At 42.8% G+C, this 71,082-nt stretch overlaps 3 protein-coding genes across 6 annotated transcripts; 2 read left to right on the top strand and 1 right to left on the bottom strand.

Moving 5' to 3' along the window:
- The first annotated feature begins 14,903 nt into the window (after positions 1–14,903).
- Positions 14,904–54,422, top strand: tmprss4a (transmembrane serine protease 4a). Of its 2 annotated transcripts, none has more exons than XM_015951496.3 (13): positions 14,904–15,044; positions 22,311–22,365; positions 22,484–22,624; positions 22,816–22,968; positions 23,084–23,210; positions 23,292–23,408; positions 24,762–24,805; positions 25,084–25,249; positions 25,360–25,526; positions 25,770–25,865; positions 53,657–53,799; positions 53,904–54,053; positions 54,230–54,422. In XM_015951496.3, the coding sequence occupies exons 3-13, from the start codon at positions 22,513–22,515 to the stop codon at positions 54,239–54,241; spliced, it is 1,287 nt and encodes a 428-aa protein (XP_015806982.1). In that variant the 5' UTR covers positions 14,904–15,044; positions 22,311–22,365; positions 22,484–22,512; the 3' UTR covers positions 54,242–54,422. The 2 variants fall into 2 exon arrangements, with proteins under 2 accessions (XP_015806982.1, XP_015806980.1); XM_015951494.3 differs by lacking the exon at positions 14,904–15,044 and adding an exon at positions 17,115–17,378.
- A 1,083-nt stretch (positions 54,423–55,505) lies between these two features.
- On the bottom strand, positions 55,506–61,745 carry mre11a (MRE11 homolog A, double strand break repair nuclease). Of its 2 annotated transcripts, none has more exons than XM_015951497.3 (20): positions 61,656–61,745; positions 61,125–61,203; positions 60,900–61,032; positions 60,631–60,791; positions 60,465–60,552; positions 60,253–60,394; positions 60,048–60,162; positions 59,713–59,898; positions 59,459–59,630; positions 59,284–59,364; positions 57,673–57,802; positions 57,469–57,569; positions 57,223–57,393; positions 57,081–57,140; positions 56,839–57,010; positions 56,676–56,756; positions 56,533–56,594; positions 56,329–56,390; positions 56,125–56,212; positions 55,506–56,028 (listed from the first exon to the last, which is right to left on the bottom strand). In XM_015951497.3, the coding sequence occupies exons 2-20, from the start codon at positions 61,142–61,144 to the stop codon at positions 55,987–55,989; spliced, it is 2,067 nt and encodes a 688-aa protein (XP_015806983.1). In that variant the 5' UTR covers positions 61,145–61,203; positions 61,656–61,745; the 3' UTR covers positions 55,506–55,986. The 2 variants fall into 2 exon arrangements, with proteins under 2 accessions (XP_015806983.1, XP_054599358.1); XM_054743383.2 differs by having other exon boundaries at positions 61,125–61,176; positions 61,656–61,679.
- Positions 61,746–61,998: 253 nt separating this feature from the next.
- cep57 (centrosomal protein 57) lies at positions 61,999–67,996 on the top strand. 2 transcript variants are annotated; one of them, XM_070543203.1, is made up of 11 exons: positions 61,999–62,194; positions 62,504–62,684; positions 62,869–63,051; positions 63,175–63,296; positions 63,387–63,515; positions 65,876–65,953; positions 66,034–66,129; positions 66,433–66,513; positions 66,583–66,794; positions 66,875–67,019; positions 67,095–67,996. In XM_070543203.1, exons 1-11 carry the CDS (start codon positions 62,147–62,149, stop codon positions 67,266–67,268), a joined length of 1,449 nt encoding a protein of 482 aa, XP_070399304.1. In that variant the 5' UTR covers positions 61,999–62,146; the 3' UTR covers positions 67,269–67,996. The 2 variants fall into 2 exon arrangements, with proteins under 2 accessions (XP_070399304.1, XP_015806984.1); XM_015951498.3 differs by having other exon boundaries at positions 62,009–62,200.
- The last annotated feature ends 3,086 nt before the right edge of the window (positions 67,997–71,082 follow it).

The following is a 71,082-nucleotide window of genomic DNA, read 5'->3' as shown; positions in this document are numbered from 1 at the left end:
TTGAGAGGGTCCTTTATCACAGACACCAGAAAATAGTAAAACAGTAGGACAGCTAAGTATAATTATGAGTAAATTATGAGAAAAACATAAAGGGCAACAGTAACAGGGGAGTTAGGTGCCCGCCCGGTTACAGGAGGGGCTACAGCTCATCACCAGCATGTGAATGTGTGTGTGCATGGATGAATGACTGGTTGTGTTGTAAAGCATCTTGTGGGATGGATGGATGGATGGATGTCATGTTGTGGTGTAGAAATCTAACCCGCGACATACAGAATCAGCATGGAGACGGGGGTAAAGTGTTTAAATAAGAATTTATTAAAAGGGAAACCAAGGAAGCAGCATAAAACAAAGCTGAGTTCTTTCACCAGGGAGTCGGTGCGGGAAATCTGTGGACAGATGGGAGTTAGATCCAACTCGAGGAGGGAATAAGGAATCTGCATTGTGCGGAGGACTTAAGGTTGGTTTATGCTTGACGCGTCCGCGAGGTCCACACGGCTCCGCGCGGAAAAGGTGCGTCATTTTGCATCATTTTAACAACCACGCCCCTCCACCGCGTCTCCGCACGGCCCAAGATTTCCGCAACGCGCACCTCGGAAAATTTCTAACCACGCGGACGGTCGGACGCGGAAAAACATGGCGGACCGGCACGGCAGAGGTTCGTAAATACAAACATTTGTATGATTCAGCTCTCAGAGATCACCGTGATCAACATGTTGTTAATAATTCTTGGAGAGAAATAGCTCGCACTGTCGGAAAAGACGAGAACGCTGTTAAAAATGCTGAAATACCATGTTGTAAACAGTGATTTCTACTTCTACCATGGTGTAGTGTTGGATGCATGCTGTAGAGCTCCATGCTGCCCCGTTCAGTTTGGGAGAATATTGGCTCACCGCAGAGACGAGCCGCACAAACCATAAACGCTGCGAGTTGTGAAGCGCGTTCCAGCCGCGAGCCGCATCACCGCGCGGAAAGTGAATGCGTCAAGCATAAACCAAGCTTTACAGTCTGGAGAGGAGGGAACTAACTCGAGGGAGGAGTGGTCTGGTCTGGGCTGAGAGGGTTTTCCTGGGACTGAGATCCAAAAGGTGAGATGTGGAGGGAGCTGAGTTTGTGGAGGTCCAGGGAGCTTAGGTGGGCAGCTGGAGGTGGTTCTGGCCAGGGAGCGGCTGAGAGACAAGCAGGTTGGAGATCCAGATGATAGGATTTCCAGAGTTAAGTCAGTCAGAGATGAAGGTGGAGGTTTTATCTGTTGAACAAGAGCAGGAAGGGTAAATGCAAAAATCCAAAACACATCTAAAATCTCAAAGGGTCCAAAGAGCTCGAATATAATACTAAGAGGTGGCTTAGAAGGTGCCCAGGTAGAGTAATCATTCAGCGAAGTGTAGAAGTCTCTCAGCTGCTTAAATACACCTGGCCGGCTGATGAGCAGATCTGCTGCAGCTTGGTTAACCTCCAGACACGCCCACCTGCAGAGGGAAAACTCAAGAGACAGGGAGTGACAGCAGGAATACACCTCAGACCTTGACAGTACCTCCCCCCTAAGGGATGCCACCTGGCGGCCGAGCAGAGGAGGAGGAGGAGGAGGAGCGGGCCATCTCGAAATCCCGGAAGAGGGAGGGGTCGTCGATCCACGACTAAGTCATTGATAAAACTCAAGAACAATAACAGTGCCAAAGATGATCCTTAAGGAGCGCCCCCAACAGTTTGCTGTAATTTAGATTGAGATCCTTTCAAAGAATCACATTGGGAGTAATGATGAAAAAACAAAATAAACCAAATTAGGGATATTTTGGACAGGCTGTTTGCATAAAGTGTATATCAGCAAAGAATGGTCCACCACGTCTAAAGTTTTAGTGAAATCTAAGAAAATGGCACTGGAAAGTAGGTCCAATTGGCAGATTTAGTCAAACCCAGATCGGAACTGAAAAAAGTGTATTGCCAGTATCAAGGTAATTAGATAGCTGATTAAAGACTAACTTTTCTACTATTTTTATGACAGAATAATTACTGCTATAAGTCTGTCATTATTAAGTTCTCAAGCATCACACCCTTTTATAAAGGACAAATCTTTCCACGCCAAAAAATCTGAGCATGTATTGATTGATAAGTTGAAGAGCATGGCTCGAGGGAAGAAAAGTACTTGAGGTGCAATTTTAATTAACTTCTCAATTCCATTTGAACCAGGACCACAAGATGAAAGACTACATATTGTCTCTGAGACATCCAGGGTGTGAAAAAGAGAACATGGTTAAACAGAGCTGAGGTAAGCTGAGACAGTGAGTTACGCTGTGGGGTTTTAGCAAACTGCAGCGTGAATATACTTGGGGGAAAATATAAATAGTGCATCTGAGTCAAAAGGAAACATTAATGCTTTTTGCTGTGACTCAAAAGGTTTTTTAAACAGTGTGATGCTATGACACTTTTGCATTTCTAAGAAAAGTGGTTTTCTCAAATTCCTTTCAGTCACAATATTCACCCTCACTGAACATTAAAATTTACACACACTATAGATTATAACTTTCAACCTTTACTTTGTTATATTGTAAAATGTGGTGGTTCAAATAGATTTCTTGGGCTTTTTTCTGTATTTATTCAACACATTCTCTCATGGAGACCAAGCACGTGTGCTTTCTCACACAGGTTTCAGATGAATGAGAAAGATAAATGGCCCACAATTGTATAGCGTCTTTCAGAGTCAGAGGACTTCAAAGTGCTTTACACTGCAGGGTATCATTCATCCATTCATACACACATTCACACACTGATGGTGATGAGCTACAATATAGCCAAAGCTGCCCTGGGGCGCACTGACGGAGGCGAGGCCGCTGAGCACGGGCGCCCCCAGTCCCTCCAACCACCACCAGCAGGCGAGGTGGGTTAGGTGTCTTGCCCAAGGGCACAACAGCAGAATTCTCTATCCAGAGCCGGGATTGAACCTGCAGCCTTCCGATTACTGGACAACCTGCTCTACCTGTTGAGCTTCTTCTTCCCCCGGAACACGCTTCACAACTCGCAGTGTTTATGGTTCATGCGGCTCGTCTCTGCGGTGAGCAAATATTCTCCCAAACTGAACGTGGCAGCATGGAGCTCTATGTCATGCATCCAACACTACACCATAGTAGAAGTAGAAATGACTGTTTACAACATGGCATTCCAGCATTTTTAACAGCGTCCTCGTCTTTTCCGACAGCGCAAGCTATTTCTCTCCAAGAATTATTAACAACATGTTGATCATGGTGATCTTTGAGAGCTGAATCATACAACTGTCTGTATTTACGAACCTCTGCCATACTAGTTCTTGCCGGTCCGCCATGTTTTTCCGCATCCGACCGTCCGCGTGGTTAGAAAATTTCCTAGGTGCGCGTTGCGGAAATTTTGGGCCATGCGGAGGCGCAGTGGAGGGGCGTGGTTGTTAAAATGACGCAAAATGACGCAACTTTTCCGCGCGGAGCCGTGCGGACCTCGCGGACGCGTTAAGCATAAACCAACCTTTAACCTCCAACTTCTTGCTATTTAAGCTTCCCTTCCCCCGCATCCTAACCTTAGCCCTGTGGCTTATTCTAAACTTTCCGTTAACCGAGTTTGAGAGGGATGTTACAACTAGAAACAAAGTTTTGAAAGCGCAAGGGGGTTAAAGGTAAGGATGGGGGTGAGGAGAAGGTTAAATAGCAAGAGGGTCAAGGTCAGAATTTGTTGAAATCTCTGTGTTACCACGGCAGTCAGAAAATGACATTTTGGCACAGCGCGTCTGCTCCCAACACATCGGAAACAAACACTTGGTCGCCCATCGTCATTTTTTGATGCTTCGGGTGTGAGAATTCAATTCAATTCAAGTTTATTTATATAGCGCCAAATCACGACAAGAGTCGTCTCATGGCACTTCACATAGTAAACATTCCAATACAGGTCAGCTCATTAAGCCAATCAGTCAAATGTTTTCTACTGTATATAAGGAACCCAGCAAATTGCATCTGACACCAGTCAGTGACTTTACAGCAATCCTCATACTAAGCAAGCATTTAGCGACAGTGGAGAGGAAAACTCCCTTTTAACAGAAAGACACCTCCAGAGGATCCTGGCCCAGTATAAGCAGCCATCCGCCACGACTCACTGGGGATCGAGAAGACAGAGCAGACACACACACACACACCAACACCAACCCATCCGCACACAAACATCCACACACACAACATATATACCAAGTAGTGTTTCTATGGTTACATTCTGATGTCTTAGTAAATATTCTATTTGGTGAGACATAAACTTTATTGTATTTATCCTAGTGAATCTATAATAAACAGGTAAACCAGCAGTAGCACATTCAATGTCAAAGAAAGTGAAATGTTATTATCAGGAGAGGGAGAATGTTTAAGTGGTTAACAACAGTGTGCTAGCCGATGGCCCCCTCCATGAGGGCACCACAGCTCAGCAGAACACCATTGTAGCTTCTTCTGGGGAGAAAAACACTTAGAGAAAAAATTAAGTTAACAGCAGGAAATAATTCAGTTAAAGAGCAAAATGGAGTATGTCCTCCAGCAGTCTAAGCCTATAACAGCATAACTACAGAGATAACTCTGGATAACCTAGCCATTTAGATGGAGGAATGTTGGAGGCAGGGCAAGGGAGAGCCGTCTTTACCGACTATGCCCCCCCCCCCCCACCCCCCACCCCGCCCCGCAACTTGTCCAGATCTGGGCTAACATATTTTAACCGTAGGCCCTATCAAATAAAATGTTTTTAGCATAGTCTTACAAGCAGACAAGGTGTCTTCCTCGTGGACTAAAGCTGGGAGCTGGTTCCACAAGAGAGGAGCCTGATAGCTAAAAGATCTGCCTCCTATCCTATTTTTTGGTATTCTGGGAACCACTAGTAAACCTGCAGTCTGACAGCAAAGTGCTTGGTTAGGAACGTATGGAACAACAAGAATGTGTTGATTTTTGACAGAAAATAAATAAATAAATCCACTTTTGCATCATTAATTACACCATCAAACTTAACAGATTTTTAAACATATTTTATGATATTTCTGGTTTCTTACTCCTTTGAATTTAAAACTTTGCATCAAAAGTGAAAGTATTGAAACAAAGTTTGGAAATTGGAAGCTGGAAACTGCTACAAAAACCTGGTGGATTTAAAACATTACCATTTGACATTGTTATAATTAAAAAACTATGTATTTGTGAAAAATCTGACACAGTTATTTCAAACCAAGTGAAAATGCAAACAGACATAACCAAGCGGTTCAGCGTTTCCTGTTATTTACTCTGAATGAGTCACACTCTGACATCATGGGTTGAGCCGCAAAACTTAATAAATTCAAGATTTCACAGACAGTAAGATGCATTTTACTGTCACTGAGATGAAACCTCACATCTTAAACTCATTAAAGGAAACTATGTGACGTTTTTAGATTAAAGGCTCACAAAGTTGCATATCTTGCATGAAGCAAAAGTGCTTTATGGCAATCCATGTTTACACTTCAGGACAGATGAGCTCACATTCAATTCAATTCAAAAATACTTTATTAATCCCAGAGGGAAATTGATTGCTGTAGTAGCTCATAATAATAATAATAATGAAGTCATCAAAGAGTTATTGTATATTGCAATGGCTGTTGGCAGGAAGGATCTCCTGTAGCGGTCAGTGTTGCAGTGAAACTGAAGAAGCCTCTGACTGAAGACACTCTTCCGTTGTCGGACAGTCTTGTGAAGAGAATGCTCAGGGTTGTCCATAATTTTCTTGATTCTCTGGAGAATCCTTCTTTGCATTATCTCCTCCAGTGGTTCCACAGTCGTCCCCAGAACAGAACTAGACTTTTTTATTAGGCTGTTGAGCCTTTTCAGGTCCCTGCTTCTGATGCTACTACCCCAACAGACGATGGCTGAAGAGATTACACTCTCAACAATGGACTTGTAGAAGATCTGCAGCATCTTGCTACAGACATTGAAAGACCTAAGCTTCCTCAAGAAGTGCAGTCTGCTGTACCCCTTCTTGTAAATGGCTTTGCTGTTCTTTCTCCAGTCCAGTCTGTTGTCCAGGTAAACTCCAAGGTATTTGTATTCCTCAACCACCTCCACTTCTTCTCCCATGATGGAAACAGTGTTTGACTCCACCCTGTTTCTTCTGAAGTCTAAAATCATCTCCTTTGTTTTGTTCACATTCAAGGTCAGATGATTGTTTCCACACCATGCCACAAAGCTCCACCAGCTCTCTGTACTCAGCTTCCTGTCCATCTCTGATACACCCGACAACTGCAGAGTCATCTGAGTATTTCTGTAGATGACAGGTCTCTGATTTGTACTGGAAGTCTGAGGTGTACAGAGTGAAAAGGAACGGTGAGAGTACAGTCCCCTGTGATGCTCCAATGTTACTGATCGCCTGGTTTGATGTGCAGTTCTTCAGCCTCACAAACTGTGGTCTGTTTGTCAGGTAGTCTTTAATCCAGGCGATAGTTGAGGTCCCCACCTGTGTCTTCTGGAGTTTCTGGCAAAGTACATCAGGCTGGATTGTGTTAAATGGAACAGCAGCATCTCCTGACTTGGTTGAAGACAGATTTATAGAACCAGAAGAGTCCGTGACAGCGTTAGAGGACAAAAGAGCTGGCGTGTGACAGGAAAATGCTGGAACAGAGGAGGATAGGGTTTCTGATTGGCTGGGGACAGGCGAGGAGGATGCTGGATTTGTTCCTGAACTGAACCTATTGAAGAACTTGTTTAGTTCATTGGCTGTGTCCAGGCTGCCATCTGTGCAGTCCTTTCTCTGTTTGAAGCCTGTGATCTTCTTCATCCCTGACCAGACATCTCTGATATTGTTCCTCTGTAGTTTGTTCTCCAGCTTCTTCCTGTATGCCTCCTTGCTGCCTCTGATCTTGATCTTCAGTTGCTTCTGAAGACTTCTCAATAATTCCCTGCCTCTCTCCTTGAAGGCTCTTTTTTTCTCATTTAGTAGATTCTTCAGTTCACTGGTGATCCAGGGATTGTTATTTGCAAAGCATCTCACTGTTCTGGTGGGTGTGATATTGTCCAGACAGAAGTTTATATAGTCAGTGACACATCCAGTCACGGCATTGATGTCCTCTTCATATCCTTGGCGGAGAGTCATCCAATCTCTGGTCTCAAAACAACTTCTTCAGTGTCCTGTGACCATTTTCTCACAGTTCTTCTTGTCACAGGTTGCCTCTGAACAAGTGGTTTGTATTCTGAGCAGAGAAAAACAAGATTGTGATCTGATTGTCCCAGAGGAGGTCCTGTTTTGGACATGTATGCATTATTTACTTTTGCACAACACAAATCCAATGTCTTGTTTTCTCTGGTGGAGCAGCTGGCAAACTGTTGAAATGTTGGAAGTGTAGCAGAGAGCGAGGCATGATTAAAATCACCAGACATAGCCACAAATGCATTGGGGTGCTGGGTTTGTAGCTTAGCGACAACGGAACTGATGGCATCACATGCATTTTCAGCAATGGCTGAAGGTGGAATATAAACGGTTGCCAAGACAACACTGGTGAGCTCTCTTGGCAAAAAATATGGGCGACAACTTACTGCCTGAAAATGCAGCCGCCATACACAACAGCGGCTGGTGCGGTGCTTACTCTTCTATGCTTTTGCCTATGAGAACGGACCTCTGTAATGAACAATTTTACTCTAATTTGACTAAGTGAAAATGTTATTTTTGAAATTATACCGAAACATGTCTAAAGATATTTCAGACGTGTACGTGACTGAGACTCATGTTACCAGGAATTTACTTGAATAGTTGCTTGTTATTGTGTTTTAATTATGCACTACTAGTAGTGTTGGTCAGTGTGTTTAAGTAATTGTAAGAACAATTTTTGGTTTTTAAAGATTGTTACAAATTTTTTATGCTTGTGCTATAAGTTTTTGTTCTGTGCTACAAAACCTACAACCTTCGTATCACCAGTGCTATAACCTAAAAGTGTTAACGTACAATCCTGCTGAGTGAGTTTTAAGGACTTTTTTTCTCACAATACTAGTTGTTACCATTCACTTAGTGTTTTACGCTAAGCTAATACTAAAGGAGCACTGCCAGAACAGGAAAACAGCTGTTTACAAATTGTTTTTCCCACTAATCTAACTATGAGGAATATGGCAATAGACAAAAAAAATCTACTATTGTCTACAATAGACAAAAGAAAATCTACTCTGTGTTTTTCCATATTTCCTCTTCAGCCAGGCTGCTCACTACTGTACGACAGAGGAGTTACCTGAACACTCCTCTAATGTGTCTATAACAGAAGGTGCATCCTCACACCTGTAACCATCATCTCATCTGGCAGGAGAACAAAAACAGCTGGTGGCCAGTCACTCATCTTTACTTTATTGAAACTTATTTTCTACACAGATCTCTGGAATCCCGGCTCTCTTCTCAATCACATAATTTCTTCCTCCTCCTCCTTGGTAGTCCTCAGTCATCCTCCGATGACTAACAATCAGTTTCATCATTATGGATCTTTCTACTCGTCCACTCGTGACTCATGCTGTCCACCTCCCAGATGTCTATTGATCTCTACACCATTCTGCTCTGTGGCTTCCATACAACTTGACAATCTTGGCCGTATGTAACATAACAAAACTCACCAGTCTTGCTTTTGTAAGTCATACTACAGTCATACAAATATTCCTTTTTTCCTCAGAGCCTCCTGATCTTGTAACAGAAAAACCTGTGCTCCTGGGCTCCATCTCCACGACGATTGTCATCACAGTGAAAGCTACCTCCAGTCTAAGGAACCTAAGAAACATCATATAGCTCCAGAATCTCTGCTTGTGGTTTAGTTTTGTCAAAAATCATGAAAGTTATGATCAGATTGTAATCTAACATTGTCTTGGTAGTAGCTATAATAAATGTTATCTTTGCAGCACAATTGTGTCATTTTAAATACAATTTAATTGATATTTTTGATGTGTATAAATACATATATCACATTTATTAAATTATCATTCATTTTTACCTAATTGAACCTGCTCTAGAATAGACTCCATTAATCACACAGGGTGTAAACTCACTTGTTACAGCAGCATTAATTAACCACTAATTAGAACCTTACTGTTGTAAGAGCTCATTTGAAAGTGTGTGGCTATATGTGTGTATATATAAATAATGTCAAAGTGTAAAGAAGTGCATTTACCTTTTAGTGATTTATACAACTCTTTATGGACAGGAATCAAAAAAGGAAATATATAATATGACATTTATTTAATCCAAAAAAAATATTAATTCAAGTTCAGAGAAGGGAGGAATCCTTTGTATGCACCATCTTCGGGGAACTCCTGCCTTATTCTGGAGACAGCACATGACGGGATGACAACACGAATGTGCTGTCCCAGGTAACCCCAACACCACTTGACCACATTCCGGTACGCCAGATGTCTGTAACAGCTGAGAAAGAGGTGGTATGAGTTATAAATAAAGTATTCATAAAAAATTAATTTGACAGTTGTCTTACCTGTTGAGCATAGTCCCCTGCATCTCCCCATAGAGTTGCAGAAAGGTGCCATAAACTGCCTGCAACACGAAGGGATTCAGAGCAACAGGCTCAAAACCAGGATGCTCATTTATGCAGGAGGTTACACCCACCTGCTGACACCTGAGCATTACCTACGACAAAGAACAACTGATATGAGTAATTAAATCAGGGCTATAAGAGTTCAATATTAGTAAGATGTTAGTGATTGTGTAACAAATGTGTACATTACAGAATGCTTTTCTCATGGTGGGGTACTTTTATTTTTATACCTTGGGCATTTCTCTGCAGCACACATTTTCTCTGGCAGACAATGATCTGCAGTGGCTGCAGGTGCACCTGTTGAGGCAATCATACAATTTTACTTTTAGCTAAGCTAAATACAGCTTTAGCTGTGGCAAAAAGCTACTTACCACTCAGACTGGGCCCATCAGATGTTGTGATGCTCCTGCTGGCTCGGCTCCAGGGGACTCGGACAACTCACGAGCTAGTGGCTCAAAAAGATACAGTTCAGGACCTCTTGCTTACCCCAAAAAGCCCTCCTCCCTATCCTCTGGGGAAGAAGGTGGAGAAAAGACCTCCACCTCAAATGACTGCTCTGAGCTAGTGTCGCTCTTTGTCGCCATCTGGCTTCAAGTTTGTGTATGTCACTCATAGCCGTAGCTCCGCCTTCGCGGTCTGACAGGAAACGCTTCTTTGTGCCGCATTTTTCAAAAATGAAATGTGGGTGGAGTGAGACTCTGAGGGGGGCATTACCACTTCTTTAATTCCAGTGTTAGAAGCAAAGAGATTAAATTAAGAAGTCACTAGAGGTGAAAGTTTCTGGCATGATGAGAGCAAACACATAGAGTCTATGATATTATTATTTTTTGATATGTGCTTGGGGGTGTTGACAAGCTCACCCTTTTTCCCAGATGGGTGGATTCTTTTTGATATTATTAGTTATTATTTTGGCTATCAATTATTTTACTACAATTTCTCCTGTTACTCCTAGGTGATGTAAATCACTTTTTGTGTTTATTTTCAATTTTCTTCATACGGATTATGGCTTTTTTGTTAGTTGTTTAGTTTTTTTTTTTTTTTTGGTTTGTTTTGTTGTTTTATGCACACTGTGTTGCATGACTCTGCCCCTTGCTGACGTGAACTAGTAATTGCAAGTTCCTTGGGATGGGTGCTTTTTTGCATGTTATGTGAGGTCCAATTTTAACATCGGGTTGGTGCAATGCTTGCCAGCATCGGACCCTTTTGTTTATGTTTTGTTTCTGGTGAGCCATGAGTTGCCTTATGCCTTAAGGGGAGGGAAGGCTGACAAACATTCCCTCACATTATTACACTGCTTGGATGGAATTACTATAAATATTGGATGACAAGGATTTTTTGCTGAAAACAATTCAAAATCAACAGTGATCTCCCAGAATTTTCTTGTGCTTTTTCGCCACAGGTCATGAAACCAGGAAATTGGGTTCTGATGAAGGTGCTGAAGCGAAACAGATGGGGCAGCCAGAGGTCCATTCGAAGTACTCCTCATTACTCCCACTGCTGTGAAGATTGCTGAGAGGCCATCTTGGATTCATCTATCCTACTGCAAGCTCATGAACGTCAACTAACCGCTCTAGCGCGGTAATGACGTCCGGCTACAAAGGGGTGGACCACCACTAGGGTACCGCCTCTGAAACCCGGTGAAGATAAGATCAAGATAAGATAAGATAAAGATCTGCTTCGAGCTTGCTGGGTTCACCACATTGTTGATGTTGGTGGTCACACTCATGGCCCTGCACTTGGGCCGCCTCTCAGCACCTGATGGAACAACTGAGACAGCAGCATTTGAGGGGGTGCTAGAACTAGAACTGAACGACGGATTGGGGTTCCTCCATGACCGCGCACCTACAGGACAACGTAACCTGCATCCACCTCAGCTGAAGACCCCCTGGACGCAACTACAACAGGACACAGCGAAGAGGAGACACTGGGAAGGATAACTACTTCAAGCACCTGCACCCAAATCTCCAGGATGGTTTCAAGGTCAAAGACCTGTAGGACCTTTTCAGGGACAAGATCAGCTCCCTGACAATTGGACAACCGCCTCGACATGCCACGGAAGGACCCTGAAGTCTTCCTATTGAGAAGTTGAACTTTGCGCTTCATGTTCCGAACAACATTATTACGCTCTGGACCTGGACTTCAAGATACTTCTCAACGTAAGACTGAAACCATCCTGATCAACGGAAGAGGACCCTGACTTCCAAACCCTATTCTCCAACCGGGACTCTCAGTCCACGGATAAGCCCTTTGATGAAAAACGCCAGGTTTGCCTCAGCTCTGCCATGGTTAGAGCTGCATAAATTAATATTACACCTTCATTTTCCTCATTCACAGAAAGATTTGTCTGCACCTTGGAGCTTTAAACTAAATTCACCTGATGTTTCAATACACCGAACTGATGTTTTCTGTGTATTATATGGTTTGCTAACCCTTCCCAATCTCCTTACAGGAACTGCCATAAAATTGTAGAAATGTGCATCACAGTAAATTCATTTCAATATGTATGAAATAGTTTTTCTTAAGGTTATAATTGTGTTGATTTAGCTGATTCTATTCTCTATCTCTGTGAACTGCTGTAAGATATTAACATCAGTTGTGTTTGACTTATTTGTGTTTATTACCTTATTTGTACTTATTATTTTTCATCGGATTCATCATTATTATTTTATTTGTTCTTCTTATTTTACTGATTTTTGTATTGAACTTTTTATGGAATGATTCTTTGGACAAGTTAACAGGATTGAGATTACGATCCACAATAAATATATGATTGCAGCACCTGATGCTGTGTTTGCCTTATCGTGTTGATTCTGACCTTTTATATCTGATCGTAATGTTCTTTACTTTACTTATTATTTTTCTTGTTTTGATGCTTATCATTTTTGTCTTGAGTTAACTGATTTGTAACCAATTGGCCCTTATGATTACTGAGATGATCACCTTTCCTGGTTTACCCCTTTTTTATTACTCAATTTGCGATTGATGTAGCTTTCATAGTTAGTGGTGACAAGTTATGGAAGTGGATAATATTCCTTATTACTTTACTTATTTTGTTTTCCTCATTTGATTTTGTTTTGTTTTGTTGCTTCCCTTTGTTTGGTTATCCTATTTGGATAAACAGGAGGGAATGTTATGGAAAAATTATGTTTATTAATTCTTGATCATGGACTCAACCAACTGAATGTAAATGTATTGCTCTATGCCTCTGCATGCTCACTCATTCAGACACACCCACACAAGCCACACACACACACACACACACATTCTCGACTTCCCGCACACACACACAATCTCTCCCTCTCTATAAATAAACTCCGTGACCGGATGTTCGGTGCATTTTGCCTCGTGCATCTGCCACAGTTATAACTGTTTGACTTGTTGTTCATTGCCTCCTTTTCTCTCCGACGATAGGAAATGGGTTATTGATAAACATATTGGTAAAATCCATGACATCTCCTGTGCACAGTCTCAAAATCTGCTCAACAGAGTTGAGTGGTGGGGTGGGCTGTGGGGAGTATTTCATTAATATCTCAGTCCTGCACTAACATGTCTTTACTCTCCTTTTGCAATTTTTCCCCATTATTGTTGTTATCCCTCTTGTGCCCCCTACCCCACCCCTCCCTTTGTCTTTTCTGTTTTTTGTTGTTAATCTTTTGTCTCCTTCCTTGTCCCCTCTGGTGCATTAGGGGGTGGGTGCGACCTATCATGCCACACAAACAGTAAAGTCAACTTTGCAACAGGAGGAGTAGGTCCCACATCCCTCCTGGTATACAGTAAAATTGCTCTGCCATTGTATTGTACCCAGACCAAACATTTTGTCCAGTTTTAATCAAAAGCACAAGAATAATCAGTTGGTATTCCAGCAGAGCCTGGAAGAAAAAGTACGAGTAATGTCTTTGGAGACGAAACAAAAAAAGGGTCTACAAAATAACGGACCAATAGTGACCCTGCTTTATCACTACTAGACTTGTAATAAGATATTTTTTTATCTTACAGTGCGGATCTTCTTAATTAGTAGTATAAATTAGCATAATGAGCTTTGAAAGAAAATCGTCTGGACTTCTTTGAGTTGCTTGAAGACGTTTCACCTCTCATCCGAGATGCTTCTTCAGTTCTAAGGTCAAATGGTGGAGAGTCCCAGATTTAAACCCAGTGGGAGTTTCCCCCCGAGGAGTATAATTAGTATAATTAGCATTAGCTGGCTTCTATTAGCATTCTCTTGTTGTTAGCGTTAGCACTCTGCAGCAGGGTATTAATGACTATTGTAATTCTGCTTTCAACCAGTAGGAGGGATAGGCAGAAAACTCATTTAGGGTTGCTTTCTCATCATAAAAGGCTATTCATGTTATTTTCTTACTATATAAACACAGCCTTTGTATCTTTATCTGTTACAATACGCAAAGGTAGAAGAATAGAAGGGCCATCTGGTTTTCTGGTAAAGACAAGAAATCTCATTCACCACACACCAGGAAGTGCACCTCTCAAAGAAAAGGTCATTTACAGGAAAACTGCTGCAACATCTTCTCTTTGTGATATCACCTGTCCCCAGCCACTATTCACCAATACATACAGCCTTCCTTTGTTAAATAATATGGGGTGTAGAGTTCACATTTCTGAGCAAGCACTTCCCTGTGAATCAGGGTATTCCATTTTACAGGCAAGGACGATCAAACAGGAGTTGTGTCAGTAAGATAATAACGTTTCTTGTAACATGTCTTCAACCGCATCTCACAATACATCTATTTCTGGTAAAAGTTTGGATCATTTTCAAATTTTCTCTTGTGTGTCTGGAAATGTTTCTGACCAACTTAAACGAGACATTTGAACTGTGCAAATGCTGTGCGTAGAGTTTGCTCGCTCAGCGTTTAAATTATAACCATTTGGACGTTCAAATTAGAAAAAGCAATTTTCTTTATTCAGTTTAATGTGCAAAGAGTAAGGGAGTAAAAAATGAGCAAAGGCCTCTCTTTAAAAATCAAGTAACAGAAAATGGTAATTATTAACTTTACCATTATCAGTATTTGTGCTTGCCCTTCCCACAAGCATTAAAATGAAGCTTTATTTAGTTTTCTAGGTGGAAGTGTGTGTGTGTGTGTGTGTGTGTGCGCGCGCGTGTGTGTGTGCGCGCGTGTGTGTGTGTCCACGTGTGTGTGTGTGTGTGTGTGTGTGTGTGTGTGTGTGTGTGCGTGTGTGTGTGTGTGTGTGTGCGCGCGCGCGTGTGTGTGTGCGCGTGTGTGTGCGTGTGCGTGAGCGTGTGTGTGTGTGCATTGTGCATGTGTGGGTGAGAGAGACAGAGAGATAAAAGAGGGGGAGAGTTCAAGTTTGCTTTGGAGGTGGAGGGGGAAAAGGTAGGACATAAGGGAGCTGTCGGTTGAAACTATAAATGTTGTTTCAAACGGGACTCGGAGAAAAAGAATGAAAGGTCTTGCACACCCCTTCAAGACTTCTTTTTATCAGATTCCTTCAGGACTTTTGATCACTTTGATTGAAGTAGAGTGACATTCTGAAACCAACTTTGCAGGTGAGAAAAGAAATAGTGATGATGTCTGTTCGTTTAATGTTTTTTATTTCTAATGCTTGATTTTGCAAACTCCAGCTAAGTTTTTTTGAGTTTGTCTAATCTGTGTCTCTTGACACAAAAAAGAGGAACATGTTACAGTCAAGAGCTGATGAAATGAAACCAAAAGTTTTGGATTAAACTTTGAACTCCTACATCAAAATGAATGAGAGGTGTTAATAAGATGTTTGAGATCTCCAGTGGCGCCTCCAGAAAGGTTCCACGGGGGTGGCAAGGGGTCAGAGAAATTTTTGGGGTGGCACACAAAATTGATCTTCGTGGTATCTCTGGGAAAGATTAACCTGCAGTGATGCAATAAGCATTTCTTTTTTTATTTTCATAAAGAAATAAACGATATGCATCCAACACACATCAAATTTGAGAAACATAAAAATGTTTGAAAAAAATAAGAAAAAGCCAGGGGGGTGGTCAGCAATTGTCTAGGGGCCACCCCAGGTCACCCCTTGAGGACACCACTGGAGATCTTTGCTATGTTCATTTATGGCTGCTTGTCTTTAATCTCCTGCAAAACCAATTAAGCATGAAGTTGCACATTTTCCTTTTTTAAAAACAGCTGATAAGTTAATGAAGCTGTCATCCCTCTATTTAGATGAAAACACACACTAACGTGTCTGGGTGGAGTCTATGTGACTTACCAACAGGTTTAACAGTGATTACTGGCTCTCGGTGACGTAGTGCGTAAACACGTCAGGATGAAACAGCTGCAGGTCCATCAGTTTGGTTTCAATCTTTTTTTGTAGCGTCAGTTAGCAACATAATTTCATTTAATGAATAAGATGATTTATTGAGACAGGTGCTGAAACTGTTGGTGTTTTCTGCAAGTAGAAATGTGGAAGTGAGTTTTAGGTTCAGAGCATCCAGCCGCTGGGGTCGAGCAGCACAATCAGCTGCTGTTCATAACAATGACTCTTTCTTTTCAGCCATCTTTATCTGTATTTTCTCTCTCACTGACTATCAGGATTTTTCTGTCATTTTCTCTTCTGTTGTCCTAGTTCAGTGTCCCATAAAATTCCCACTGGTTTGGAATAATAGGCTTCAGGGACAAAAAAACAAGTGTGTGAGGCTCAAATTGGCTATTTAACCCTTCAAAAAGATGTATTAATATATTCAGGCTTGTCAAGTAATTCTGGGTAAAATCCAATTAACACAGAGCAGATTGAGCCAGTTTAAAAGAAAATTCTGGTTGTTGTTTCAGTTACTTTTTTCATTGGGTTAAAACAAGCCTGATGCCACAAATGTTCAGTAGGATTATAGGTTACAAGCATTTTCACAAAGGATAGATTTAGATTCATCTCAATTTTGGTCTATTTTTGCATAATATAAATAAATTCATCCAGCTATTAACCATATTTACTTTAAAAAGTTACACACTGTTCTTCAAATGGATTGGAAAACCTGTTGGTTAAGACTGCTCCGTCAGAAGGAAACGTTTTACATCTAACTTTTTTTTTTTTTTTTGACAAAAAGGCACAAAATAGCAGCTTGAAACAAACTGCTCAACAAAGGTTTGTGGCTCCGGCAAGGATTTTCTAAGTAAATTCTTCAATATCTTCTCAAAGATTTGAATCAAAAGCTATTTTCAGAGTCCTTTTATCTGAGACATGGCTTTGTATGAGTCACTGTTTAACAACAGAAAGTCCTGCTGACATCAACCAGCCATCAGGCTGTCAAAACAAGGAGTTGAAGGCCTTACCCCAGCCTGAAGCCATGTTATTGCACACATGACTTGTGCTGCTGTTTTTTATTTACTACAGTGGTGCTTAAGCGTGCGTCCTTGCCCATGTGCATGCATACCAGAACAGGTGCCAAATGTGATTTCAAGGTGCAATGAGAAATGTTAAAATGGAGAAAGAGAAAAGTAACTGCCTTCCGTGCAGGCGGATTTAAAGATTGACAGGTAAGATATGAGGGAGGAGGGACAAAACAGTGGCAGGCACACAGGTAGGAAGAGAAACCGGAGGGTTGAAGTGTCAGGTTACCTGGACTTAGTTTTGTTTTGTCAAAAGGGCTTGGTCCATCAGAAGCAGCTGCTTCGAAATCTGCGTTGAGTTTTATACCCAAAACTGTACATTGGTACTTTTAGAACACGGAGTCGGGATCTCTGAGAGTTGGGAGTCAGTTACACAGGTGAGAGAGAGAGAGAGAGAGAGAGAGAGAGAGAGAGAGAGAGAGAGAGAGAGAGAGAGAGAGAGAGAGAGAGAGAGCTGCAAGTTTCAGGGCGTCCCACCTTCACAGAGGGCTGTAATTACTTTGCTTAAGGACAACTGCATTATGCTGGTGAGTACACCTGGATATGAGTACACACATTCATCCTGACTAAGATTCAGATCAGAGTTTTGCATGCCAATTTTCCTATATCTTGGTTTTGAGCTTCCTGGAAAAAAGAAACATCAGACTTGTTGTACTGATGACAGATTTTGAAATAACTTTTGCTGATTTTACATGAAATAAACTGGTTTTTATCATTAGTAGTTTCAGATGTATAGATTTGTTTCTTTTCAGTAGTAAAGTGCAGATATTTATTCATTAACAAGTAATGATAACCGTCAGAGCACACCTCAGTAGCATCATTATGATCAAAAGAACGTTCGGTTTTCGGGGACAGAGCTCAAAGACTCGTGTATGTTGGTGGCTTCCAATAAAAGTCAACAGTTATTGTTACAGATGAGGAAATGTCATTTCACATCCTGATGTCACATCATTAAAAGCTAGAGAAGTGTATGTCATTGTTCTATTCTCTAGTTTTAGTTGTAAGTTAGTTGCTTAATTGTCACTGAAACCAAAATGGCGTGACATTCAATCGCCACCAGGGCAACAACATTTACAGCCTCACACTCAAGAATATCAACAATAAATTAGGTCTAATTATAAAAACATGTCTGATTAATGGCTTGATTTATTTAATGAAGGTTGAACTGATACGAATGATTAAAGATGATGATATAAGGGGTTCAAGGTGAAACAAATGTCTTGATTGCTTGTAGATTTTGCACTGCTTAGATATTTTCACCCATCTTTAGGAATAATCATTGGCATGATCATTTCCTGTATTCTATCATGTTATCTCAGTGCCTTTTTCAACGGTTTCTCACCTTTGTATAGACCCTTTTACTGTTTGTAAACAATATGACGTCAGCGAGAATGCGCGCGCAGCTTGGCAACAGAGAATGGCGTTGTTTCAGGCTTTATCAAGCTATGCTGCAGGGTTATCACCGGCAAATCTTGAATGTTATATTAGTAAACTCACTTTAACGAATGGCAACAGACTCCTGGATCCCTGTGGCATTACGGAATGGGTGGAAGATGTAGGTGCGTGGCCAGATATCCAGTGGCCCGATATATATACGTTTTTAGTGGAGAGGCCCAGTAAGTACACACGTGAGAAGCTACGGGCATACAAATCGTTAGATGCATACAACTATGTTGTCTGTGGCCACGTACAGAAAGTAAAATATCACGACATAAACTCTGAGTTTTGCGTCTTGAAGGCAGAAGTCTTTCCTAGCCAAAGACAAGGACACAAGACTGCTATGTACGAGGCTTGGGTCATAGTAAACAAACCAGAGAACTACGTCTTCACAGCCAACTGTACCTGCATGGCAGGGTGAGTATAGCATAGGTTTCTTTTTTTAGCGTGCTCAGAGTACAATCGTGTTAATTTTAGAGAAATATAGTTTATACTAATATGCAGTGGGGAAATACAGATGAATTAGAATGAAATTTTAATTTGAAGCATGAAATAAAGCGTATAAATTTATATGTAATCTTAGTACATAATTACCTTACCTGATATAAAATGGGCGCTACAAACTCGAGCATTTCGGATCGTGTTTTCAGTCCAGTTTTCATCAACCCTTTTGATGGCCTGCAGCCACAGACGCCTCCGATTTTGTTGAAATGGATGTGCTCCCTTCGGAATTCTGTAAAGTTTCAGTCCACTGCTTGAAGAGAAGCGATTCTGGCATCCATACACGCAACAACCCGACATTTTTATGTGCTCAGAACTTCAAAACAAAGGGTTTAAAACGCTGTTTTAGTATCGAGTGTGAATGAGGAAGCCTTCACTCTCGTTGCCAGGCTGCGCGCGCAACTTTTGATGACGTAGGTAGTAAAAGGGTCTATTCCAAAAGGAAGTTGTCCCCCCTCATTTTACTGGTGATTTGTGTTTTATTTGTTCCCAGTATCACCTGATATCCCAGTGAATTTGCTGCCAGGTGTCACAATCAGAGGTGTGGCACTGCATAAGCTCTTGAATAAAACCTCCTTGATGACTACAGGAAAAGCTCATGTTTATGTGCCTAAAAGTTTAACAATTACAAACTCTTTTCTTAAAGATATGCCACAACAAGATTAAAAAGCAGTCACACAAAGAAGAGAGGCAATACATGTTTGCCAGACCAAACGTTCACTATCACAGTTATGGTGTGTTATGAGGTTGACCCAGGTTTACTTCTATCTCTGGAGCTAAATTGGTTCTAAGCCAGTCAAAGGGTCATTAAGAGTGAAACAAACACATATTTGAGTCGGGTTTAATTAAACTTAGTGTGTCATGTTGTGACAAACCAAAACTTGTTTGCAGGAATGTTTTTGACAGTTCCAGGAAACGTGGTGTTCTCCAGCAATCGTTCTAGTTCCCCAGGTTATCGTAGGCTTTATTCTAAAAACTCCAACTTAACAGTTAACGGTGATGATATCAGTTATATTAGGATGGCTTGTGTTTCCTTGAAGATTGGTTATCAACTCTAATCTGTTAATAGTTAATGATTAATCAATGTCACGTGTCTGTTTTTAATTATAGGCTCCTATTAAATGAAAGTAAAAGACCATATAATTACTACATGTATTTCAAAACTAAAAACAAATTTAAACATGAAGTGCTGCTTTGTGTTTTCAGTCTGTGAGGTGGCCACAATTTGTGTTTTGATTTTCTAACTCAAATTAGTTAAATAAAAAAAACTTTTAAGCAATTTTCATAGTTTCTTTTGAACCGCGCTGGTTTCTAGCTTCAACAGTAAACAGAAGTAAAACTCAGATCGTTTTTTTACAGTTCCTGTTTCGTTCAAAGAAAGTCACAAAAATGTCCCGTTGGGTCATTGTTGTTTGATACATTTATAAATCTTTCTAAGAAAAAACAGTTTTTGAAAAACTATTTTAAAAATCTGTTTAAACGCTGTAGACAGGACAGAGGACATTTTCTCCTAGTTCGTCTCTGACTCTATCCACTGTGGCGATACTTTAGTCATACAGAGTCCGATTAAATAAAATTCCCCATTACCTCAAATAGGATAGCACAGATTAATAACAATAAAAAAACACCCTCAAAACTTCCTACACATCTCAGTACCGTGAGAGTGAAACTAAGATTGTAGATCTGTGGTTATTTTCTGCTCGTTTCATTAAAATGTGGTTTCTGAGACATTTTCTCACCAGACAAATATTATGGACTCCAACAGTTAATCCATAAAAAGCGAAGTTTTAAACTAAAATGTGTAATTTAGCAGTATTAAATAATTTCACAACATCACAAATATTACTTGAGAATAAAGAATCTGTGATTTTAGAACAGGTTGTTGGCTGAGGTCACGCATTAATGTCCTTAATGATACGAGCACACCTCCTTAAATGTTTTTGCTATTGAAGAGTTAGACATGTTTGTTCACCAGAGTATTACTGAGTTTTTGTGCTTTAGGAAGGCTAATGAGAGAGAGAGGGATGGAGAACAAACAGTAACAGCAAACAAACAACGATCCAGTATCACGGACGTCAAAGAAGTTTACCAGCACAACAAGGGAAAAAATTTGTTTTTTTTTACAGCACCTCTCAAGATAGAAATCACAAGGTGCTTCACAAAAAAGGGATTTAAAAAATATATAATAAGGATTTTTCAAATATCATAAAAAGATGATAATTTGAAAATAATTTTTAACAGAAAACAAGAAGGAGGACAAAAAATGAATAAGAAAACGATAACACAAGATCCAGAGAAAGCAGACCAGATACCAAACGAATCCCAGGTTTTGGTACCCACACCCTATAAACGGGTTTTTGAGAAAATAACAATGACTCAATGTTTTTTTTTCTATTTATCAAAACACTGCAGCTGTATGTTCCTTCTTTCACATCTATGAATATGTCTCTGACGTGTCTCTATGTCAGTTTAGAAGCACAGAAATATCTTGTGATTGGAGAAGAACAATGCCGTGGAAATGTCCTGTTCGAAGAAGCCTTTACAGCACAGCTAAATCTGTTTAAAACTTTAGATTTGATTTCAGAAATTAACAGAATCACATCACAGGCCAGTTTTTATTCTTTACAAACAAAATCAACTCTGCAGTTTGTTCACACTTTCTTTCTTGTTCCAGATCAAATAGCCTATGATTTGTTAAATTAGTTCAAAGTTTTATCTTACTGGCATGAAACACAATATACATATCCCAATTTTTTTGTTTTTTCATAAAAATAGGCTTGGAGAACTAACAAGTGTATTGGACAGCCGACGTTTATTGAAAAACTGCGACCTTTGTTCAACATTTTTTCATCCAAACTTAATCTCAAGTGTTCCGGGAACGGTCTGAGAAGCTGTTATTGAAGACTTCGGCACAGTTTTTGTTGCATTACCGCAACTTCTTTGAGTGACTCACACAGAAATTTTTTCTTAGGCTCACACACATTTAAAGGATTTATGTTGTCGTGTAACCATGACTCGGCTCTTTTTGTCTCATAGGTAAAGCTGTAATTTGTAGTTCCTGTGGTTAAAAGGCTTTTATTCCATCTCACAACTTCACACAGTTTTTTTACACAATATCAGCATGTTTGATGCAACACTCTTTAGGTCCCAACAGACATTCACAATGATGAATACAAGCTGCTTAGAAAATTGACCGTGTGACAGAAACTGCCATATAAAGAGGCTGATGTACACAAAGTGTCACATGGGTGTAACCTGATAACTCAGATTTGCACATAAAGTCTTTGTGTGCAAATGTGGTGATGCTCACCGACTCTTCCTCTTGGAAATGAGCTCATTTTCTGCCTTTAGAAGTTTAGAGACGATGTGTATGTTTCTCGTACGTATCTGAGCAATATCCTAGAATCAGGCATACAGATAATTCAGATTATTGGGACACGCAGCCTGTACATTAGCTTCTCATTGCACAATGTTTTGGCAACACTTTGCTCAACTCTTGTCTCCTGTTATTCCGTCTTCAGACGTCTACCGTAGTGGCTGAAGAAAGCACCAGACCATTGAATCCAAGCCCAGCAGGTAAGTTAGCTAATAGACGCAAATCAGACTCTTTGTTTTCTATCATTTCCTGTCTTCTATCTTGTTATCTCAATGCCTTCTTGTCTACTTTTTTTAACTCTGTAAATCCTCGCTACAGTTCCACAGCCAGGTCGCCACAGAAGGCCCATGACTGTCGTAAAACCTCAAACAAGCAACGCGTGGAAAAGGAGGAAAATACTTGTAACTGTTCTGACAGTTTTGGTGATACTAGGAATAATGGTCACTGTAGGATACTTTGGTGAGTTACAACTCTTTCTCAAACAAATCCTTGTTTATGTTTCTGTCAGCAGAAAAATAACTTTTCTGTAAATCCGTAAAAAACATAGACTAATATGTTTTCTTTTACTAAAATCAGACAAACATTTTTAAAACATTCTAACCTGTATGTTACCCTTCTTTTCCAATGTGTCCCATTTTCGTCCCTTATAGTGAAACAGTTAATCGATAGCAAGTACTTCTTCTGCCCAAGCTCTGTGAAGTTTATCCCACTAGAGCAAGCTTGTGATGGGAAAAACGACTGTGCTAATGGGGAAGATGAGCTCAGCTGTTTGTCACGCTTTATAGTAAACACTACATTTCCAGGTAAAAATAACACTCGATGCTGTCTCAGCATGTCTTCAGACAAAACCAGCGGTTGAAAAGGTGACTCATGTTTCGTTATTGTTTTTTTCTCCTCTCTCTTCCCACCTTCTTCCAGTGCGTCTTATGTCTGATCAGAACGTTCTCCAAGTGTACAGTCCTGCCTCGGGTTGGGGGACGGTCTGCAGTGATGGCTGGACCGCGCAACACACACAGACCGCTTGTACACAACTGGGATACACTATGTAAGATTAAAACCACCACAACGAGGCAAGTTAAACTTGTTGATCTCAAATTGTAACAAAACCTTAATTTTGTTCTCACAGCAATCCAACTAGCACCAACATCCAAGTGAGCAATTTGGCTTCACTGAAGTTTGGATCGTTCACAGCAGTCAAACCCGGGATCACAAACACACCCATACAAGAGGCCACCACTGCCATGTAAGAAACGCATCACCATTAACAAGCATGTAGGGGGAGGGCTCTAGGCTGCATGGTGGCGCAGTTGTTAGCACTACTGCCTCGCAGCACAAAGGTTGCAGGTTCGAAACTCAGCTGCGGCCTTTCTGCGTGGAGTTGCGTGTTCTCCCCATGCATGTGTGGGTTTCCTCCGGATACTCCGGGTTCCCCCACAGATCACAACATGCCCTATAGGTTATAAATTGTAAGTCGCTTTGGATAAAAGTGTCTGCCAAATAAATAAACATAGAGTAATATTAGAGGAGTGGCCAGACTGGTGTGTTTATTTTGAGGAAAGCATTACAAACATCAACTTTAATAGGATTCTACGCAGTTTTAGCTTGTTTTAGCACCCCCTAGTGTCCGTTGGTAAAATCAAAAGTGAAACATATGTCCTCACAGTGCGTTTGTCTTTCTAACACTTTGAGTTAACTGCTCAGCCTTCATTAGTTTCTACAGGAGTGGTTCATCACTAACTCAGGCAAATCAGCTGTGTTTGTGATCTAAAGCAAGCAGGAGATAAGTGACATTTCATTAACCGTGTAAAGGGTCATTTTAGCGCATACTGGCTCAGAAAAATGAAAAACATGCAAAATATGGCTTTAAGTTGTTTCAATTTTAGTGTGTAATTACGACAATACTGCAATTTAGTTACAGTTGTTTTGGATACAAATATTTTAAAGTACAATTATTTTGCAAAAACCTACTTTGATGTCTAGTTATTTGCCTCAGTGGCAACATGAGCACCTCTTTCAACATCAACATGTTATGGAACCACATCATGCATCAATCTAAGTTTTCCAAACGTATCCATGCTTAGGCTCTGGCCCAGGGGTGTGTTGTGTGTGTGTGGGGGGGGGGGGGGGGCACTCCCCGGGGGGGGGGCACTCCCCATCTTGGAACCACCCCTGCATGCGACAGGTTTTGTTAAAAAGTACAACTTTTAAAGTCAGGTTTATTAATTAGTATCACTTCACAGAGGCTTAAAAAAGCTGCGTAATCTTGAAAGAGAAAACCTAATGAAGTAAATTAATAATCTGCTTTCTGCCACAATCTCTGCTAGAAAAAATTCCACATAGGTATCATTTTCTCTTTCAGGCCCAAAAATTTCTCAGAGTTTCGGTTCCTGAAAAACAAAATGACCCTCGGTTTTTCTTCCTTGTGCCTTGTCCGCTGTGAAAGTTAACAAAACAGGTCGAACAGAAATGGAGACACAGTTCATCAGGGGACATGGTTAGCTGGGGTGGGGGGGTCAGCTTTATCAATCATGTAGTCACTTGGATTGAAAAATGTTCAACATCCTGCTTTTGTGTCTTTGTTTCTTCCCTATAACAGCAAAGCGTGCGACTCGGGATCTATCATCTCGTTGACTTGCTCAGGTATGTTTTGCTTTTAGAAAGTCACAACAGTGACTGACATTGTTCACAAGAGAGGCGTTTAGGGGAGATCAACACACGACATTGTTGCATGGGAAGTTTCACACTCACAGGCCCGCACGTGCCCAGAGCAACCAGAAAGCGTTGTTATAAATATCATGATGGTATCTTAAGGTTAATTTGTTGCAGATCAATGGAAGGAAATGTAGAACAAAAGGACAACGATGACTCAATTTTATTTTTAACGTAAGGTATTAAAAATACATTTCTTTGTTTATTAGATTGTGGATTGGAGACTGTCTCTAGCGACCGTATTGTTGGGGGTGTAAATGCTAAAATCGAGGAATGGCCCTGGCAAGTCAGCCTGCAGCACAATGGCCAGCATACATGTGGAGGCTCACTGGTGTCACCACAATGGGTCGTCACTGCTGCCCACTGCTTTTCCAGGTCCGTAAAGCCGTCCCGCGCATCACTCCTTTATATTTTGGTTTGTGACAATCTGATGTTTGAACTCGTGCTCACTCTTCTCCATTTTTTCCTTTCTTTTGCCCTTGAAGCACTAAAAAAGAGCTGAGTCGGTGGAGAGTGATGTCGGGACAGACATACTTGACCACACTAGGAGGCTCCTATGTTGACAGGATCATAGTAAACGGACAATATGCCACAAAGGAAAATGACTATGATATTGCATTGATGAAGCTTAGCAGCCCAATCAAAGTGGGAGGTAAGATACTGCAGGTCTTTTGCTCTAATTTAGACTCATAAAGGAAAATACTTACTCTGGCCAGAGTGAGAACAATCATTCAGGGATCTTTTCTACACTCTAGTGGTCACTTGTCACATTTCAGCTCAAATCAGCTTGTTTCACCACGTGTGTGTAGTGATAGAACTTTATGAGTCTTTTTAAAGTAAACTTTCTCGCTCAATGAAGTATTTACAGCTTGTGTCATGTTTTGTCATTTTCCAGTCAAAAGTAAGCCGGTGTGTCTACCTCCAAAATCCCTTAACGTTCCCGATAATTTCCCACTGGCGGTGACAGGGTGGGGACTTCTGAAAGAAAACGGTGAGAAGCCAGAATAATCTCCTAATTAATGGTTTAGATTTATTTAATTAGGCCCGAGCAGCGAAAGCGCTGCGAAGGCCTCTTGTTTTTGCTCTGTTTATTATTATTAGGCCCGAGCAGCGAAAGCGCTGCGAAGGCCTCTTGTTTTTGCTCTGATTATTATTAGGCCCGAGCAGCGAAGCGCTGCGAAGGCCTATTGTATCTGCTCCGTTTATTTTTCTTTTTTCTTTTTTTTTCTTCCGCGTCTTTGGGTGGCCTTTAGGGGGTCTTAGCATATCCAAAAAGTCACCAAATTCTGGCCCAATATAGAAAGTGCGTGAAATTTACGTATTTCACTGTCAACATGAAAGTTGGTATAAAAATGTTTCAACAGCGCCCCCTGGAAAATTAAAAATACCCCTCCGCATTGACCTTTTTTCATAGTAGAGTGATGAAATTTGGTACACCTGTAGAACTCAACAATACGCACAGAAAAGCCTCTTGCACCCATGGTCAATATCAAACAGGAAGTCGGCCATTTTGGACTAAAGTGGCCATTTTTACCCCGTTTTGGCCATTTCTAGGCTCTATATTTGGTTGAACAGTTTGGTCATTTTTCGCACGATTGTCTCAAAAATAGTGTGCGATCGAACAGAAGCGATGGACGATTAAAATGAGAAAATAAAACTGACTTTTCGTAAATACTGAAGGGGCGGGACCAGGCCTCAAAGTTCGAGCACTCGCCAAAAAAATTCAAATATCTTTAATTTCATAAATAAAAGAATTACATTTAAAGTAATTTTCTATGGACAATCGTCATCGCCCCCCCGAAGACAAATGAATGGTTGATTGATGATGTCACATAAGCCCCGCCCCCTCAGGCCTTAAAAGGTCAAGTTTTACTGGGAAATTGTCCAAAATTCGCCCTTTCAACTAATCACCCCATATTTGTAGCAGGTAACTGTAGACAAGTTGGGATTGCTTGGCGTCACTTTATGGGAGTTTTCTCCAGAAGGCGGGGCTGTGGCGGCGCGGCGAAGTCAGGCGTACCGACGTGGCCTTACGTTTGCCTCCCATTTCGTCATTTCTAAAGATATCGCCACAAAACCTCTTGTGAGTGATCCTAGTCCAGCCCCCCAAAAAATTTGATGTGAACATCCGGTGGGCGTGGCCTATTTTATGAAATAGCGCCCCCTAGGACCATTAAAACTGTCAGCCCCAAGCCATGCTTTGACTGAGGATTTCGAAATTTGGTACACTAATGTGGTGTCTCAGGACCTACAAAAAAGTCTCTTGGAGCCAAGTGCAAAGTTGCACAGGAAGTCAGCCATTTTGGTCCAAGTACGTGATTTACTGGTTTTCGCACACGTTGTTTGGAGAGTGATGCTCCATCGCCCTTTTCACCAATCGCCTTCAAACATCTGCTATATACTCTTAAGACATAAAGTAAAAAATTCAACCGTCGGATTTTAAATAAGTATAAAGGTGTGGGCGTGGCTAAGCCTCAAACTTTGACCTGTCGCCACGCCACTCTTTTTTTCACAGCTCCCTATTGGACTCCTTTTACGCAATCACCAGCAATCTCTGGCAAATAAAAGCTGACAAGTTGAGGTCACTTGGTCTACAGTACTGGCAGGTTTTGAAAAAAGGCGGGGCTTTGGGAGCATGGCGAAATTCGCCATCACGCCATGGCAATACGTTTGCCTCTCATTTCTTCAATTATCGTGACATCGCCACAAAATGTCTGGTGAGTGATCCTAGTCTGACCCCCAATAGAATTGGGCAGCTGAGATTTGTGGGCGTGGCCTATATTCTGAAATATCGCCCCCTAGGACCTTTAAAACTGTCAGCCCCAAGACAAGGTTTGACTGAGGATTACGAAAATTGGTACACTCATGTAGGGTCTCTGGACCTACAAAAAAGTCTCTTGGAGCCAAGCGAAATTTCGCACAGGAGGTCGGCCATTTTGGTCCAAGTACTCGATTTAGTGGTTTTCGCACACGTTGTTTGGACATTGATGGCCCGTCGCCCTTTACACAGATCACCTTCAAACTTATGCTATGTACTTTTAAGTCAAAGGGGAAAAAATTCAACCGTCGGATTTTAAATAAGTATAAAGGTGTGGGCGTGGCTAAGCCTCAAACTTTGACCTTTCGCCATGACATTACTTGACTTAATAACTCCCATGTGCATGATCAGATCTAATTCAAACTTTGTCTGTGTGATCACTGACCACATCTCAAGACAACGACAATGTGGACAGCTGACATCACCTAAGCCCCGCCCCCTGACAACAGGAAGTCTATTGTTTTATGGTGAAATGGCCATATTTGTCCCCTCTAATTTAGTGAAAATGACACTCAGGTCATACATTGTCTTCATGATGTTTTAATGACCATTCAGATCTGATAGCTTTCCAGAAAGGGAGGGGCTTTGATGCCATGGTGAATGCTGGCGTGACGCCATGACCTTACATTTGACTGTAACTTCCACAAACGGCCTCCGATTTGCCCGAAACTGAATATGGCAATGAACAATCATGCCCTTTAGCCAATGAGGCACAAACGGTTGGTGAATGTTATATAATGTCACCAAAGCTGACCTCAATGGGACTTTTCTGTAGTTGGTCACAGCGCCACCTAGATAACGTTATCCTTCGATAACTTTAAAAAACATGGTCAGAATAGCATTAAAGTTGGTCACTGTCATCACACCACCAGTGTGGTAAAGATAGAGGATTCCCTAGTGGTGAGACATAAAATGTAATGGTGAGCTCAAAGGGGATGCTGAGTCAGGGTGAGGTGCGGACAAGGTGGCCGTTAGCCGTTTCTGGTGTTGGGGTGGTCGACGTTTGTGTTCTGCGGACGTGCCCTGGTGCCCAGGGCTGCCGGCCAGGCCGGAGCGGCGCGGAGCTGCGAGGGCCGAACGACGCTGCTTGCAGCTTTAATTAGGCCCGAGCAGTGAAGCTGCGAAGGCCTATTGTATCTGCTCCGTTTCTTCTTCTTATTAGGCCCGAGCAGCGAAGCGCTGCGAAGGCCTATTGTATCTGCTCCGTTTATTTTTTTTTTTCTTTTTTTTTCTTTTTTTTTCTTCCGCGTCTTTGGATGGCCTTTATGGGGTCTTAGCATATCCAAAAACTCACCAAATTCTGGCCCAATATAGAAAGCGCGTGAAATTTACGTATTTCGCTGGCAATGTGAAAGTTGGCAAAAAAGTGTTTCGACAGCGCCCCCTGGAAAATTAAAAATACCCCTCCGCTTTGACCTTTTTTCATAGTAGAATGATGAAATTTGGTACACTTGTAGAACTCAACAATACGCACAGAAAAGCCTCTTGCACCCATGATCAATATCAAACAGGAAGTCGGCCATTTTGGACTAAAGTTGCCATTTTGACCCTGTTTTGGCCATTTCTAGGGTCTATATTTGGTTGAACAGTTTGGTCATTTTTTGCACGATTGTCTCAAAAATAGTGTGCGATCGAACAGAAGCGATGGACGAATCAAAAGAGAAAATAAAATTGACTTTTTGTAAATACTGAAGGGGCGGGGCCAGACCTCAAAGTTCGAGCACTCGCCAAAAAAAATCAAATTGCTATAATTTCATAAATGAAAGAATTAGAGTTAAAGTAACTTTCTATGGATAATTGTCATCGCCCCCCGAAGACAAATGAATGGTCGATTGATGATGTCACATAAGCCCCGCCCCCTCAGGACTTAAAAGGTGAAGTTTTACTGGGAAATTGTCCAAAATTCGCCCTTTCAAATAATCAGCCCAAATTTGTAGCAGGTAACTGAAGACAAGTGGGGGTTGCTTGGCGTCACTTTATATGAGTTTTCTGCAGAAGGCGGGGCTGTGGCAGCGCGGCGAAGTCAGGCATACCGACGTGGCCTTACGTTTGCCTCCCATTTCGTCATTTCTAGAGATATCGCCACGAAATCTCTTGGGAGTGATCCTAGTTCGGCCCCCCAAAAAATGTGATGTGAACATCCGGTGGGCGTGGCCTATTTTCTGAAATAGCGCCCCCTAGGGCCATTAAAACTGTCAGCCCCAAGTCATGCTTTGACTGAGGATTACGGAATTTGGTACACTAATGTGGTGTCTCAGGACCTACAAAAAAGTCTCTTGGAGCCAAGCGCAAAGTCGCACAGGAAGTCGGCCATTTTGGTCCAAGTACTCGATTTAGTGGTTTTTGCACACGTTGTTTGGAGAAGGATTCTCCATCACCCTTTTCAACAATCATCTTCAAACATCTGCTATACACTCTTAAGACATAGATGAAAAAATTCAACCGTCGGATTTTAAATAAGTATAAAGGTGTGGGCGTGGCTAAGTCTCAAACTTTCACCTGTCGCCACGCCACTCTTTTTTTCACAGCTCCCTATTGGACTCCTTTTAACCAATCACCAGCAATCACTGGCAAATAGCAGCAGACAAGTTGAGGTCACTTGGTCTATAGTACTGGCAGGTTTCGAATAAAGGCGGGGCTTTGGGAGAATGGCGAAATTCGCCATCACGCCATGGAAATACGTTTGTCTCTCATTTCTTCAATCATTGTGACATCGCCACACAATTTCTGATGAGAGATCCTACTCTGACCCCTAATAGAATTGGACAGCTGAAGTTTGTGGGCGTGGCCTATTTTCTGAAATAGCGCCCCCTAGGACCATTAAAACTGTCAGCCCCAAGCCGTGCTTTGACTGAGGATCACGAAATTTGGCACACTAATGTAGTGTCTCAGGACCTACAAAAAAGTCTCTTGGAGCCAAGCGCAATGTCGCACAGGAGGTCGGCCATTTTGGTCCAAGTACTCGATTTAGTGGTTTTCGCACACGTTATTAGGAGAATGATGTCTCGTCGCCCTTTCCACCGATCACCTTCAAACTCTTGCTATATACTCTTAAGACATAGAGGAAAAGATTCAACCGTCGGATTTTAAATAAGTATAAAGGTGTGGGCGTGGCTAAGCCTCAAACTTTGACCAGTCGCCATTACGTTACTTGACTCAATAACTCCCTTGTGCATGATCAGATCAATTTCAAACTTTGTCCGTGTGATCACTGACCACATCTGAAGACAGTGACAATGTGGACAGCTGGCATCACCTAAGCCCCGCCCCCTGACTACAGGAAGTCTTCTGTTTTATGGTGAAATGCCCATATTTGTCCCCTCTAATTTAGTCAACATGACACTAAGGTCATGCACTGTCTTCATGATGTTGTAATGACTATTCATATCTGATAGCTTTTCAGAAAGGGAGGAGCTTTGATGCCATGGCGATTTCTGGCGTGACGCTGTGACCTTACGTTTGACTGTAACTTCCACAAACAGCCTCCGATTTGCCAGAGACTGAACATCACATCACCAGTGTGGTAAAGATAGAGTATCTCCTAGTGGTGAGACGTGTAATGCTGGGCTCAGAGGGGATGCTGAATCAGGGTGAGGTGTGGACGAGGAGGCCGTTCACGGTTTCTGGTGTCGGGGTGGTTGACTTTCTGTTCTGCCAGACGTGCCCTGGTGCCCCCGGCTGCCGGCCAGGATGGACAAGCGCGGAGCTGGGTTTGGAGAGCGTCGGGGATGGAGCGGAGGGGGTGCGGAAGGAGGGCGAGCAGCTTCGCTGCGAGGGCCGAACGACGCTGCTTGCAGCTTTAATTATTAGGCCCGAGCAGCGAAAGCGCTGCGAAGGCCTCTTGTTTTTGCTCTGATTAGGCCCGAGCAGCGAAAGCGCTGCGAAGGCCTCTTGTTTTTGCTCTGATTATTATTAGGCCCGAGCAGTGAAGCTGCGAAGGCCTATTGTATCTGCTCCGTTTATTCTTTCTTTCTTTCTTTCTTTCTTTCTTTTTTCTTCCGCGTCTTTGAATGGCCTTTAGGGGGTCTTAGCATATTCAAAAAGTCACCAAATTCTGGCTCAATATAGAAAGTGCGTGAAATTTACGTATTTCACTGGCGATGTGAAAGTTCGTAAAAAAGTGGCTGGACAGCGCCCCCTAGAAAGTGAAAAATACCCCTCTCCATAAAGTTTAGTTTATCGTACGGTTATGAAATTTGGTATACTTGTAGTACTCCACAGTCCGCACAGAAAAGTCTCTTGCAACCATGGTCAATATCAAACAGGAAGTCGGCCATTTTGGGTTGAAATGGCGAATTTTAGCCATTTTGGCCATTTCTAGGGTCTATATTTGGTTGAACAGTTTGGTCATTTTTCGCACGATCGTCTCAAAAATAGTGTGCAATCGAACAGAAGCGATGGACGATTCAAATGAGAAAATAAAATTGACTTTTCGTAAATACTGAAGGGGCGGGGCCAGGCCTCAAAGTTCGAGCACTCGCCAAAAAAATTCAAATTGCTATAATTTCATAAATGAAAGAATTACAGTTAAAGTAACTTTCTGTGGACAATCGTCATCGCCCCCCGAAGACAAATGAATGGTCGATTGATGATGTCACATAAGCCCCGCCCCCTCAGGACTTAAAAGGTCAAGTTTTACTGGGAAATTTTCTAAAATTCGCCCTTTCAAATAATCATCCCAAATTTGTACCAGTTAACTGAAGACAAGTTGGGGTTGCTTGGCGTCACTTTATGGGAGTTTTCTGCAGAAGGCGGGGCTGTGGCGGCACGGCGAAGTCAGGCGTACCACTTAGGCCTTACGTTTGCCTCCCATTTCGTCATTTCTAAAGATATCGCCACGAAACTTCTTGGGAGTGATCCTAGTCCTGCCCCCCAAAAAATGTGATGTGAAAATCCGGTGGGCGTGGCCTATTTTCTGAAATAGCGCCCCCTAGGAGCATTAAAACTGTCAGCCCCAAGCCATGCTTTGACTGAGGATTACGAAATTTGGTACACTAATGTGGTGTCTCAGGACCTACAAAAAAGTCTCTTGGAGCCAAGAACCAAGTCGCACAGGAAGTCGGCCATTTTGGTCCAAGTACTCGATTTAGTGGTTTTCGCACACGTTGTTTGGAGAGTGTTGCACCATCGCCCTTTTCACCAATCACCTTCAAACTTCTGCTATAGACTCTTAAGACAAAGGGGAAAAAATTCAACCTACGGATTTTAAATAAGTATAAAGGTGTGGGCGTGGCTAAGCCTCAAACTTTGACCTGTCGCCACGCCACTCTTTTTTTTCACCGCTCCCTATTGGACTCCTTTTAACCAATCACCACCATTCACTGGCAAATAGCAGCAGACAAGTTGAGGTCACTTGGTCTATAGTACTGGCAGGTTTCGAATAAAGGCGGGGCTTTGGGATCATGGCGAAATTCACCATCACGCCATGGAAATACGTTTGTGTCTCATTTCTTCAATCATTGTGACATCACCACACAATTTCTGATGAGTGATCTTACTCTGACCCCTAATAGAATTGGACAGCTGAAGTTTGTGGGCGTGGCCTATTTTCTGAAATAGCGCCCCCTAGGACCATTAAAACTATCAGCCCCAAGCCATGCTTTGACTGAGGATCACGAAATTTGGCACACTAATGTAGTGTCTCAGGACCTACAAAAAAGTCTCTTGGAGCCAAGTACAATGTCGCACAGGAGGTCGGCCATTTTGGTCCAAGTACTCGATTTAGTGGTTTTTGCACACGTTATTAGGAGAATGATGTCTCGTCGTCCTTTCCACCGATCACCTTCAAACTCCTTCTATATACTCTTAAGACATAGAGGAAAAAATTCAACCGTCGGATTTTAAATAAGTATAAAGGTGTGGGCGTGGCTAAGCCTCAAACTTTGACCAGTCGCCATTACGTTACATGACTTAATAACTCCCATGTGCATGATCAGATCAATGTCAAACTTTGTCTGTGTGATCACTGACCACATGTGAAGACAGTGACAATGTGGACAGCTGACATCACCTAAGCCCCGCCCCCTGACTACAGGAAGTCTACTGTTTTATGGTGAAATGCCCATATTTGTCCCCTCTAATTAAGTCAACATGACACTAAGGTCATGCACTGTCTTCATGATGTTGTAATGACCATTCAGATCTGATAGCTTTTCAGAAAGGGAGGGGCTTTGATGCCATGGCGATTTCTGGCGTGACGCTGTGACCTTACGTTTGACTGTAACTTCCACAAACAGCCTCCGATTTGCCCGAGACTGAACATCACATCACCAGTGTGGTAAAGATAGAGTATCTCCTAGTGGTGAGACGTGTAATGGTGGGCTCAGAGGGGATGCTGAGTCAGGGTGAGGTGTGGACGAGGAGGCCGTTCACGGTTTCTGGTGTCGGGGTGGTTGACTTTCTGTTCTGCCAGACGTGCCCTGGTGCCCCCGGCTGCCGGCCAGGACGGAGAAGCGCGGAGCTGGGTTTGGAGAGCGTAGGGGATGGAGCGGAGGGGGTGCGGAAGGAGGGCGAGCAGCTTCGCTGCGAGGGCCGAACGACGCTGCTTGCAGCTTTAATTATTTTTTGTTATTCCGTGCCCCCTTTGAACAGCTTTTTGGGGACCTTAACATACCCCAAAACTCACAATATTTTGCACACTTGTCAGGCCTGGTGAAAAATTTGATATTTTAAAGGTCCCAAAAAAATCGCAAAGAAAATGGCTGAACAGCGCCCCCTACAAAGTGAAAAAAAACCCTCTCCATAAAGCTTAGTTTATCGTACAGTTATGAAATTTGGTACACTTGTAGTACTCAACAGTCCGCACAGAAAAGTCTCTTGCAACCATGGTCAATATCAAACAGGAAGTCGGCCATTTTGGGTTGAAATGGCGATTTTTTGCCGTTTTTGCCGTTTTTAGGGTCCGTTTCTGATTGGATTGCTCGATCATTTTTCGCACGATCGTCTCAAAAATTGTGTAAAATTGCTCAGAAGGGATGGGCGAACAAAATGAGATAAGGATTCTGAGTTTTCGTATATGTTGAAGGGGCGGAGCCAGGCCTCGAAGTTTGACTACTCGCCAAAAATATTTAAATTGCTATAACTTCATAACTGAATGGAATAGAGTTACCAAACTTTCTGTGGTCATTCGTCATCCACCCACAAAGTAAATTGAAAGGTCGGATGATGACATCACACAAGCCCCGCCCCCTCAGGACCAAAAAGATCAAGTTTTACTGTGAAAGGTCCCAAATTGCCCCATTTCACTTAATCACCACAAATTTGTAGCTGGTAACTCAAGACAAGTGGGGGTTGCTTGGCGTCACTTTATGGGAGTTTTCGGCAGAGGGCGGGGCTGTGGCGGCGCGGCGAATTCAGGCGTACCGCCTTGGCCTTACGTTTGCCTCCCATTTCGTCATTTCCAAAGATATCGTCACGAAACTTCTTGTGAGTGATCCTAGTCCGGCCCCCCAAAAGATCTGATGTGAACATCTGGTGGGCGTGGCCTATTTTCTGAAATAGCGCCCCCTAGGACCATTAAAACTGTCAGCCCCAAGCCATGCTTTGACTGAGGATTACGAAATTTGGTACACTAATGTGGTGTCTCAGGACCTACAAAAAAGTCTCTTGAAGCCAAGTGCAAAGTCGCACAGGAAGTCGGCCATTTTGGTCCAAGTGCGCGATTTAGTGGTTTTCACACACGTTGTTTGGAGAGTGATACTCCGTCGCCCTTTTCACCAATCACTTTCAAACTTCTGCTATATAGTCTTAAGACATAGAGGAAAAAATTCAACCGTCGGATTTTAAATAAGTATAAAGGTGTGGGCGTGGCTAAGCCTCAAACTTTGACCTTTCGCCACGCCACTCTTTTTTTCACAGCTCCTTATTGGACTCCTTTTACCCAATCACCAGGAATCTCTGGTAAATAGCAGCAGGCAAGTTGAGGTCACTTGGTCTCCAGTACTGGAAGGTTTTGCAAAAAGGCGGGGCTTTGGGAGCATGGCGAAATTCGCCATCACGCCATGGAAATACGTTTGCCTCTCATTTCTTCATTTATCGTGATATCACCTCGACCATTGTTGTGAGTGATCCTAGTCTGACCCCCAATAGAAAAGGTCAGCTTAAGTTTGTGGGCGTGGCCTATTTTCTGTATTAGCGCCCCCTAGGACCATTAAAACTGTCAGCCCCAAGCCATGCTTTGACTGAGGATTACGAAATTTGGTACACTAATGTGGTGTCTCAGGACCTACAAAAAAGTCTCTTGGAGCCAAGTGCAAAGTCGCACAGGAAGTCGGCCATTTTGGTCCAAGTGCGCGATTTAGTGGTTTTCACACACGTTGTTTGGAGAGTGATGCTCCGTCGCCCTTTTCACCAATCGCCTTCGAGCTTCTGCTATATACTCTTAAGACATAGAGGAAAAAATTCAACCGTCGGATTTTAAATAAGTATAAAGGTGTGGGCGTGGCTAAGCCTCAAACTTTGACCTTTCGCCACGCCACTCTTTTTTTCACAGCTCCCTATTGGACTCCTTTTACCCAATCACCTGAAATCTCTGGTAAATAGCAGCTGACAAGTTGAGGTCACTTGGTCTACAGTACTGGCAGGTTTTGAAAAAAGGCGGGGCTTTGGGAGCATGGCGAAATTCGCCATCACGCCATGGCAATACGTTTGCCTCTCATTTCTTCAATTATCGTGACATCGCCACAAAATGTCTGGTGAGTGATCCTAGTCTGACCCCCAATAGAAATGGGCATCTGAGATTTGTGGGCGTGGCCTATATTCTGAAATAGCGCCCCCTAGGACCATTAAAACTGTCAGCCCCAAGACAAGGTTTGACTGAGGATTACGAAAATTGGTACACTCATGTAGGGTCTCTGGCCCTACAAAAAAGTCTCTTGGAGCCAGGCGCAATTTCGCACAGGAGGTCGGCCATTTTGGTCCAAGTACTCGATTTAGTGGTTTTCGCACACGTTGTTTGGACATTGATGGCCCGTTGCCCTTTACACCGATCACCTTCAAACTTATGCTATGTACTGTTAAGTCAAAGGGGAAAAAATTCAACCGTCGGATTTTAAATAAGTATAAAGGTGTGGGCGTGGCTAAGCCTCAAACTTTGACCTTTCGCCATGACATTACTTGACTTAATAACGCCCATGTGCATGATCAGATCTAATTCAAACTTTGTCTGTGTGATCACTGACCACATCTCAAGACAACGACAATGTGGACAGCTGACATCACCTAAGCCCCGCCCCCTGACAACAGGAAGTCTATTGTTTTATGGTGAAATGCCCATATTTGTCCCCTCTAATTTAATGAAAATGACACTCAGGTCATACAGTGTCTTCATGATGTTTTAAAGACCATTCAGATCTGATAGCTTTCCAGAAAGGGAGGGGCTTTGATGCCATGGTGAATGCTGGCGTGACGCCATGACCTTACATTTGACTGTAACTTCCACAAACGGCCTCCGATTTGCCCGAAACTGAATATGGCAATGAACAATCATGCCCTTTAGCCAATGAGGCACAAACGGTTGGTGAATGTTATATAATGTCACCAAAGCTGACCTCAATGGGACTTTTCTGTAGTTGGTCACAGCGCCACCTAGATAACGTTATCCTTCGATAACTTTAAAAAACATGGTCAGAATAGCATTAAAGTTGGTCACTGTCATCACACCACCAGTGTGGTAAAGATAGAGGATTCCCTAGTGGTGAGACATAAAATATAATGGTGGGCTCAAAGGGGATGCTGAGTCAGGGTGAGTTGCGGACAAGGTGGCCGTTAGCAGTTTCTGGTGTTGGGGTGGTCGACGTTTGTGTTCTGCGGACGTGCCCTGGTGCCCCGGGCTGCCGGCCAGGCCGGAGCGGCGCGGAGCTGCGAGGGCCGAACGACGCTGCTTGCAGCTTTAATTATTTTTTGTTATTCCGTGCCCCCTTTGAACAGCTTTTTGGGGACCTTAACATACCCCAAAACTCACAATATTTTGCACACTTGTCAGGCCTGGTGAAAAATTTGATATTTTAAAGGTCCCAAAAAAATCGCAAAGAAAATGGCTGAACAGCGCCCCCTACAAAGTGAAAAAAAACCCTCTCCATAAAGCTTAGTTTATCGTACAGTTATGAAATTTGGTACACTTGTAGTACTCAACAGTCCGCACAGAAAAGTCTCTTGCAACCATGGTCAATATCAAACAGGAAGTCGGCCATTTTGGGTTGAAATGGCAATTTTTTGCCGTTTTTGCCGTTTTTAGGGTCCGTCTCTGATTGGATTGCTCGATCATTTTTCGCACGATCGTCTCAAAAATTGTGTAAAATTGCTCAGAAGGGATGGGCGAACAAAATGAGATAAGGATTCTGAGTTTTCGTATATGTTGAAGGGGCGGAGCCAGGCCTCAAAGTTTGACTACTCGCCAAAAAAATTTAAATTGCTATAACTTCATAATTGAATGGAATAGAGTTACCAAACTTTCTGTGGTCATTTGTCATCGACCCACAAAGTAAATTGAATGGTCGGTTGATGACATCACACAAGCCCCGCCCCCTCAGGACCAAAAAGGTCAAGTTTTACTGTGAAAGATCCCAAATTGCCCCATTTCACTTAATCACCACAAATTTGGAGCTGGTAATTCAAGGCAAGTGGGGGTTGCTTGGCGTCACTTTATGGGAGTTTTCGGCAGAGGGCGGGGCTGTGGCGGCGCGGCGAAGTAAGGCGTACCGCCGTGGCCTTACGTTTGCCTCCCATTTCTTTATTTCTAAAGATGTCGTCACGAAACTTCTTGTGAGTGATCCTAGTCTGGCCCCCCAAAAAATCTGACGTGAACATCTGGTGGGCGTGGCCAATTTTCTGAAATAGCGCCCCCTAGGACCATTAAAACTGTCAGCCCCAAGCCATGCTTTGACTGAGGATTACGAAATTTGGTACACTAATGTGGTGTCTCAGGACCTACAAAAAAGTCTCTTGGAGCCAAGTGCAAAGTCGCACAGGAAGTCGGCCATTTTGGTCCAAGTGCGCGATTTAGTGGTTTTCACACACGTTGTTTGGAGAGTGATACTCCGTCGCCCTTTTCACCAATCACTTTCAAACTTCTGCTATATAGTCTTAAGACATAGAGGAAAAAATTCAACCGTCGGATTTTAAATAAGTATAAAGGTGTGGGCGTGGCTAAGCCTCAAACTTTGACCTTTCGCCACGCCACTCTTTTTTTCACAGCTCCTTATTGGACTCCTTTTACCCAATCACCAGGAATCTCTGGTAAATAGCAGCAGGCAAGTTGAGGTCACTTGGTCTCCAGTACTGGAAGGTTTTGAAAAAAGGCGGGGCTTTGGGAGCATGGCGAAATTCGCCATCACGCCATGGATATACGTTTGCCTCTCATTTCTTCATTTATCGTGATATCACCTCGACCATTGTTGTGAGTGATCCTAGTCTGACCCCCAATAGAAAAGGTCAGCTTAAGTTTGTGGGCGTGGCCTATTTTCTGTATTAGCGCCCCCTAGGACCATTAAAACTGTCAGCCCCAAGCCATGCTTTGACTGAGGATTACGAAATTTGGTACAATAATGTGGTGTCTCAGGACCTACAAAAAAGTCTCTTGGAGCCAAGTGCAAAGTCGCACAGGAAGTCGGCCATTTTGGTCCAAGTGCGCGATTTAGTGGTTTTCACACACGTTGTTTGGAGAGTGATGCTCCGTCGCCCTTTTCACCAATCGCCTTCGAGCTTCTGCTATATACTCTTAAGACATAGAGGAAAAAATTCAACCGTCGGATTTTAAATAAGTATAAAGGTGTGGGTGTGGCTAAGCCTCAAACTTTGACCTTTCGCCACGCCACTCTTTTTTTCACAGCTCCCTATTGGACTCCTTTTACCCAATCACCTGGAATCTCTGGTAAATAGCAGCTGACAAGTTGAGGTCACTTGGTCTACAGTACTGGCAGGTTTTGAAAAAAGGCGAGGCTTTGGGAGCATGGCGAAATTCGCCATCACGTCATGGCAATACGTTTGCCTCTCATTTCTTCAATTATCGTGACATCGCCACAAAATGTCTGGTGAGTGATCCTAGTCTAACCCCCAATAGAAATGGGCATCTGAGATTTGTGGGCGTGGCCTATATTCTGAAATAGCGCCCCCTAGGACCATTAAAACTGTCAGCCCCAAGACAAGGTTTGACTGAGGATTACGAAAATTGGTACACTCATGTAGGGTCTCTGGCCCTACAAAAAAGTCTCTTGGAGCCAAGCGCAATTTCGCACAGGAGGTCGGCCATTTTGGTCCAAGTACTCGATTTAGTGGTTTTCGCACACGTTGTTTGGACATTGATGGCCCGTTGCCCTTTACACCGATCACCTTCAAACTTATGCTATGTACTTTTAAGTCAAAGGGGAAAAAATTCAACCGTCGGATTTTAAATAAGTATAAAGGTGTGGGCGTGGCTAAGCCTCAAACTTTGACCTTTCGCCATGACATTACTTGACTTAATAACTCCCATGTGCATGATCAGATCTAATTCAAACTTTGTCTGTGTGATCACTGACCACATCTCAAGACAAAGACAATGTGGACAGCTGACATCACCTAAGCCCCGCCCCCTGACAACAGGAAGTCTATTGTTTTATGGTGAAATGCCCATGTTTGTCCCCTCTAATTTAATGAAAATGACACTCAGGTCATACAGTGTCTTCATGATGTTTTAAAGACCATTCAGATCTGATAGCTTTCCAGAAAGGGAGGGGCTTTGATGTCATGGTGAATGCTGGCGTGACGCCATGACCTTACATTTGACTGTAACTTCCACAAACGGCCTCCGATTTGCCCGAAACTGAATATGGCAATGAACAATCATGCCCTTTAGCCAATGAGGCACAAACGGTTGGTGAATGTTATATAATGTCACCAAAGCTGACCTCAATGGGACTTTTCTGTAGTTGGTCACAGCGCCACCTAGATAACGTTATCCTTCGATAACTTTAAAAAACATGGTCAGAATAGCATTAAAGTTGGTCACTGTCATCACACCACCAGTGTGGTAAAGATAGAGGATTCCCTAGTGGTGAGACATAAAATATAATGGTGGGCTCAAAGGGGATGCTGAGTCAGGGTGAGTTGCGGACAAGGTGGCCGTTAGCAGTTTCTGGTGTTGGGGTGGTCGACGTTTGTGTTCTGCGGACGTGCCCTGGTGCCCCGGGCTGCCGGCCAGGCCGGAGCGGCGCGGAGCTGCGAGGGCCGAACGACGCTGCTTGCAGCTTTAATTAGGCCCGAGCAGCGAAAGCGCTGCGAAGGCCTCTTGTTTTTGCTCTGATTATTATTATTTTTTGTTATTCCGTGCCCCCTTTGAACAGCTTTTTGGGGACCTTAACATACCCCAAAACTCACAATATTTTGCACACTTGTCAGGCCTGGTGAAAATTTTGATATTTTAAAGGTCCCAAAAAAATCGCAAAGAAAATGGCTGAACAGCGCCCCCTACAAAGTGAAAAAAAACCCTCTCCATAAAGCTTAGTTTATCGTACAGTTATGAAATTTGGTACACTTGTAGTACTCAACAGTCCGCACAGAAAAGTCTCTTGCAACCATGGTCAATATCAAACAGGAAGTCGGCCATTTTGGGTTGAAATGGCGATTTTTTGCCGTTTTTGCCGTTTTTAGGGTCCGTCTCTGATTGGATTGCTCGATCATTTTTCGCACGATCGTCTCAAAAATTGTGTAAAATTGCTCAGAAGGGATGGGCGAACAAAATGAGATAAGGATTCTGAGTTTTCGTATATGTTGAAGGGGCGGAGCCAGGCCTCAAAGTTTGACTACTCGCCAAAAAAATTTAAATTGCTATAACTTCATAACTGAATGGAATAGAGTTACCAAACTTTCTGTGGTCATTTGTCATCGACCCTCAAAGTAAATTGAATGGTCGGTTGATGACATCACACAAGCCCCGCCCCCTCAGGACCAAAAAGGTCAAGTTTTACTGTGAAAGGTCCCAAATTGCCCCATTTCACTTAATCACCACAAATTTGGAGCTGGTAACTCAAGGCAAGTGGGGGTTGCTTGGCGTCACTTTATGGGAGTTTTCGGCAGAGGGCGGGGCTGTGGCGGGGCGGCGAAGTAAGGCGTACCGCCGTGGCCTTACGTTTGCCTCCCATTTCTTTATTTCTAAAGATGTCGTCACGAAACTTCTTGTGAGTGATCCTAGTCTGGCCCCCCAAAAAATCTGACGTGAACATCCGGTGGGCGTGGCCAATTTTCTGAAATAGCGCCCCCTAGGACCATTAAAACTGTCAGCCCCAAGCCATGCTTTGACTGAGGATTACGAAATTTGGTACACTAATGTGGTGTCTCAGGACCTACAAAAAAGTCTCTTGGAGCCAAGTGCAAAGTCGCACAGGAAGTCGGCCATTTTGGTCCAAGTGCGCGATTTAGTGGTTTTCACACACGTTGTTTGGAGAGTGATACTCCGTCGCCCTTTTCACCAATCACTTTCAAACTTCTGCTATATAGTCTTAAGACATAGAGGAAAAAATTCAACCGTCGGATTTTAAATAAGTATAAAGGTGTGGGCGTGGCTAAGCCTCAAACTTTGACCTTTCGCCACGCCACTCTTTTTTTCACAGCTCCTTATTGGACTCCTTTTACCCAATCACCAGGAATCTCTGGTAAATAGCAGCAGGCAAGTTGAGGTCACTTGGTATCCAGTACTGGAAGGTTTTGAAAAAAGGCGGGGCTTTGGGAGCATGGCGAAATTCGCCATCACGCCATGGAAATACGTTTGCCTCTCATTTCTTCATTTATCGTGATATCACCTCGACCATTGTTGTGAGTGATCCTAGTCTGACCCCCAATAGAAAAGGTCAGCTTAAGTTTGTGGGCGTGGCCTATTTTCTGTATTAGCGCCCCCTAGGACCATTAAAACTGTCAGCCCCAAGCCATGCTTTGACTGAGGATTACGAAATTTGGTACACTAATGCGGTGTCTCAGGACCTACAAAAAAGTCTCTTGGAGCCAAGTGCAAAGTCGCACAGGAAGTCGGCCATTTTGGTCCAAGTACTCGATTTAGTGGTTTTCACACACGTTGTTTGGAGCGTGATGCTCCGTCGCCCTTTTCACCAATCGCCTTCGAGCTTCTGCTATATACTCTTAAGACATAGAGGAAAAAATTCAACCGTCGGATTTTAAATAAGTATAAAGGTGTGGGCGTGGCTAAGCCTCAAACTTTGACCTTTCGCCACGCCACTCTTTTTTTCACAGCTCCCTATTGGACTCCTTTTACCCAATCACCTGGAATCTCTGGTAAATAGCAGCTGACAAGTTGAGGTCACTTGGTCTACAGTACTGGCAGGTTTTGAAAAAAGGCGGGGCTTTGGGAGCATGGCGAAATTCGCCATCACGCCATGGCAATACGTTTGCCTCTCATTTCTTCAATTATCGTGACATCGCCACAAAATGTCTGGTGAGTGATCCTAGTCTGACCCCCAATAGAAATGGGCATCTGAGATTTGTGGGCGTGGCCTATATTCTGAAATAGCGCCCCCTAGGACCATTAAAACTGTCAGCCCCAAGACAAGGTTTGACTGAGGATTACGAAAATTGGTACACTCATGTAGGGTCTCTGGCCCTACAAAAAAGTCTCTTGGAGCCAAGCGCAATTTCGCACAGGAGGTCGGCCATTTTGGTCCAAGTACTCGATTTAGTGGTTTTCGCACACGTTGTTTGGACATTGATGGCCCGTTGCCCTTTACACCGATCACCTTCAAACTTATGCTATGTACTTTTAAGTCAAAGGGGAAAAAATTCAACCGTCGGATTTTAAATAAGTATAAAGGTGTGGGCGTGGCTAAGCCTCAAACTTTGACCTTTCGCCATGACATTACTTGACTTAATAACTCCCATGTGCATGATCAGATCTAATTCAAACTTTGTCTGTGTGATCACTGACCACATCTCAAGACAAAGACAATGTGGACAGCTGACATCACCTAAGCCCCGCCCCCTGACAACAGGAAGTCTATTGTTTTATGGTGAAATGCCCATATTTGTCCCCTCTAATTTAATGAAAATGACACTCAGGTCATACAGTGTCTTCATGATGTTTTAAAGACCATTCAGATCTGATAGCTTTCCAGAAAGGGAGGGGCTTTGATGTCATGGTGAATGCTGGCGTGACGCCATGACCTTACATTTGACTGTAACTTCCACAAACGGCCTCCGATTTGCCCGAAACTGAATATGGCAATGAACAATCATGCCCTTTAGCCAATGAGGCACAAACGGTTGGTGAATGTTATATAATGTCACCAAAGCTGACCTCAATGGGACTTTTCTGTAGTTGGTCACAGTGCCACCTAGATAACGTTATCCTTCGATAACTTTAAAAAACATGGTCAGAATAGCATTAAAGTTGGTCACTGTCATCACACCACCAGTGTGGTAAAGATAGAGGATTCCCTAGTGGTGAGACATAAAATATAATGGTGGGCTCAAAGGGGATGCTGAGTCAGGGTGAGTTGCGGACAAGGTGGCCGTTAGCAGTTTCTGGTGTTGGGGTGGTCGACGTTTGTGTTCTGCGGACGTGCCCTGGTGCCCCGGGCTGCCGGCCAGGCCGGAGCGGCGCGGAGCTGCGAGGGCCGAACGACGCTGCTTGCAGCTTTAATTAGGCCCGAGCAGCGAAGCGCTGCGAAGGCCTATTGTATCTGCTCCGTTTATTATTATTACGCTTTCTTTTTTCTTCCGCGTCTTTGGGTGGCCTTTAGGGGGTCTTAGCATATCCAAAAAGTCACCAAATTCTGGCCCAATATAGAAAGTGCGTGAAATTTACGTATTTCACTGGCGATGTGAAAGTTGATAAAAAAGTGGCTCGCGCTGCGAAGGCCTATTGTATCTGCTCCGTTTATTATTATTACGCTTTCTTTTTTCTTCCGCGTCTTTGGGTGGCCTTTAGGGGGTCTTAGCATATCCAAAAAGTCACCAAATTCTGGCCCAATATAGAAAGTGCGTGAAATTTACGTATTTCACTGGCGATGTGAAAGTTGATAAAAAAGTGGCTCGACAGCGCCCCCTAAAGAGTGAAAAATACCCCTCTCCATAAAGCTTAGTTTATCGTACAGTTATGAAATTTGGTATACTGGTACTACTCAACAGTCCGCACAAAAAAGCCTCTTGCAACCATGGTCAATATAAAACAGGAAGTCGGCCATTTTGGGTTGAAATGGCGATTTTTAGCCGTTTTGGCCATTTCTAGGGTCTATATTTGGTTGAACAGTTTCGTCATTTTTCGTACCATAGTCTCAAAAATAGTGTGCCATCGAACAGAAGCGATGGACGCTTCAAATGAGAAAATAAAATTGACTTTTCGTAAATACTGAAGGGGCGGGGCCAGGCCTCAAAGTTCGAGCACTCGCCAAAAAAATTCAAATTGCTATAATTTCACAAATGAAAGAATTACAGTTAAAGTAACTTTCTATGGATAATCGTCATCGCCCCCCGAAGACAAATGAATGGTCGCTGGATGATGTCACACAAGCCCCGCCCCCTCAGGACTTAAAACGTCAAGTTTTACTGGGAAATTTTCCAAAATTCGCCCTGTCGAATAATCAGCCCGAATTTGTAGCAGGTAACTGAAGAGAAGTTGGCGTTGCTTGACGTCACTTTATGGGTGTTTTCTGCAGAAGGCGGGGCTGTGGCGACGCGGCGAAGTCAGGCGTACCGCCGTGACCATACATGTGCCTCCCATGTCGTCATTTCTATAGATACAGTCACGAAACGTCTTGTGAGTGATCCTAGTCCGGCCCCCCAAAAGATCTCATGTGAACATCAAATGGGCGTGGCCTATTTTCTGAAATAGCGCCCCCTAGGTCCATTAAAACTGTCAGCCCCAAGCCATGCTTTGACTGAGGAGTACGAAATTTGGTACACTAATGTGGGGTCTCAGGACCTACAAAAAAGTCTCTTTGAGCCAAGTGCAAAGTCGCACAGGAAGTCGGCCATTTTGGTCCAATTACTCGATTTAGTGGTTTTCACACACGTTATTAGGAGAATGATGTCTCGTCGTCCTTTCCACCTATCACCTTCAAACTCCTGCTATATAATCTTAAGACATAGAGGAAAAAATTCAACCGTCGGATTTTATACAAGTATAAAGGTGTGGGCGTGGCTAAGCCTCAAACTTTGACCTTTCGCCATTACATTACTTGACTTAACAACTCCCATGTGCATGATCAGATCTATATCAAACTCCGTCTGTGTGATCATTGACCACATCTCAAGACAATGACAATGTGGACAGCTGACATCACCTATGCCCCGCCCCCTGACTACAGGAAGTCTATTTTTTAATGGTGAAATGCCCATATTTGTCCCCTCTACTTTAGTCAACATGACACTAAGGTCATGCACTGTCTTCATGATGTTGTAATGACCATTCAGATCTGATAGCTTTTCAGAAAGGGAAGGGCTTTGATGCCACGGCGAATTCTGGCGTGACGCCGTGACCTTACGTTTGACTGTAACTTCCACTAACAACCTCCGATCTGCCCGAGACTGAACATGGCAATCAACAATCATGCCCTTTATTCAACGAGGCACACACCGTTGGTGAAAGTTGTGTAATGTCACCACAGCGCCCCCTACACACCATTAAAACTGTAATAACTCCTACAGACGAGGTCGTAACTGCACCAAACTTGCTATGTGTACTCACACAATGGCACCCACCACAGTCCTGTGGTAAGTTGTTGATATTGCTTTAGCTCCGCCCCCTGACAGATATTAGGCCCTTAATAACACATGCATGATGCAATTCACACCAAACTGCACACAAATGACTGTCATCAACCTACAAACTTCTTCATGGAATAATTCTTAAATTTGGGACAGCGCCCCCTAGATACAAAAAACCTTTGTAACTTCTGCAAAAAAGTTCCAAACTACATCAAACATTGTGGGAGTCATCACACATCTGCAATCAACACATGTATGTGATCACTTGTTCAATTCACTTTAACTCCACCCACTTACAGCTTTTTGTCTCTAGATGACCCATGCAACGTTTGATTGATTCCAAATTAACAGAAAACCATCTTTGATGACCAAAGATGACCTCTATGGCATTTACTTGTAAATGGTCACAACGCCCCCTAGATGGGTTCAAACTTTATTAACTTCTAAAGTCAAAGTCAGAATGGCATTATACTTGGCTTGTGACATCACGTGACTGCACCAAACACATTGATGTGGTTGTTGATTCAAATCCCTGTAGCTCCGCCCCTTTCAGCTCACTGGCTTTAGATAACACACACAACGTCCGTTTGATGCCAAAATAACAGAAAACTGTCCTTGTCAACCAAAGCTGACCTCAATGGGATTTTTCTGTAATTGATCACAGCGCCCCCTAGATAACTTTAACTTTCGAAAACTTTAATAAATATGGGCAAAAAAGCACTAAAGTTGGTCTGTGTCATCACACCAACAGTGTGCTAAAGATAAAGTATGCCCTAGTGGTGAGACATGTAATATAATGGTAGGCTCGGAGGGGATGCTGATTCAGGGTGAGGTGTGGATGAGGTGACTGTTAGCTTTTCTTGGTGTCAGGGTGGTGGACGTTTCAGTCCGTGGACGTGCCCTGGTGCCCCGTGCTGCCGGCCAGGACGGAGCGGCGGGGAGTTGGGTTTGGAGAGCATCGGGGATGGAGCGGAGGGGGTGCGGAAGGAGGGTGAGCATCTTCGCTGCGAGGGCCGAACGACGCTGCTTGTTAGGCCCGAGCAGTGAAGCTGCGAAGGCCTATTGTATCTGCTCCGTTTATTATTATTATTAGGCCCGAGCAGCGAAGCGCTGCGAAGGCCTATTGTATCTGCTCCGTTTATTATTATTACGCTTTCTTTTTTCTTCCGCGTCTTTGGGTGGCCTTTAGGGGGTCTTAGCATATCCAAAAAGTCACCAAATTCTGGCCCAATATAGAAAGTGCGTGAAATTTACGTATTTCACTGGCGATGTGAAAGTTGATAAAAAAGTGGCTCGACAGCGCCCCCTAAAGAGTGAAAAATACCCCTCTCCATAAAGCTTAGTTTATCGTACAGTTATGAAATTTGGTATACTGGTACTACTCAACAGTCCGCACAAAAAAGCCTCTTGCAACCATGGTCAATATAAAACAGGAAGTCGGCCATTTTGGGTTGAAATGGCGATTTTTAGCCGTTTTGGCCATTTCTAGGGTCTATATTTGGTTGAACAGTTTCGTCATTTTTCGTACCATAGTCTCAAAAATAGTGTGCCATCGAACAGAAGCGATGGACGCTTCAAATGAGAAAATAAAATTGACTTTTCGTAAATACTGAAGGGGCGGGGCCAGGCCTCAAAGTTCGAGCACTCGCCAAAAAAATTCAAATTGCTATAATTTCACAAATGAAAGAATTACAGTTAAAGTAACTTTCTATGGATAATCGTCATCGCCCCCCGAAGACAAATGAATGGTCGCTGGATGATGTCACACAAGCCCCGCCCCCTCAGGACTTAAAACGTCAAGTTTTACTGGGAAATTTTCCAAAATTCGCCCTGTCGAATAATCAGCCCGAATTTGTAGCAGGTAACTGAAGAGAAGTTGGCGTTGCTTGACGTCACTTTATGGGTGTTTTCTGCAGAAGGCGGGGCTGTGGCGACGCGGCGAAGTCAGGCGTACCGCCGTGACCATACATGTGCCTCCCATGTCGTCATTTCTATAGATACAGTCACGAAACGTCTTGTGAGTGATCCTAGTCCGGCCCCCCAAAAGATCTCATGTGAACATCAAATGGGCGTGGCCTATTTTCTGAAATAGCGCCCCCTAGGTCCATTAAAACTGTCAGCCCCAAGCCATGCTTTGACTGAGGAGTACGAAATTTGGTACACTAATGTGGGGTCTCAGGACCTACAAAAAAGTCTCTTTGAGCCAAGTGCAAAGTCGCACAGGAAGTCGGCCATTTTGGTCCAATTACTCGATTTAGTGGTTTTCACACACGTTATTAGGAGAATGATGTCTCGTCGTCCTTTCCACCTATCACCTTCAAACTCCTGCTATATAATCTTAAGACATAGAGGAAAAAATTCAACCGTCGGATTTTATACAAGTATAAAGGTGTGGGCGTGGCTAAGCCTCAAACTTTGACCTTTCGCCATTACATTACTTGACTTAACAACTCCCATGTGCATGATCAGATCTATATCAAACTCCGTCTGTGTGATCATTGACCACATCTCAAGACAATGACAATGTGGACAGCTGACATCACCTATGCCCCGCCCCCTGACTACAGGAAGTCTATTTTTTAATGGTGAAATGCCCATATTTGTCCCCTCTACTTTAGTCAACATGACACTAAGGTCATGCACTGTCTTCATGATGTTGTAATGACCATTCAGATCTGATAGCTTTTCAGAAAGGGAAGGGCTTTGATGCCACGGCGAATTCTGGCGTGACGCCGTGACCTTACGTTTGACTGTAACTTCCACTAACAACCTCCGATCTGCCCGAGACTGAACATGGCAATCAACAATCATGCCCTTTATTCAACGAGGCACACACCGTTGGTGAAAGTTGTGTAATGTCACCACAGCGCCCCCTACACACCATTAAAACTGTAATAACTCCTACAGACGAGGTCGTAACTGCACCAAACTTGCTATGTGTACTCACACAATGGCACCCACCACAGTCCTGTGGTAAGTTGTTGATATTGCTTTAGCTCCGCCCCCTGACAGATATTAGGCCCTTAATAACACATGCATGATGCAATTCACACCAAACTGCACACAAATGACTGTCATCAACCTACAAACTTCTTCATGGAATAATTCTTAAATTTGGGACAGCGCCCCCTAGATACAAAAAACCTTTGTAACTTCTGCAAAAAAGTTCCAAACTACATCAAACATTGTGGGAGTCATCACACATCTGCAATCAACACATGTATGTGATCACTTGTTCAATTCACTTTAACTCCACCCACTTACAGCTTTTTGTCTCTAGATGACCCATGCAACGTTTGATTGATTCCAAATTAACAGAAAACCATCTTTGATGACCAAAGATGACCTCTATGGCATTTACTTGTAAATGGTCACAACGCCCCCTAGATGGGTTCAAACTTTATTAACTTCTAAAGTCAAAGTCAGAATGGCATTATACTTGGCTTGTGACATCACGTGACTGCACCAAACACATTGATGTGGTTGTTGATTCAAATCCCTGTAGCTCCGCCCCTTTCAGCTCACTGGCTTTAGATAACACACACAACGTCCGTTTGATGCCAAAATAACAGAAAACTGTCCTTGTCAACCAAAGCTGACCTCAATGGGATTTTTCTGTAATTGATCACAGCGCCCCCTAGATAACTTTAACTTTCGAAAACTTTAATAAATATGGGCAAAAAAGCACTAAAGTTGGTCTGTGTCATCACACCAACAGTGTGCTAAAGATAAAGTATGCCCTAGTGGTGAGACATGTAATATAATGGTAGGCTCGGAGGGGATGCTGATTCAGGGTGAGGTGTGGATGAGGTGACTGTTAGCTTTTCTTGGTGTCAGGGTGGTGGACGTTTCAGTCCGTGGACGTGCCCTGGTGCCCCGTGCTGCCGGCCAGGACGGAGCGGCGGGGAGTTGGGTTTGGAGAGCATCGGGGATGGAGCGGAGGGGGTGCGGAAGGAGGGTGAGCATCTTCGCTGCGAGGGCCGAACGACGCTGCTTGCAGCTTTAATTTTTATTTATTATTCCGGTGCCGCTTTGAATGGCTTTTTGGGGACCTTAACATACCCCAAAACTCACAATATTTTGCATACTTGTCAGGCCTGGTGAAAAATTTGATATTTTAAAGGTCCCAAAAAAATCGCAAAGAAATTGGCTGAACAGCGCCCCCTAGAAAATGAAAAAAAACCCTCTCCATAAAGCTTAGTTTATCGTACCGTTATGAAATTTGGTACACTTATAGTACTCAATAGTCCGCACAGAAAAGTCTCTTGCAAGCATGGTCAATATCAAACAGGAAGTCGGCCATTTTGGGTTGAAATGGCGATTTTTTGCCGTTTTGGCCGTTTTTAGGGTCCGTTTCTGATTGGATTGCTCGATCATTTTTTGCACGATCATCTCAAAAATTCTGTAAAATTGCTCAGAAGAGATGGGCGAACAAAATGAGACAATAAAATTGACTTTTCGTAAATACTGAAGGGGCGGGGCCAGGCCTCGAAGTTTGACTACTCGCCAAAAATTTTTAAATTGCTATAACTTCATAACTGAATGGAATAGAGTTACCAAACTTTCTGTGGTCATTCGTCATCACCTCACAAAGTAAATTGAATGGTCGCATGATGACATCACACAAGCCCCGCCCCCTCAGGACCAAAAAGGTTAAGTTTTACTGTGAAAGGTCCCAAATTGCCCCATTTCACTAAATCACCACAAATTTGTAGCTGGTAACTCAAGACAAGTGGGGGTTGCTTGGTGTCACATTATGTGAGTTTTCGGCAGAGGGCGGGGCTGTGGCGGCGCGGCGAAGTCAGGCGTACCGCCGTGGCCTTACGTTTGCCTCCCATTTCGTCATTTCTAAAGATATCATCACGAAACTTCTTGTGAGTGATCCTAGTCTGGCCCCCCAAAAGATCTGATGTGAACATCCGGTGGGCGTGGCCTATTTTCTGAAATAGCGCCCCCTAGGACCATTAAAACTGTCAGCCCCAAGCCATGCTTTGACTGAAGATTACGAAATTTGGTACACTAATGTGGTGTCTCAGGACCTACAAAAAAGTCTCTTGGACCCAAGTGCAAAGTCGCACAGGAAGTCGGCCATTTTGGTCCAAGTACGCGATTTACTGGTTTTCGCACACCTTGTTTGGAGAGTGATGCTCCGTCGCCCTTTTCACCAATCTCCTTGAAACGTCTGCTATATACTCTTAAGACAAAGAGGAAAAAATTCAACCGTCGGATTTTTCAAAAGTTTAACGGTGTGGGCGTGGCTAAGCCTCAAACTTTGACCTGTCGCCACGCCACTCATTTTTTCACAGCTCCCTACTGGACTCCTTTTACCCAATCAGCAGGAATCTCTGGCAAACAGCAGTAGACAACTTGAGGTCACTTGGTATCCAGTACTGGCAGGTTTCAAAAAAAGGCGGGGCTTCAGGAGTATGGCGAAAATCGCCATCACGCCGTGGAAGTATGTTTGCCTCTCATTTCTTCAGTTATCGTGATATTGCTACGAAACTTCTGGTGCGTGATCCTAGTCTGACCCCCAAGCGACATAGATATCTGAATTTAGTGGGCGTGGCCTATTTTCTTAAATAGCGCCCCCTAGGACCATTTAAACTAATAGCCCCAAGCTATGCTTTGACTGAGGATTACGAAATTTGGTACACTAATGTGGTGTCTCAGGACCTACAAAAAAGTCTCTTGGAGCCAAGCGCAAAGTCGCACAGGAAGTCGGCCATTTTGGTCCAAGTGCGCGATTTAGTGGTTTTCGCACACGTTGTTTGGAGAGTGATGCTCCGTCGCCCTTTTCACCAATCTCCTTCAAACTTCTGCTATATACTCTTAAGACATAGGGGAAAAAATTCAACCGTCGGCTTTTTCAAAAGTTGAAAGATGTGGGCGTGGCTAAGCCTCAAACTTTGACCTGTCGCCACGCCACTCTTTTTTTCACAGCTCCCTACTGGACTCCTTTTACCCAAACACCAGGATTCTGTGGCAAACAGCAGTAGACAAGTTGAGGTTACTTTGTCTTCAGTACTGGAAGGTTTTGAAAAAAGGCGGGGCTTTGGGAGCATGGCGAAAATCGCCATCACGCCATGGAAATACGTTTGCCTCTCATTTCTTAAGTTATCGTGATATCACCTCGAAACTTGTTGTGAGTGATCCTAGTCTGACCCCCAATAGAAATGGATGGCTGAAGTTTGTGGGCGTGGCCTATTTTCTGAAATAGCGCCCCCTATGACCATTAAAACTGTCAGCCCCAAGCCATGCTTTGACTGAGGATTGCAAAATTTGGTACACTAATGTGGTGTCTCAGGACCTACAAAAAAGTCTCTGGGAGCCAAGTGCAAAGTCGCACAGGAAGTCGGCCATTTTGGTCCAAGTTCTCGATTTAGTGGTTTTCGCACACGTTGTTTGGATAATGATACCCCGTCGCCCTTTTCACCGATCACCTTCAAACTTCTGTTATATTTTCTTAAGACAAAGGGGAAAAAATTCAACCGTCGGATTTTAAATAAGTATAATGGTGTGGGCGTGGCTAAGCCTCAAACTTTGACCTTTCGCCATTACATTACTTGACTTAACAACTCCAATGTGCATGATCAGATCTATATCAAACTTTGTCCGTGTGATCAATGACCAAATCTCAAGACAACGTCATTGTGGACAGCTGACATCACCTAAGCCCCGCCCCCTGACAACAGGAAGTCTATTGTTTTATGGTGAAATGCCCATATTTGTCCTCTCTAATTTAGTCAACATGACACTAAGGTCAGGCACTGTCTTCATGATGTTGCAATGACCATTCAGATCTGATAGCTTTCCAGATAGGGAGGGGCTTTGATGCCATGGCGATTTCTGGCATGACGCCATGACCTTACGTTTGATCGTAACTTCCACAAACAGCCTCCCATCTGCACGAGACTGAACATGGCAATAAACAATCATGCCCTTTAGCCAATGAGACACAAATGGTTGGTGAAATTCGTATAATAACACCACAGCACCCCCTACACAACATTAAAACTGTGATAACTCCTACAGACGAGGTCGTAACTGCACCAAACTTGGTGTGCTCAGAGGGGATGCTCAGTCAGGGTGAGGTGCGGACGAGGTGACCGTTAGCTGTTTCTGGTGTCGGGGTGGTCAAAATTTTTGTTCCACGGACGTAACCTGGTGCCTCGGGCTGCCGGCCAGGCCGGACCGGCGCGGAGCTGCGAGGGCCGAACGACGCTGCTTGCAGCTTTAATTGAAGTTGGACTCTTATTTTATGTCGGGTTTGTCTCCAGGTGTGGTTTCTGATACGCTGCAGGTGGCCCACATCAGCCTGATAGGTAGGAGTACATGTGCCAGCCCTGCAATCTATGGCAGCCACATAACGCAGAGAATGATCTGTGCTGGCAGCATGAAGGGGGGCGTGGATGCCTGCCAGGTAATTACCCGCTACTTAAAGTTATTGTTAATTTAGCTGAGATTACCTGGAGAGTCATCACATCTCGTAATTGAAACTTCTCTGAGTTGTGTTTTGGTCCCCAGGGGGACAGCGGCGGCCCTTTGACGTACTTCTCCTCTCAGTGGAACCTGATTGGTGTAGTTAGCTGGGGTGTTGGCTGCGCGGAGGCAAACAGACCCGGCGTTTACACCAATATGGATGAGATGCTCAACTGGATTTACACCTTCATTGAGGTAATGCATACAAGAAACGCAACAGCGTAGCTCTACGTCGTTAAAGATCGTCACCCATCACAGTTCAGAGAGTAATCAGGATCATCTTGATTTCTAGGACCGTCCCATCATCACAGGTGAATAAGAACTTTGACATATTCAGCCTTGCTTTAATCACTTTTCCTTTCTTTTTCCAGAAAAACTCTTGATGTGCACTTTGACCAGTCTACCTCAGACTAATTGTGAAACTGGAAGAAAACCTTTCGTTTAGTGTGGCAGTTTAAAGATCAGGGAAGGATTGGAAGAAAGGGGAAGTTGGAGCTGGATCTCAAAAGCAAAACAAAGACTCAAACACACACACACACACACACACACACACATACACATTTTTGCATATACTAAAACCTGTTTCCAGGTGTTTGTGCCATTTCAGTTTCTTATCTCAGGGGAAATTGCTTGGATCTGTATGTTACCGATCTCTTATTGTGGACAAAATAACTTATTTTTAAAATTGTTGCCATTGTTACAAGTCATCAAGACAGAATTATGAGAAGAGTAAATCTGTAAATGGACTTCTAGGATGTCAAGAAGTAAAAACAATTTCAGTTTTAAGGAGATATTCAACAGATAAATGGTGGAAATTTTTGACCAGCTCCTTATAAAGTGCCAAAGCGCATTTTGACAGCTAAAGGGAATGCTTAAATTCCTGCTTCAGTTATGAGCATCTGAGCACTTTAAGTGAAAATCGATTTATGCAGCCATAATTTGTGTGAAGATGGTTTCGTTTATAATCTTTTTGCACTGATGTTTTTGTAACTTGTGTTTTGATTTTCAGTGTGATTAGTAAATAAATAACTGTTTAATTCCCATATGAATAAAGTAGGAGTGAATTTAGAGATAATCTTGTTTTAGTCCAATTGTTGCAAAGTAAATGTGTTTGAATGCAGATGTTGACTTCTGCACGGAAACAGGCTTAATGTATTTACTAAACAGCATTCTGCACTGAAATATTACTTTTTATTCTGTTGCTCAAGAGGCAAAATATGAATTTTGTTTTTGATTAAATGTGTAAAGCTGGGGAGTGATTGGATTTGTTATTAAAAAAATGTGTGTAAATAACTTGTAAACATATTAAACACTGAAATATCTTTCCTGCTTTGAGATGTTGTCAAACATTGAGAACTCTTGTTGTGTTCGGAACACAGGGGGCAGCATGCTGAGATGTAGTGGTGTCTACCTACGTACGTCTGCTTATGACTGTTTCTACAGTATGTAATAAAGTTCCTATGGATAAAGTACTGCTCTTCCTACCTACCTAAAAACATAACACCCCAGTGCGTGTGCACACACACACACACACACACACACACACACACACCCAAAGACATGCACACACAATCTCTGAACTAAAATTAAAAAAAAAAATGAAACAACGTGATGAGAATACATTTTTGATGATCAAATGACAAAACATTACAAATTCGGTTATTTTATTTTTTATAACTAAAACAATTCATATTACAACAGTTTTAACAGCAGTGCATAAAGTTTGGCTTGACTATTTAAGTCTTTAGCAACAAATCAGTTGCTCATTTTGAATATAAAATGTGACGAAGCTCCATTAAGGTTGGCATACATAAAAAACACTTATTTACAGAAATTACACCTGAGAAAGGTAGAAAACCTCAATCTAAATCAGTGTGAATCAACAATAACAGGCTCTTTTCCAACTGGGTTTGGTTGGAGAAAAATCAAATAAAAAACTGAACAGGAAACACTTTTCCTTTCTTCCACCTCCCTCCTGACTGATTTATTCAATTATGCAACAAAGTGTGACAAATTATGTATCGTAAACATGGCAGAGGACGTAAAACATTAGATGCAAAAGCAACCGAAGTCCTTCAGAACAACATCTCCTGCAGAAATAATTATAGCGCGACAAACACACTTGTGGTTATTTTCTGGAGCGATGGCTGGAGGCTTTGAAGGGGTTATCCTGTGTCAAAGGGGAAAACATTTAGGAAAAAAATTATATTATAAAAGCAACAGGCAAGAGTGGAATTTTATAGCAACTGATCATTTCTTCTCTTACCTCATCATCACTGTCATCAAATTCAACTCCACGAGAAGTCTGGCTCTGAGAGCTGTTCTTAGAGAAGGATGATGATGATAACGCAGGTCTGTTAGACAAACAAGAGTCATGATTAGTTTTTTAAAGCTGCACAAGCAGAAAGAAAAGGAGCAGAATAACTTTACACATGTGGATTGTTTTCTTTAAACAGAAAACAACACAAACCTTGAAGGTGCTTTGGCGGCTTTCATTACAGGTATTTCTTCATCCGAGTCATCTATGATCATCTGAGGACGGTCGAGTCAGGGCGGACCGGGGAGGTTATATGTGCAGAAAAAAAAGGAAGTGTGTTAGATTATTTGTGTGACGTTGGGTAATAAACTCGATTGGGTTTATGAGCAATAGTCATTGATGCACGATAATATTCACCTCATCAGCTCTAGAAGATGTGGAGGCTTTGGTTTGAAATCTCTGAGAAGAAGCCTGAAATGCTGAAGAATGAGAAAATAAAAATTTGTAAGGGAAAGTATATTTTAAAATGAGTAAATATAGTTTAACAGTCCTCCTCCTACCCTGCATTATGCTTCTGCTTTGGCTCGCTGCTGCTGATTTCTGGGCCCGATCTCGACCAGCTGGCCTTGCTTCTGAAGCTGCTGCTCCAGGAGGAAAACAAACAATTCACGACTGTTCCTCTCTTGTCTGCACTCACACACTATAACATCTAACAGCACTCACCTTTGCCCCTGCCTCGACCACCTCGTCCTCTGCCTCCTCTTCCTCTGCCCCGTGTAGGAGCAGGGGACGCAACTACATCATCATCAGCAAAGTTCATGTCAACATCTGGCATATCCTGATCTACAGATTCCTCTCCACGCTCCAACCGGTTGGCTTTGGCTCTGTTCATAGCCTGATGAAAAACAGTGATGTTAAACGGTGTTGAAACAGCGCCTCGGTGTTCGGCTGAAAGCTCTCCTTACTTCTCTAAAATCATTCTCTTCTTCAGTCGTGTTCTTCTTGGACTGTCTAAATAACTGGATCTGGAAGTGTGCAAACACACACAGTTAGAAATGACACGCAATCATGAAGATTTGCCCCACTTGGTCTGTGACACCGTCTTGCCTCTGCGTCTATATCCTGCTCTGTAGTTACTCCTCTGGCCTGAAGGTGGCGCTGTGTCTTCTCTAACTGGCAGGTGATGAGCTCCTCAATTGCATCCTTCTCATCTTTGTCTACATACTCCTGAATGGCCTTCCCCATGCCCTGTTCGGTCAGCAGGGAGAGCTGGACTTTCTGTGAAGAAGCGCATAAAAAATGTTACCAGAACTCTCACGAGGAAAGTCAAAATTTGATCTTTGTTTAACGCACCTGCTCAGCTGCCTCAAAGTACTGCTTCACCATGTCCTCCACTCTCAGTCCTCCCACCGCAGTCGGTTTTATCAGCTTGCCATAGTCAATGGTGACCTCATCTAAAATGTACAACGAAGGTGACATCACAAGGAAAACTCGTTAGTTAAGCACCCCGAAAGCTGGAGATAATTGTGATCAAATTTATTCAAATCTGCGTCAAACCTTTGATGTCGTCCTTATACTCGCGCTTTCTGAGGAAGTGAATGATGTCTTTTGGGTTAGCCACACGGTCCACAAACTTCTGACTAAAGCGAGAGGTGTTGAAAGTCTCAAACCCTCCACTGTAGTCCACCTGTCGCAGGTAATACATTTAAAGGCACACTTGGCAGGTTAGGCTTGCTTTTAGCACCCCCTAGTGTCTGTTTGTACAACCAAAAGCAAAGCCTATCTCCTCGCTGTGCGTTTGTCTTTTTAACACCTTCATCTAACTGCTGAAATGTCTCCTCAGCCTTCAGTGGTTTCTACAGAAGCGATTTTATGCTTAGTTTAACAAATCAGCTGTGCTCATGATCTAAAATATGCAGGAAACGTACTAGAAGCAGACCTCAGTGCCAGGTATGTAAGCTCTACGAATGTAAGAAAATGTCGATATAGCAATATATCGCAACATTTTTTCCAGCGATATTATATCGATACTCAAAAGCTGTGTATCAATTTTTTTGGAAGAAATTACATGCAAACATTTCATGTATTTTCTTTTCTTTTGGTGCAACTGAAAAACCGACCACTAGTTAGCATCAGGGTGCAATAGGTTTTGTTTCCACCACTGAAATGTAAATCCCTCTATTATGGTTCAGAAAACTCAAGATAAACATGTTACGTATCAGTTTGGACTGTTTATTGAGTTGTCCTGCAATCATTTCAGTCTAAAAAATATTGCAAATTTCGTCTGGCTGAATGTATCGCAATATATTGTGACATATCGTATCGTCTCTCCTGTATCATATTGCCAGAATTTCACAAATACACATCCCTAGTAAGCTCTATATTTGTTTTCTAAGTCTAACAGGTGCTGGACCAGCACTCTGAAGTTGCTAATGCGGTATTCTGGCCACAGGGGGGGGGGGGGCGGTGGGGGTCAGAGTGACATTTCATTAACCTTGTAAAGGGATGTTTTAGCGCATACTGGCTCAAGAAATGTATTTAAACATATGAAAATAATATGGCTTTAATTTAAAGCGGAGGTGATTAAAGCTTGGTTTATGCTTGACGCGTTCACTTTCCGCGCGGTGATGCGGCTCGCGGATGGAACGCGCGCTTCATAACTCGCAGCGTTTATGGTTCATGCGGCTCGTCTCTGCAGTGAGCCAATATTCTCCCAAACTGTAGGGGGCAGCATGGAGCTCTACGGCATGCATCCAACACTACACCATAGTAGAAGAAATGACTGTTTACAACATGGCATTTCGGCATTTTTAACAGCGTCCTCGTCTTTTCCGACAGTGCGAGCTATTTCTCTCCAAGAATTATTAACAACATGTTGATCACGGTGGTCTCTGAGAGCTGAATCATACAAATGTCTGTATTTACGAACCTCTGCCATACTAGTTCTTGCCGGTCCGCCATGTTTTTCCGCATCCGTCCGTCCGCGTAGTTAGAAATTTTCCGAGGTGCACGTTGCGGAAATCTTGGGCCGCGCGGAGACGCGGTGGAGAGGCGTGGTTGTTAAAATGACGCAAAATGACGCAACTTTTCCGCGCGGAGCCGTGCGGACCTCGCGGACAAGTCAAGCATAAACCAACCTTAAGAAGCTGATTGCAAAACTGAACTCACTCTCAGCCGAACTAAAGGTTTCTCTGGTGTGAGCGGACAGCCGATTCTTTCCTTCTCAGCCTCCTCCAGCATTTCTATGACCTAAAAAGTGACAAAGAGAGAAAGACAGGGACAAATAAGGGTGAGCAGGAACTGATAAATCCTGTGCAGCACAGCCTTTGAAGATTGATGTTACCTTTGCATAGCACAGGTCCTCCATCTTCTTTGTGACCTGAGGTGTCTCAGGTGTGAAGAGGTCTTCATAGTCAGCCAGAACCACATCCTGAATGAAGAACTGACGAACCGTCTTCAAGGGGATCTTTTGCATGTTCATCTTGCGACCTTTCACTTTCAATAGTCCTATGTGTCTACAGAGGAAAGAACAAGGTGATTTAATATCCGTCATCTTATAAAATAAAATGTTTAGGCAACACTCGGTGTATGTTTTACTTTTTAGTCGCTTCTCCAGGAGACAGGGAGGTTGCTACAGAGCTGCCCGGCTGGGTCACGTAGAAGAGCTGCTGCTCATTTCTAGCGGGGGTGATCAAACACTCGTGTTCGTGACCCCACACCACCAGGTCGAGAAAGTCATCTAGGAATTGCTCGGGTATGTAGTTTGTGGGACCGTGCTTACTCCTAAACACAAAATTGAAGCAAATCCAATTCAAGACAGCAAATAAAATATGATTTCTTTAACATTGATTTAGAATGAAAAATGTACGATACAGCAGTTATTACATAAATATCTAGACTTTTTACGGCAACATTCAGGTTTTAGTGTGCACCTGTTCTGGTGGATCGCAAAAAGATTAAACCAGCCATCTTGGTCCTCTTTGGGTCGAAGCATGGTAACCTGTTTGTTAACAAACATCCTGTACAAGCGCTCATCTGGGATAGAACCTGACCAAACATTCAGTATAAATATTAGAGAAGACACTGACACATATCTGAGAAATGGAAACTACACATTTTCAGAAAGGACAAACTCACCAAGGCCATAAAGGGCCAGCTTTGTGCTGCCTTTCTGCATGAGGACGGGACTGATCTCTATCCGCTCCACTGAGTGGGAGTGGCCAAAGTGATTGACAAGACCAGAAGCGCTCAGCAGATCCAACGCACACAAACCTTCCGCCTTGAAGCAAAGAAAAATGTCATTAAAGCAAACACATGAAACTACACTCATAGTTTTTACAGAAGCTCACCCCAGTTGGATCATCATGATTGCCATGAATGCTGAACACAGGAATCGAGATGTTAAGGTTCTCATCCTGATAGTTCACCCAGGGGAACCTACAACAAAGAGACGCAACTTATGCAATACGTCATAAATAGGAGAAAGAGAGGAGAACAGAACCACAGAAAACTGACTGTGTTGTGTTGAAGTTGACAGTCTGGTCACTGAGGATATTAAATGTTACAGGAGAGTCTCCCATGCAGTATTTCCTCAGCATCGAGATGCTACTGTGAAGGCATCGTCGTGAAGGTTTGTTCTCATGAAACAAATCTCCGCCCAGCAGGATAAAGTCCACCTGCCATAAAACAGAGCACGTTTCATTTAGATGAACAAAAAGAAATCCATGCAATCAGACATTCGTGCACACAAGTCTTCAAATGTCTATAGAATCGCTGCGCCGTGCCTTATTTTTCTTTGCACAATCTAAGATTTCATTTAGGGTGTTGTATGTGTCTTGGCCACGGATAGCATCTTTCTCAAGGTAACCAAGATGAATATCTGTTGCAATCAGGATCTTGAATGTGTCCTCATCTTCTCTGAAGAAAAATAATCAAAATACAAATATTTGCAACTTATTTATTTATTTTACTCATTCTTGAATATCAAGAGATTTATAAAAGAAACTCACAAGGTTTTCTCTGAGGACATGATGATGTAGGAAACCAGGGATCTGTTCAAAACTGGAAAGATGTCAACAAATGGTTTCCCTGCAGAGAAAATGCAACTCAAATCATGCATAAATAATAATAAAAGCAAAACATTTACATGAATGTTGACACACGATTAAAACGAAATAAGATCTCACGTTTTGCCACATGCTTAAATGTACGGAACCTGTATTAAGCGTTTATGAAAGAACATTAGAAGAAAAGTTACTAGTTTAAGAGTAAATTATTGAGTTTTAAATTACGGGTTGCAGGACAAATTCATGCAAGACTCAGTTTGCATTGTTATACCGAAAGAAAACTAATTATAACAGCTTTAGCTTAGCTAACACTTACATATAACTGAATCGAACTTTAGCATTCACATGTGCTAAAACGTGCGTGTCTATTGGGACAACAGGGAAGGACTAGCCGCGAGGCTTAACACAGTAAGTAAAAGCTTTTCTTCGTGTACTGAAAACTAATAAAACATTAATGAAACACATGTAACCCACCTCACCCGAAGTCACCAAACAACCTATGTATCCTAAAATTCCCGGCAACTCTTGCAACAACGTCATTCCAGCCCCTCACCAATGGTCTCGTGTTGTTGTAGTTTTATTTAATGCATTCCCCGCTCTTAAAGGCTGAGTAGACAAGAAGATGGACTACACTTCCGCTGAAATTGCTGGTACGTTTGATTTGATTATCTAGCAATGCCGGTGTAGCTCTTTCCTAAATGTACCATTAACTTAACAGATTTCTGTGTCTAACGGGCTGAGCTGGGTTAAATATCACTCCCACTCTAAGAAAAAGTCTACATTATGTAGTTCGCCAAGAGATGCTTTCTTTTTACAACTCGTGTGTATGCTTGGCAAATTACACTAGACGCGGAGCTTATTAGCTAGCAAGGAAAAGGACGTTGCTAGAGAAATATTTTAACTAACGTCACTTTTCCACTTTTCTGTTTAAGGACAAAAGGGCAGTCTGGGTTGGCTGTGTTTTAATGGAGACTCGCTCAAAAACATCCGTCCAGGTTTCTACACGGGACAAGGTAGCTGTAAGAAACGTTTCCTCGGTTAACTTGTCAAAAACGTGCTGTAGTATGTGTTTATGCTTGCTACGTGGAGCAGAAGCTGCTACAGCTCTGATCAGAGCTGATGTTGCTGAACTGAACATTTGTTTTATTGTTTTTAAGCTGAGTAGTACTCTCCAAGGGGTTTAATTCATCCTTAACTCATTTTTAATGCATATCCTGATACCAGGTTAGAATTGCAGTCTTCACTTTGTTTTACTGTGAATGTCTGCAGTAAAATTGTCAGGATGATGTCACTGATGCAGTTTAATCCCTGTTTCTCTGCAGAAATTCCGTCCACCTCCAGAACTCAGTGGGATTGTGTCTGGCAGCATGTCCCTGCCCTCTTACACAGACTATCCTGCTCACCGTCCCTTCATCAACACACACATGCATCATACAACTCGCCCGCAACACTCAAATCGTGCAGCATCACACAGCAAAGCGTTCCCAGAGACCAGCAGTGCAGGTAATTAATTTGCTGATTTGTGTAATGATGAGTTTTTTCCATTCAAACCTTGTGTTGGAGCTCCATGGTTACATGTGCAACATGATGCCACACTACTTGAATGTCTCGGCTGCACAGGCCTCCTTTCATCCCCGAAGATCATTTACTCCATCAATCTATTATTATATGTGCATCCCTGCTGCAGTGATCTTATCTGCCTTGAGAAATCTCCAAGAAAAGTTCAGGAGGCTGGAGTTGGAGAAAAGACAAGCAGAGTTCAGTCTTCATTCTTTAGGGAAAGATGCATCAAACACACTTCTGCAGAGTGAGAGTCCTGCACAGACGAACGGTCAGAGAGACACGGAAAGGAAGGCAAACTGTAATCAAGGTTAGTACACCAGCACTCTAACATTCACATTTATGATTTGGACTTCGTTCATTAGCTTTTTGCTGTTACGTGTGATATTTAGGGGATCATTTTCTTGTTTGTGTCCAAATGGTTTATTTGCAGTGCTGATCACCCACCTGGCTGCTGCAGAGTCTCGCTGTGAGAAGCTGGAGCGACAGCTGGACCACATGAAGAGGATGCTGCGTAATACCAGGACAGAGAAGACCAGCCTTCTAAATCAGCAGGTGAACACAATGCCCCAGATCCAAATTCAGGCAACACTCCTTTTTTTTTTTTTAATTCTTCAAAACTCTGATGTGTGTGTGAATCTTTAGGCTTTTCTGGAGAAAGCCACTGCAGCTGACCAGAGGCTTGATGCTATTTCTGAGTGTGCTCAGCTGGAAAAGCTAGATCAACTGGAGCAGGAATATCTCAGGTTGACTCGCACACAGAAGAACGCAGAGGTAAATTAATTGACTATTCTAAGTTGTTGGTCTCAAGTCTGCTCTTTATCATCCATGAAATTAAAAGCAAAAAATACCAGTTAAAAAGCAAATATCTTGTGCATTTTGAAAAGTTTTTTTATTTTGTTCTTACTTCCTTATTTATTAAGCCACACACTAGTAATAATGTTGCTTAATAAAAAAGTAAAAAACTTGCTCATCTGCATCAACATCTTATGCTGACTGGCCAGATGCCTAACCTTGTTGAAATGCAGTCGAGAGCCATGCAGAATCACTCTAATGGGCCATTCCCATCTGTACCGGGTCGGCCCGGGCCGGGTAGCGTAGGTTGTTTACATATCTGGGTGGCCTGGAATTTTCCCGGGCCAACCAAGGCTCATTCTCGGCCCTCTTCCCGAGGGGTACTGCTTCAGGCCGACCAGGGCCAACACGCCCACTGCTGACAGCAAATTCACACCTTCCATTAGAGCAAGCCTCTGATTGGTGGGTAGAATCAGCCCATTCACACCTTCCATTAGAGCAAGCCTCTGATTGGTGGGTAGAATCAGCCCACATGGGCTTAAGGCAAGGATGTGTGGAATCAACCGGGCCAGGCTGGGGCCGACTGGGGCTACCCGGCCCGGGCCGACCCGGTACAGGTGGGAATGGGGCTAAAGGGCCACAAACGGCCCACGGGCCACACCTTGGACACATCACACACCAAAATCTATCTTACTTTTGATTTGATTTTTTGCAGTATTAACCAGAAAGTAATCAATCTTTTAATCTCAAGTAGTCTTTGCAAGTGGTTGACTGAATATAATCGGTCACTCTGAGTTTTTCATGCAGGCTGATCATGAAACTAGTCTCCTACACCTATCTCCTGCTTTAGCCTCTGATAGAACATAGACAGTGAAAATCTAGGATTTGAAAAGCCCGACAGATCTACGTCACACTGTGACATAGCATTCATGGACTCACCCATCTTGACTCACGACGGGCAAGGTTGCTGTTTTAACATCTATTAATCAGCGATTAATTTAAGATAACTGTTATCATTAGCAAGTGTTACGGGTGGTGGCCCTCAGGCCAGCCTAGAGCTGGTTTGGAGTCCTGGCAGCTCCGCCAACACCAGCTGGAATGCACAGGCGCTCCTCATTCTGCTGATGCAGACGCTGTAAAAGAGGGAGCTCACAGACGCACCAGGTGTGTGTGTGTGTGTGGGGGGGGGGGGGACGAAAAACTGAGGAGTGAGAGACTGCAAAAGTCGGAGGCGTGAGAGATGGACGAACGCCGAGCCATTAAAAGGCAGAGAGACGGAGGACAACAGAGCGTGAGAACACTGTTAAAGTTCGGCTCACTGCTGGAGAGGGATCGACCAAGGAGCGGGCGGAGAACTGATGAGGATCGTGTAAACCTCAAACTGGGCGGATCCAGAGGAGCCCGACTGAGAGCTAGGAGCAGCTGAGCCGAGCCGAACTGGGAGGAGACCTGTCCCTGACCTGCAACCAGAACATGGCGTTTGGGTGTGCGATCCTAAGCCTGTGCTTGGATCGCCGTGGATGGATGAGTATACTGAGTCCATTTTAAAGCCGCTTCTGTGCTCACTGAGGTCTTCCTCCTGACTTGTGATTTTCTACAGTTCTGACGAAAGTTTATTATTATTAGTATTGGTAATCTCCCGGCTCTCGTGTTTTGTTTAAGCTGAGTCCCCCCCCCCCCCCCCCTTTCCCGTTGACGCTTGAACACGAGGAACAGCCTTACTGGGTTCCAGTCTGGACCTTTTGGGTTTTGATGATTATTATTATTTTTGTTAATTATTCCCTTTTTGGTCATTCTTTAGTCAGTTTAGGTTTTCTGGATTTTACCCTGAAATAATCCTGAGTTAGTTTCACCATTTACTGAGTTGTTAATGTGGAGGCATAAAATATCATTATTATTTCTAAATGCACTGACTCGTCTCCCTTTTATGTTGCACGCCCTCAAACTCCTAGCAAGCCTCACATGGGTTTGTAACAGCAAGTTCTCCACACAGCAGAACTCCTCCAGGCTTGTGTTATTTGTGGAGATTAAACATCAACGTTGCAAGTCAGCGGTAGAGTCATGCTGCTGTTATCCAATCTGGGGTGAGATGTCTAAATATCAGTAAATAAGACTCCAAAGCCTGCCATCTGAATCTCAGCTGGATGTGGGTCACTTTTAGGTCTGAGAAATGGTGCACCAGTATATTCCCCCCATTAATTCCTTCTAGACCACTGCAAATGTACTGATTAAACAAGTGAACCACTCCTTTAAGGAGTAAAGTGTTTGTGTTTTTATTGTTTTATGAAACACCCTACATTTTAACACAGTAATGACGAGTGTGTCTCTGGAAATGGCAGATTAAGATTCGTGAGTTGGAGAGGAAGCTGCAAGACGAGGAACATCAGAGAAAACTCATCGAGGACAAAGCAGATCAGGTGAGGTGGCTTTTTGTTTACTTTCTTGTTTAGTAATAACCAGATGATAATTCCACACACGTGCTGCTCCCAATCCACAGCTGCAGGCAGGTTTGGAAAGCAACCGGATGCTGCTGCAGTCAGTGTCACCTTTCCCGTCCGTCAGGCAAGCCAAGGAAAAGAAATCCAACTCAAAGGTAACGCACCTTAAACTAAGAACTGTGGGTTTGTGTGTGCACTTGCTCCTACTGGCACAAAGTCTTCCCATAAAACGCCAGTAATTAAAGTAAAAAAGCTTTGAATTTATAACTGATTTATAAGATGTTCGACTTTGATTAAATCATTAAGTTTACTTTAACTTTTAGACCTACTTTGTGTTTCATGGCCTTGTTTTATATATATATATATATATATATATATATATATATATATATATATATATATATATATATATATATATATATATATATATATATATATAATGTATTTTTTTGGTACAGATTTCTTCTCCGGAGCAGTTAACCCACACAGAACCTCACTACAGATTGTGTCTGAGAGACGTCCCGTTTGTTACTGGATCGGTACGGTTTGAGTTTAAGCAGCTTTGTAGCAAAAGGCTGATGCATCTTCCTCATGCCGGGTCTCTCTAGTCCGTAGGCTGCAGCCACTCAGTCAGAGCCAACGTTCAGGCCGTGCTGTCCCTCCTGAAATGTCACCATCCCTGCCTCTGCAACAGTCGCGTCCTGGCTCACAAAGCAAGCCCCTCCGAGTCAAACAGTTCCCCCTCCTCCTCATCTGTTAACGGGGAGGAGCTGTCCGAGCTGCTGCAGGCTCTGCAGGAGGAGCTCCGCCTCATGAGTTTGTGAGTAAATTTTGTTTCCGGACTTTATTTGGAGTTAGATTTATTAATGGTGTTAATTCTGTTGTTTGCTTGTGTTTTAGGGAGCAGGATGAGTTGAGGAGGCAGGTGGAGAGCAGCGTCTCTGAAGAGGAAAGGAGAGATCTCCGGAGGGAGCAGGAGAGGCTTTTACTGAAAATGGAGAGAAAAGGAGAACAGATCAGTAAGCTCCATAAACACAAGTGTCAGGTACGGCTTCGTTTTTATAGAGACAATTCTTTTATTTACAGTTTGACTTAAGATGTTTTCTCATTCGTGCTCAAGATAACGAAGCTAAGGAAGGAAGCTAAGTCCAGACCCAACAGTGGGAATAAGGAGCGAGGTTCCAGCAGGAGTCGTCCTGCAAGAGCGGTCAAAGATCAGCCGGGAGAGAGGAGGAAAAGGAATCTGAGGCTGCTGAAGGACATGAAGGCTCTGCAGGCCTCGTTACGGACCTGAACCTCAGCTTATTTATCACTGTGCTGTCTATCTACCTCTGGTCATCGTTTCACTTTCAAAACTGGCTAAAAGCTGCATAAGCGTGGCAGGTGCACCTCTTTTTAAGGACTTTGTGAGAAATATACTTATGATTACATGATTTCTATTTTTTACCAAACAAGTTTTGTGTTGTTTTTTATTTAGTTTTATGACATTTCACCTCTTTTGTCCAATGAGAATCAAAGCATTCACATTCTTATTTGTTATTGTTTTGTTTTGACATTTTCCCTCTGGCCCTCAGCTTCTGGCCAGCAGAGGGTAAACAAAGTTTGCGTTACTAGAAAAATGGACTGCTGCTTTTCTTGCCTTATCGACCACTCACAGCACTTGACCACAGATCATTTTATTATGAAATGAAAAGTTGGACTTTGAGTTTAACTTTATTTCATCACTGATTGCTTTTCACAATGAAAACAAAACTATTTTCATAGAAAAGTTAGACATTAGGATGAGTCAAACAAAGAAAAATGGTTAGATTTTTTTTCCCCTTTTTTACAATTGACCAAGTCATTGTACACTTCAGGGCTCACTAGAGAATCTGAAGTCTTCTAAAGCTTACGAGACACAAGCTTGTCTGTGTAATGGTCATATAATAAAATGAAAATCAGAAATGCGTATAAGTAAGATTTAGGTTCTGACGTGGATTTGAGTGAAATTATATTCGTGAAATAAAGAATGTTTGCATAATTTGGGGTTTGATTTTTCTTTGGTCATCAGTTTATTCAGAATGCTGCTACTAGACTAACAAGAACCAAGCACATCACTCCTATTCTTAAATCTCTACAATGGTTACCAGTAAACTACAGAATCAATTTCAAAGTGCTACTACTAGTTTATAAATCAGTCAGTGGCATGGACCCAAAGTAAATGTTGGATCTTCTTGCAGTACAGTACACCCAGCAGGTCTCTGAGATACTTAGGAAACAGTCAGCTGGTAGAACCTCGGGTCTTAACCAAACAGGGTGAAGCTGCTTTTAGTCACTGCTGCACACAGATGGAATCAACTTCCTTATGACCTCAAATGTGCTCCAACTCTAGTAACTTTTAAATCAAATTATTTTTTTTACCAGTAATATTTTATTGAATTTTTATCACAAATGTGACGTGAACATTGGCTTCTAAACAATTATCCGTCATAGACAAAAACACGGTATTCCAGCCATACAGAGTATTGTCTATCCATGAACAACGACACCATAACAAAACAAAACAAAGCAAAAAATAAATAAAGAACAAGGGTTAAAAAAGCACACACATGGATCCATTGCATTTCATACCTCTCACCACTTTCTCAACTGGAAGTGATTTATTGCAAATATTTTCCCATTTCAACATATATTTGTCGGACCTGTCATTTATATTGAAAAAAATTATTTCGTATGACGCCACTTTTGTTAATTCCACACTCCATTCCCGGATACACGGTTCACCTGGGTTCCTCCAATTTCTCATTATCATTTGCTTTCCAATCATTACACTGGTCTGAATGAAGTCCGCCGCTACATCTTTGCCATTATGTGTGGATCATTCAAAAAACATTAGCCTGGCCTGCCAGACTCCTTCTCTGTTTAATTCTGCACAGAGGAACTCTCCTATCCAAATAACCCCACCCCATGAGAAATCTAACCGAGCCACTCAGCGCTGAGTAGCATACGTCACACACCATAACGCCGAGTTTGTCATAAACATGGCGATTGTAGCGGAGTTCGCTGCGGCTCTTTCCTCTGTTCTAAATGACTTGGACATGTCTTTAAAACCACAACAAGTAGAAGCACTGAAAGCCTTTCTTCTAAAGAAAGATGCTTGCGTTGTTGCCAGACGCCATTTTTGACTACAGCTAAAAAACTACAGCGTCGCAGACGTCACACACAGCGACGCTCAGTTTCTCATAAACAGCTGCAGAGTTTGCTGCGGCTCTTCGGTCTGTTCTAAATGACCTGAATGTCTTTAAAACCACAAAAAGTAGAAGCTCTAAAAGCATTTCTTCTAAAACAAAAATAGATGTTTGCTTCGTTGCCAGATGCCTGTTTTTACTACAGCGTTGCACGGTACACTCAGCATTTCAGTCTTTTTTCCGAATGGTTAATTTTGAGCTGCCTAGTCTCGCCCCTCATGTGCCTCTCTGCCTGTGAGTTACCAGACTCTTTCTCTGTGCAGAATTAAACAGAGAACGAGTCTGGCTGGCCAGGCTATCAAAACATATAATCTCGGACAGAATTCCACGTTACTTCCGGTAATGTTTACAATACGATTGTGGATTTTTAACCTGTAGTTCTGAATCATGGGACATTCCCAGAATAGGTGAATAAGTGCACCTTCTGTGTTACAGCACTTCCAGCATTCCACATTGCCCCTCATCTTCAATTTAAAAAGCCGGCTTGGGGTCCAATAAAAGCGATTGAGTATTTTAAATTGAATCAGTCTAATTTTAATGTCTCTTGACACCCTCTTGACATTTTCACACATATGATCCCATTCTTTTTGTGTAATAGCAATGTTAAGATCTTTTGACCAAGCTAACATTGTTGCATATGATATGAAAACTCTTCGTTGAAGTAATATGGCATAACATTTAGAAGCCTCATGCCACAAACTCATTATTTTCCCAACCCAAGAAACAAGGTTTGACTGTTGAGGTTCCACATTTCTCCCCCTAACACTAATTAACGTGTCACAAATGCAGGTACCTCCAGAACTGATTCCTGGGTAGGCCATATTCCTCAGTCAGCCTCTCAAATGATTTTATATTCTCTTTCTCATATAGGTTTGATTTGTAGTGATTCCTTTTCCTACGCAGTCTTTCCATAATAAGGGATGTTTCTTGATATATAGCCTTGGGTTATTCCAAATACAGGATTCAGAATTACATTGATATTATACACTTTAGAGACCTTCTTCCACACATTACACAAATTAGATGTTATGGGGTGAGATTTCAGATGAGGGGGTATCTTACTGGTCAGAACATTTATAGGGGCAATTGGAGAGAGAGCAATCTCTGTTCAATCTCAAACCAAGGAGGAGCCCTTTCAGGTGGTAGCATCCATTGAGCTATATGTCTTAAACAGAATGCATAATGATAAAGCGCCAATTTGGGGAGGCCCAAGCCCGCCTTATTGACTGGTACACGCATTCTTTCCAACTTTATCCTTGCTCGTTTGCCATTCCATAAAAACTTCCTACATATTTGGTCAAATCTTTTAAAATGTTTCTGTGGTATTGCAATAGGAAGACACTGAAGCAAGTAATTCAGCTTTGGAATACAGTTCATCTTCAGGACATTGACCTTTCCCCATAATGACAAAAACATTGAAGCCCGTCTGTCAGTATCCAAGGATATTTTTTTGAGAATCGGGTCCAGGTTTTTTTCAATCATTTTGTCTATTTGCTGAGGAAGGAGAATACCGAGATACTTTATACCTTCAGTGGGCCATTGAAATAAACCTGCCCGAAATAAGGGTTTCGGGCAGTATGAATTCAATGGGAGGGCCTCTGACTTGGACCAATTGACTTTGTATCCAGACATTTTAGAGAATTAATTTATAACTTTTAGTGCTGGGACAGATTTGACTGGGTCTGAAGCAAGCCACAGAATATCATCTGCGCACATCAAAAGTTTATGTGTGGACTCATTTATTTTAACTCCCTGTATACGCTTATCCATCCGAATGGCTGCTGCAAGAGGCTCTAGGGCCAAACAAAAAAGCCCTGACGAGTGTGAAATACATCAAAATTAAAAACCTTCATGTTTTCATCAGCCTTTGAATGAATGTTC

Source organism: Nothobranchius furzeri, chromosome 13, assembly GCF_043380555.1.
Source record: "Nothobranchius furzeri strain GRZ-AD chromosome 13, NfurGRZ-RIMD1, whole genome shotgun sequence".
In the NCBI taxonomy this organism is placed as follows: Eukaryota; Metazoa; Chordata; class Actinopteri; order Cyprinodontiformes; family Nothobranchiidae; genus Nothobranchius; species Nothobranchius furzeri.
This window is presented reverse-complemented; position numbering and strand designations above follow the sequence as displayed.

Bases quoted from the DNA above. Each gene is read 5' to 3' on its own strand.
- tmprss4a (XM_015951494.3), top strand. The intron at 23,211-23,291 runs GTAAGATTAAAA...TTGTTCTCACAG, and splicing joins ACACAACTGGGATACACTAT to CAATCCAACTAGCACCAACA. The intron at 24,806-25,083 runs GTATGTTTTGCT...TTTGTTTATTAG, and splicing joins CATCTCGTTGACTTGCTCAG to ATTGTGGATTGGAGACTGTC.
- mre11a (XM_015951497.3), bottom strand. From the start codon at position 61,144: ATGTCCTCAGAGAAAACCTT. The intron at 60,395-60,464 runs GTGAGCTTCTGT...CTTTGCTTCAAG, and splicing joins ATCATGATGATCCAACTGGG to GCGGAAGGTTTGTGTGCGTT. The intron at 56,391-56,532 runs GTGAATATTATC...GACCGTCCTCAG, and splicing joins CATCTTCTAGAGCTGATGAG to ATGATCATAGATGACTCGGA.
- cep57 (XM_015951498.3), top strand. From the start codon at position 62,147: ATGGAGACTCGCTCAAAAACATCCGTCCAGGTTTCTACACGGGACAAG. The intron at 62,201-62,503 runs GTAAGAAACGTT...GTTTCTCTGCAG, and splicing joins CTACACGGGACAAGGTAGCT to AAATTCCGTCCACCTCCAGA. The intron at 67,020-67,094 runs GTACGGCTTCGT...TTCGTGCTCAAG, and splicing joins TCCATAAACACAAGTGTCAG to ATAACGAAGCTAAGGAAGGA.